The following is a 69,577-nucleotide window of genomic DNA, read 5'->3' on the forward strand; positions in this document are numbered from 1 at the left end:
GTCCCTTTTCTGAAGGAACTTAAAGTCTCATGAGGAAACAAGAGCGATATCTAACTGAATATAATAGAGTGGGGAAAACGCTCCAGCGGAAGTAGGAATCAGGTGGTTCCAATAATCCTAGTAATGATGGCTAGTGTTATTCAGTGTTTTCTATATGGCAGGCACTATCCTAAGCGCTTTCTTGGCTTGTGAGGTGGGTGATAGTATTGTACGTGTTTACAGAGGAGGAAAGTTAGGTAAGGGAGCTAGCTGAGGTTGTCCTGTTCGTATTTGGTAAGGCCAGGATTGGAATGCAGGCAGCTGGGCTGCAAGGGCTGCTCCTCATGTGTTATATCGTTTCTTATTCTAGGGCTTAGAGCAAGAAGCCATTCTACAGAAGGGATCGAGGGCTACAGAGGGTTTGAAATCTCAAAATGGCTTGTCATAGATTTTACATCATTGTTTTCCATTATTTAGGCCCTCACTTACCAAGTCCTTTCTGCTCCCCTTGAACAGTACATTTTTAGTTGACCTGATAAGATGGGGTCATTTTAGGGGATTTCAGCTTCGGAATCAGAAAAACGAGAGAAGTCCCGGCTTGATTCCAGACCTGGTGGTGTGGTCAGGCGAGAAGGGACCGGCCTGAAGGGGGCGCCAGGTGGCAAGTACGTGCTGCTGTCACCCTGTGGTGTGGGTTCCAGGTGCTCAGGAGCAGAAACTGAGCTGCATCTGCCTGCATTTGTGGCTCCTTTCTCCGGGTGCCTGAACCCACCTTCCTCCCTGTGCCTTCCTCATTATTCTGAGTATCTAACATCCTATGGGAACTTGGTGCTGAACTGCAAATAGGAAAACTTTCCTCGGATAAGAAAAAGAAAAGAGGTCTGTGACTTCAAATGACATTCTGGGTGCTTCAGTAGTTTTTTGAAAACTGGCATGTAAAATGTTCTGTTCATTCGTATTTTGGATTAAATAGTCCCCATTGTTTTCACAGCTGAAACAGGCTCCCTCTTCCCCCCGCCCCCGCACAGGTGAGGGGTACTGTAGCTCATTTTACAGTTAAGGAGTTGAAATATTTTCCCACACTTACCATTAGCAAATGACAACAACAGGAATGTATTCTCTCAGAGTTCTGGAGGCCAGAAGTCTGAAATCAAGGTGTCATGCTCTCTTGGAGGCGCTAAGGAAGACCCTTCACGTGCCTCTCTACTACCTTCTAGTGGTTGCTGGCAGTCCTTGTCATTCCATGTCTTGTAGAAGAGTTACTCCAGTCTCTGCCTTCTTGGTCACATGGCCTTCTTCCCTCTGTCTCTGTAATGAAATTTCACACCAGTATTGGATGGAGGCTTCCCTAATCCATTATAACCTTATTTTATCTTGATTGTATCTGCAAAGACTATTTCCAAATAAGTTCATATTCATAGGTACTGGGAGTTAGGACTTGAACATATTTTTTGGGGAGACACAAGTTAGCCCACAAATAGAAATACTCCCATCCCAGAGAGACTTAAGTTCTTCTGGAAAGTTCCTTGTATAAGGAGGAAGTTATCTTTTTTTTTAATTGACAAAGTTTTTATATAGAGACTTCCAATTGTGAAAAGATAGAACAGTATAACCTAAAAACTCTTTGCCAGAAACATCCTGAAATGTGGGTAAATGTATATGAAAAATTGTTTTAAATGTGTAGCTGAGCTTGAAAGAAAGAATTCCTGAGGTGCCAGAAGTGAAGGGGAACAAAATGTTAGGGTGCTAAGTGTGTGAGCTGACACTGAGGTTCCTGGGTAACCAATCATGATAAACTCAGGACTTGAGTCTCAGCACGCATAAAGGGCTCTGGGTTTATGTCGGCTGAGGTGTTGGAACAAGACCCACACTTGAAGAAGGCATTCTTGTCAGGCGACAGCCCTTGTGGAATGGTGATAAGTGAGAAATAGCTGCCCACCAGTACAGGAGCTGCTCATTTCTACTTGGCTTTGAATGGAAAGGAAAAACAAAATCTCTTCTAAGACATTGAAGCCCTGCTTCTGTGCCTCATGTAGGATTGGGGTTTAAGTTTATTCCCCCCATGGTCTAGAAATTCCTAAGCCAAGGTTCAATGATCAGTCTTGGTTCCAGACTGATGACACTCCTGGAGTAGCTGGCCAAAGCAAATGGAAAACCGCTCTGGAAGGAGTGTGCCCCAACTCAGTCGTTGAGAGAGTCTTACAGAAAAAAAAAGAAGTTCCACACTGGTGCCCTCTCACCAAAAATTACAGAGCACCAAAGGAGCTCTTCCACAACATGTGGGAGTCAGTAGACCACAGAGAGAAGAAGTCGAGTCCCCGAACCTGAAATGATAGCACGACAGTCTGAAAAGTAGTAGAAGGAGGAAACTCTGCATCAGTTTTATGAGACCAGAATAACCCCAATACCACAACCAGATGGAGACAGTGCAAGAGAGGAAAATTATAGGCCAGTCTTAACTTCGCATAGACACAAAAGTCCTAAATAAAACATTAGCAAAGTAAATCTGGCAGTTGTGTGTATGTGAATATGTACAAACTACACCTTTATTTCAGGATGCCGGGATGCTTGAACATGAGAAAGCTATTGATGTGGATTAAAAAAGAAAAATATTTTGCTCTATAGATGCAGAGAAGTCCGAGGCTACCTCTCCCTTGTGGAACACGCATCCCTCATGCAGGAATCAAAAAGAGTGATCACACGCTGTCAGTGGCAAATAACTGCTCTCTAGTTTAGAGGAAGGACAAGAAGGGCACAGCTGGTAGGCCCAGCTGAAGAGACAATACACACGCAGCAAACGGCTACAGGGCTGTTCGAGGCCAGGCAAGGGCAGGGCACAGGCACGGCTGTGTCTGAGTATGGGGCCGGAATACAGGGTCTGCTCCCTGCTAATGCAGATGTTGCTCTTTTGTTTCAGTTTTTCTTCTTTGCGGGATGTGGCTTGCATGGCTATCTGCTCCCGCCAGTGTCCAGCAGCCATGGCCTTCTGCTTCCTGGAGACCGTGTGGTGGGAATTCACGGCTTCCTATGACACCACCTGTATTGGTCTAGCCTCCAGGCCATACGCCTTTCTCGAGTTTGGTTTGTAACCTTCTTTCTTACATATTGCTCTCTCTTACGGCATTGTATGTGTCGAACTAGATGGTTTAGATTTGGCTTTGATGATCAAGGAAAACCCCTGGATGTGCTATGACATGTCCCTGGAGGTCAGCCTGGTACCCTGAGATTTCACAGTGATTGAAGTGGCCCGGAAAGCTTCAAGGCTTAGCACTAGCTTCCCATCTCCTCAGAGCCTGAGGCAGGGTTGGGGAATGGTGAAACCTGTTTCGTTTATTCCCCATAGTCCTCTGAAGCAGGGGTCCGCAAACTGTGGTCCGAGGGCCAGCTGCCTGTTTTTGTAAATAAAATGGAACACAGCTGCGCTCATTCTTTTACGAGTCGCCTGTGGCTGCTTTGCCCCTCACCAGCAGAGTTGAGTAGTTGTGACAGAGACCATATGGGGCCTAGAAGCCAAAAACATTGACTACCTGGCCCTTTAAGAAGGTTTGCCAACCCCTGCTCTAGAAAAAGTACTACTCAGCGGGTGGTATGTGAACCTATTCGCCTACCCTGAGGTAGGTACAGAGCGAGAGAAAAAGTGTTCAGGAATCCATACAGTAATTTGACATTCCTGCAGTCTTTTTATTGCATTTAATCAGTCTGCATCCATTTGAAAATAAGAAAACTGGCCCTTCGCTCAGAGGGCTGAGAAATACTGCTCTGGAAGAGGGTAGTTTTTTCCTAGGCGTTGCCAGAGAGGCCTTGTAGAGGCTTGATAATTATAGTGTATGCTCTGTTTCTCTCAGGTGAGTCAAGTCGTCCTGCGCTCTTGGGAGAACAGGAGCTGAGGTGGGCGTTGGGGGCCCTTCTGTGGCCTCTGTGTAGACAGCTGCTGTCTCTGCGATGCTCTCGAACGAGGGGCTGGCCGCAGTTGGTGGGTGCAGAGAAGCGTTGCCACATGTGCTTTCTGGAACTACTGCCAGAGCCCTCAGACTCCCTCATGTGGCCCACCAGCTGGTGCATTTCTTTGTCACCCAAGAGGTGCTGGGGAAGTCCCTGGGATGCAGGCCTCTGCCTGGTAGACCTGTGACACAGACAGAAGGTTCTCCCCAAGCCTCACTATGAGGCCTCGTTCACTGCTGCTCTGAGCCCCGCTTCTTCCGCAAAGAGGGCATGCTAGCCCTGGACAGACCACAGCTGTGGTGTCCCTAGGCTGTCAGTCCATTAGCAGCCATGGGCTGTGTTCTTCACCCCCCTCGGCTCTGCATGTGCCTAAAGGATCTGATCTGTGCCTGATCTGACAGCAGACCCTTCCCCGGCATCATGTTTGCTCCCTACTGAGTGAGAGGAGAATGTAATAGTAGGTATTCTAGGTATGCATTACGCATCATTTTGCTTTGCCAATATGTATGAAACTGTACTTCAAATACTAACTAAAACTTGGTAATGGGTTAATACTAAGAAATATAAAATAATTAAAACCAATACCTTTCAAATATATAATCTCAGTTTGTATAATATATTCACATTTATTTGTGATTTTTTTTCTCACATGACTTTTTTTTAGGGTAATTAATTCAAGAATAACTGTCTCCCTTTTTTAAGCTTTAAAACATTCTGTGAATTGCCCTGGATTGTACTGTCAGCAGTGGCTGAGCTAAGACTCAAGCCCCTATCCCTTGACTCCCTTATCGCTGAGGTTCTGGAAAGCATTGTTCCCTTCTCCGTAGACACTCCTGTTTTAAGTATTATGTGCTGAAGAGATCGGTGAGACCAGTAATGACGCATAGTAATCATTTGACCTTTGGGTATACCTTGACACTCTGGCTGACTTACTCGCTGGCTTAGAAGTGTAAACTTCATTTCGCACTTATTGTTCTATGATACCCATTCTGATGCAGCTGCTTAACTTGGGTTGCTCTCTTTTTGCAGACAACATCATTCAGAAAGTGAAGTGGCATTTTAACCATGTAAGTTCCATTCAGATGGAGAGCAGCTTAGAAAAAATTCAGGAGGAACTGGATTTCCAGCCTCCAGTGGTTCTCACTCTGGAGGACACAGATGTGGCAAATGGGATAATGAATGGTCACACACAGATACACTTGGAGCCGGGTAAGTGGTTTGCTGCGCTCTGGTGTTGATGACGGTGAGGTGACATTAGGTATTTCAAATGGACATTGACTTTTTTTTTTTTTTAATCAGGGAGGTGTTTTTGGGGGTGGGTGCATAAAATATGTGGGGAAATATATGGACTGATCCTGTTTCCTGGTGACTGTCACAAAACACTTGACTGTTACGATAGTGAGTTGATGGGGGAAGGGGGCAACTCATGATGACATTCGGGAGAGTGACTTGGCAGGTCGTTCTCTTAGCCTGGGTGAAGTCTGCAAGTTTAAACATAAAGGAAGTCACTTACTAAATTGTATAGATTTGTACATGCTCTTTCTCTCTCTCTCTCTCGTTTCTCTCTATTTTTCCCTTTGACAGTGAATCCTTATCTCATCTCATCACTTAGTGCAACATTGCAAATCTCCACTGAGAAACTCCTGTCCCCCTTGACGGAGGGAGGGAAGGGTGGTGGGGATGAGAGCAGGCTGGGCCAGAGCTGTGGCTTCTGTTGCTCTCGCTGTCTGGTTCCCTGTGAGCCCTGGGGACATCCCTCTGTCCCCGTGGTTTACTGAACTGAGTGCCCCCCATGACACAGTCTGGCATTAACACCATTAGCCACTCAATACCTAGCATGTAATAAAGCATAATTTTTTTTGCATTCCTTGTTACAATTACACACAATTATAGCAATTTTTAAATAAAGTGGATATTTACATCTGAAGCATTCTGTAATGGTGTAAGAACTGAATCCTTCTTTGAAAGCTAGAGCTGTCTACACTATAACAGTCTAATTATTTTAACAATTTTTATACTAAACTCATTGCTTGAACTTTAAAAGTGGTGTATTAAAAATGTTCACATTTTTGGCTTAACTTTGTGTTTTGATTTAAACTATTTTGACCAATCATTCCTGTATTGGCTCTCATGCCAACCAATAAGTTGTCATTTATACTGGGAATGGACTTAACTTCCGTAGAAGGAAGACTGGGTATTTAAACCCCAAGCTGCTTCTTTTGCCTTATGTAAAGATGGGGTAACTTTGTAATATGTATTTTGTTTTTAACCTCTTAGACAAGAGAAGCAAAATCCAGAAAATGTCAACTTGCTTATCTTTTTAGGACATTTTACTGTGGTTTGACTCACTCTATTGTCCCGAGGCTAGAATCTTACAGGTAGCATGTTCTGTTCTAACAGGAACTTTGATAAAAGCTCAGTGGAAACTCTAACATACTAACAAAAGGCATCAGTTGGGTTGTGGGTAGATACTTTGTGTGTGTGTGTGTGTGTGTGTGTGTGTGTGTGTGTGAAATGTAAGGACAAGAAGGGATGGTTTTAAAAGATCACAGTAAGAGAATGGGGGGGGGTGAGTCACCATTTAATTGTGTGACCCAGAATCAGCCTTAGCAGGTATCTTTGAAGAGAGAATGATCATTTGTTCTGGAGTTCCAGAAACAGCTTATAGCTCAAATAATCGATGTTGCCCTCCTCTTCTCAATTATTTTAGAGTTTAAGAAACTGCATTTGCTGCAAATTGCTTTAGAAGCACAGAAGACACTGAATACTGTCCTTGTTCAGACATTGAGAGTTGAAGTATATGATAGAAATGCTATCAGAATTTGACAACCAATTTACAGATAAAGCCATAAATTGCTTCAAATTGGGATTTCTCAATTTAAGTCATATTGACATTTTGTACTGGGTAATCCCTCGTTGTGAGGGGCTGTCTTGGGCATTGTAGGATGTTTAGAAGCCTTCATGGCCTCTACCCACTAGATGCCAGTGACACCCTGTTCACAGAGTTGACAACCCAAAATGTCTCTAGGCGTTGCCTGATGGCCCCTGAGGGGCTAATTGCCCCGACTGAGAACCATTGCTTTAAATAGAAAGAAAATCAGACCTTGAAAACCTGTGCTTACTCAGAGAAGGACCTCTTTCTGGAAGAACTCACTTCGGATTCCAGATCCATTCTGTCCTTCATTTCTTGCCTTTTTTGCTCTCTAACAGCAACTGCTTTTAATTAATACGTTTGTAATTCTGTGTTTAACATACTGAGCCTATCATTAGTGGAGGTCTAGTTAATGTCTTTGTTTATTTTTCTTTCATATAGAAATTATTTTCACTAGACACTTATTTTTTTTAATTGTGAAGCTCCTAATTTCCGAATGGAACCAGTGACAGCCCTGGGTGTCCTCTCGCTTATTCTCAACATCATGTGTGCTGCTCTGAATCTCATCCGTGGGATTCACCTCGCAGAACATTCTTTACAGGTAACCTTTTTTATTATAGTTTAAATTAAAGGACCTATGTGGGGATACAGTTTACTCATAGAATTATTATGCACAAAGATTTCAAGTTTTTAAAATTAAAATATGATGTTTATGTTCAGGTTTATTCTTTATATTTGGTTGAACAAATATGAGACTTGCTCTTTTGTATCTGTTGTCCTCAGAAGCCAAAGGGGCTGCCGGGGTAGCTGGTGAGAAATAGCGTGCTACGGGGACATCCGTTGGGCCCCAGGAGTCACTCCAGGGGCCCGATTGCTCAAGAGCAAATTTGATTCTGAGACTTTGAGGTTCAGGCTGTTTCTCCCTTGGAAATGCAGCCTCCTACTCTGATCTATATCGTGCAGGTGCCACCTTCCCCGTGGTTTTGTCAGGGAACCGTAGTCCCAGGCAGCCGATTCACCAGCCTGCTCCAATCAAAGCAACTTTCTATTTCAGTGCTTTCCAAATATTTTTTCCTAAGTTTTCAAGTATTTAAAACACTTATAAAAAGTACAGAATCATTGTGGGCATAAACAGAGAGATACTACTTTTAAAAATAGAGCCATAAAGCTCACAGCCATGACTGTGGTAGCCCAAGTCCGAAGCACAGCTGAGGCTGAGTCTCAGGGGACTAATGTAGGCTGACCTGTGTGGAGAGTGGCAGCAGTAACCGCCTGTCACCACATCCTGTCTTTAGCCAACGTGTCCTGTGGCTCCCACTCTTATGTTTTTATGATTATTCACACCCAGATACTGGCCACGCATATGCATGCACTAGAAAAGGTGCCTGGCCAACAAGATGGTAAAGTATGGTGTGGTGATATCACTAAGGAGGTAGGCGGTACCTGGGGGTGGGCAGAGTTAGGGAAAGCTGAGTACTGACAGATGAGTAGGATTTTGAGCGGGAGTGGTGTTCGGGGGCAATCCAGCTTGGGGGCTTAGCACAGATGCACAGGGACATGATGGCACGTGGGGTGTCCAGGCTGTTGAAAACAGCTGCATGCCGACCCTTGTTCTGGTAAATAAACAGGGACTTACGTCTCCCCCAGCCAGGGATTTTGTATTATCAACCGCACCAGAGCGAATGAGGTGTGAGGAGCTTCATGTCCTAGTGTTTCCATTCATCTGAATATTCCTTTTGTGTTTCTTACATTTGTTTTAGGTTGCCCATGAGGAAATTGGAAATATTCTGGCTTTTCTTATTCCTTTTATAGCCTGTATTTTCCAGGTGGGTGAAACATTGATATTTTGGTGAGGGGGTTGAACCCCATGGCCTTATTTTGTTCTTCTGTTGGAGCCATCAGCAAGTTTCTAGATGTGATTTTGTTCCACCAAGACATGTCATGGACAATACCGATCCTTCCAGGAAGGACCCTAGGCCCATCCTGCCCAGTCGTCTCATTTTACAGAGGAAGAACTTTGGGCTCAGAAAGGGAAATCCACTTGCCCTAGGCCACAGAGCCTTTGACAATGGCGGAACAGAAGCCAGGAATTTGGACTCGACTCCCAAGAAGGGAGGGATGAGATTGCCGTGGGGATTGGGTTGGGTCTGACTAACGGGAGGCAGGGTCTTACTTATTGTCAGGGAAGCCCAGGTATAGAATAGTCTTTCTGCAGAAGTAACAACTACTTATACATGTTTTTGTTTTTGTTTTAAACCCAGGACTAGGGGCGCCTGGGTGGTGCAGTCGTTAAGCGTCTGCCTTCGGCTCAGGGCGTGATCCCGGTGTTCTGGGATCAAGCCCCACATCAGGCTCCTCCGCTGGGAGCCTGCTTCTTCCTCTCCCACTCCCCCTGCTTGTGTTCCCTCTCTCGCTGGCTGTCTCTCTCTGTCAAATAAATAAATAAAATCTTAAAAAAAATAAAATTAAATTAACCCAGGACTAAGTTAAAAAGAACTGTTTTTAATAGTAATGCCATCTGACTCAAGTCTGTTCTTAGGAAATGAGATAAACATTACAACATTAATAGTGGGCTTTGATTATTATTTAGTTATTTTCAAGTAAACTTCATACTTCAGGGGTAGAATAAATGGAGCTTTTGAATCTCCTATAGGCAGAGTTACTTCTAGTAAAAAAGCCTAAATGTAATTTTCTTTCCTCATCCTCCACAAAGGCTAGGACTTTAGTACTTTCTCTACATTCTTAAGCTTTTTTTTTTTTTTCTCCTTTCAGTTAAAATTTCTGTTCTCAGGTCACTTCTTCTCTCTTCCACATCCATCCTAGAATGGTCTGTTTTTTAAAGAATGACATGATTGTGTCAAAAGAAATTTTCAAACCAGGACTGAAAGTGCCCTCATTTTTGAGAAATCAGAGCCTTGGGTGTTGCCATTTGAAGTGCCCAAAGCCTGCATTTCAGGGCGGTGGGGGTCTTACCCTCGGCCTTCGTTCCCTCCACTGCATGCATGCACTTGAATGGCCCTTTCAATGGGGACCTCTCTCCCACCGCTGGAGCTGGAGCTTAAGCCTTTGTTGAGTTGCTCTGTGTTTTGAGAACGTGCTTCTTGTTTTTTTTTCAACGTGGAACCAAAAAATTACTTTTTACCTTTTGCAGGACAAGAATGGCCTCTTTTCTGTGGGAGAGCCCTGTATAAAATATTGGTCACTCTCCTGGCTGTGAGACTTTCCCTGTGTCAGAGACGTTTTTGAAGACATGATAAGGGGGATGTCTAGGGAACGTTGGTCCCTGATAGAGTTGTAACTCAGGAAAAACAAATGATAAAAGCATGGCTCCTTTCCTGCCTGTCATGACTCCCCTGAAGGAAGAATCCAGTTGGAGGCCCGTCGGCTTTGTTGGGGTGTTTTGGCCTGGCTTTCTGCCCCTTACCTGCATCTCTTCCTCCACAGCCCAGAGCCGGGGCAGTTCTGTCTGTATTTCTTACGCGTGTTAGAGTGTCGTGTTCTCATCCCTCCTGTGACATCTGTTTCACTTCTCTTCTCCCTTCTGAATCTCCACTTTCACCCGGTGATTGGCAGCAACCTCCCCCAGCGCTTCCAGGCCCCACTGTAGTGAATTCGGGTTAGTAAGCTAACGTGCGTGTGGGTGCAAGGCGTGAACCTCGCAGCCGGCCCCTGGTCCTCTCCCCCCTCTGATCGGACTGCCCGTTCCGGTGTCGTTTCAGTGTTACTTGTACCTGTTCTACAGTCCGGCCAGGCCTCAGAAGGTGCTGCTGCTGCTGCTCTTGATCTGCCTGGGCAACGTGTACCTGCACGGGCTGCGGAACGTCTGGCAAATCCTCTTCCACGTAGCAGTGGCTTTTCTGTCTTCGTATCAGATACTGACCAGGCAGCTTCAGGAGAAGCAGTCTGACTGTGGAGTTTGAAGGTGACCCGGTGTGATGAATGGATCCTTCGGCTTTCTTAGGAGGCTCATCTGTTTCCCTTCTGGCTTCTCGACCTCACCTCAAGTTTCCACCCTTGAAGTTCCCTTCGACCAAACTAGGCTGAGACCGCAAGTGGGGGATTTTTAACAGGTGCAGTGGAAGGCGCGAGGTGGCTTGAGACCCAGGCCCGGTTTTGTGCGGAGCCTTACGGCAGAATCTCCGGGTCAGCACCTCTCCTTAGGACAGCAGAATCGGGGGGCTCACTCACAAGGAACATTATGGGAAGATCAGAACGGCGTTGTTTTGGTCTTTTAAATGGAATGATGCAATAAACCACTAGATTCAATAACACTAGTTTTAAGTAACTGGCAGTTGTCTCTGAGGAACCACTTTAAAACCCGCATCAGCTTTTCAGTCTAAATGTGACTTGGTTAGTTTTTTGTAGAGGGTCAATACAGGGTGAATTAAAAATTTTAAAATATGGTTCAGAAATATAAGCTAGATAAATTTTGTTTACATTTTTTGATAACGTAGGTCCGATATGATACCTTTAGAATATTTAGATATATTTTGGATATAAATTGAACTTTTCTTCATTTAGGGAAAGGACAAACTTAAGCTGAGAAAATGGTTAAGAAAGCTGAATTTATTTAATTTATATGTAACTTTTTATGGTGGTGGGGCTGCGCGGGTACAGAAATGTTTCGTATTTATTTGCAGGGTATATCTGAACATTTTAAAAATTGAGTAACCAGTGCTACTGGATCATAGCTTGTGAGCGTGAGCATGAGCTTATGAGCCTGAGAATTTCAGGATTCTTTGCAGTGGGCCACAGACTGGAGTAGGTGAATCACATGGATTTGCATTAGTGGCACTTTACAGATGCAGGTGGTATTAAAAAAAAAAAAAGCTGTTGTCATCAGCCTTGTACACGGCAGCTGAATGCCTGTCATTTGAATGATAATCAGTGCCTGACCCTGTGTACCTGTTCCCAGAAGCCCTCCCAAATTAATTCTCCTCTACACCTTTCCCAGTCATCTTAATTAGATCGAGGGCCTCATTCTTTATGAACAGGAGTTAAGTAGGTGTTAACTTTTTTAAAGCTTCATCAAGATATAACTAACCGTGTGCTCTGCAAAGTTATTTCTCTTCTCTCGTTGTCAAAACAGTTGTTCGATTACAGCTTTCCAAAATGGGGCTCTGAATAAGATCCCTTAGGTCTCCAGAAATTTCAGCCTGGGTTGTCCGGTACCATTCAGGAGGCCATCTGGGGAGCTTGCCCTTTGGAATCTTCTTGGTAGAAGTCTGGAATCTGAGTAGCTCAACTGCAATTGCATGGGATTTGGGGTTGAATTATGTGGTCTTGATAAATTGGAAAATCCTACTTTGATAGTTTTTGAAAGTTGAAAACCATTGCAAGAGATACTGAGTCCGCGGGGAAAGCAAGAATATTATTTTAGGGAGTTGAGTCGCACTTGATTGTTACTGTTAGTGCATTGCTACTGGGCTGCCTTGATGTCACTTTAAGGAGAACAAGTTTATGTGACTGGAAACTGTTGGGAAAAATGTCGCCGCAGTCATTTTATTTTCTTATAATACAATTTTCTGTTTTTAATCAAAGTATCTGGATGTGGAAGGTATATTGGCACCATCTTCAGAGGTCAAGGTCACAATTGTCTCTCCTTCGATTCTGCATCCGCATAATTTTCTGCATACCCAGCAGGTGAATCTAAAGGCTTTTTAGGACATAATTTTGAAGAGACGGTAAAATAGAATGGGAAGCCAAGGAGGGGAGACAAATCCTTGTACATTAGAAGCACCAAAAAAAAAAAAAAAAGGCTTTAAAAGTTGGTAAGAACAGTTTACAAGTGAATTGTGTGTTTATTTGGGTTTTTTTGAGACCTTGTGTTATTGGTGTTGCGTGTAGCCCTGTACCCCAGATGCTCTTGCTCTTGGGGTCTGAGCCTGTGATTCACATTCAGCAGGAGGTAGAGAACCATCCCTGAGGAGGAGTCTCCCTAGTGAATGCCTCCTGCACGAGCCAGGATGTTATCTACCCTTGGGTGGATGTAGTTGTCATCAATTAGCATCTACATGGGGTTTGAGATTGATTTTTCCAAACAAAAAGGAAAAGATCACTAGACAAACAGCACAAAACAATGACCACATAAACATTGTTTAACTAGAATCCAGCTGAAAGAAGCCTCAGCTCACTGGAGGAACAGACAAGCGATAGGAAAGAAGTTCTGGGGATATTGTCCAAGGGAAATCCCAGGCTGAGGACTGACCTGGTTCAGGCCTGGAGTTTTATGCCCCCCCCCCCCGTGTCATCCTTGTTGGCCCCCCATTGCAGGAGGTGTCCTCACGACCCCACAGACTCACTGCTGTTCCAGCACTTTGTTTTCCCAGGGTTAAATGCTACCTGCCCAACTGACCTCGCAGGGGTAGATCTGGGACTAGATGAAACAATGTCGAAAACAAACCTTCAAAGTGCCTTCTGGGATCAGATGCTGCAAGATCTTGAACACCAGGGTACATTATTCCCATCTACTGTATCCGGCTGGGAATGTGGCTCAGCACTCTTGACCAGGGTTTCCCAACCACGGGGCCAAGGCGCAAAGGGCCTTCCCTGCCCCAAGTGTGCTGGTCAAAGAAACACGCAGACCCTGGTTTTCATTTCCCTGGGCTAGCCTTACTGCGATGAGGATTGTTCCTGAGTTTCTTTTTCCTGGGCGGAGACAAGTGGGGGCATATTTGGGGTGGCACTTCCTCTCAGGAGACGAGGCCCCACTGCCGGCAGCAGGAGGAATGTGACCAGAGGCTCCTGGTTTTGCTTCTCAGGCTTGCACCCCTGTCACCTGTGAACTCTGATGCAGACATGGTGAGGCAAGGCCCATCATTTTAAAGTTCCTGAGGAGTGGGCAAAAGCGTGTCAAGAAGAGAGCTGAAATTCAAACATTCACCTCGCCTGGAGCTCCCTGCTCTTTTCCTAGGTGCCCCCATTCTCCAGGACTCCTCTGCCTCTTTCCGTGCCTGTCCCGCACATGCCAGCCCTGGACACAGAGGCTGAAACTGGCATCTCTGGAGGGATGAAAGCCATCTTTGATTGTAGTTGATGGGGTGGGTGCAGGAGCTTGAGAGTGGGGGCGGCCTGCACTGAGGCCCGGCCCTCTTCTCTGTGCCCCACCGGCTTCAGGACACACTTAGGAGTCCATGCTCAGAGGGGGGTAGCATTTTGGGGGTCAGCACTGCGCAGAGTCAAAGATGACACCCAGCAGGGCTGGCTGCCAGGGGCGTGGGAAGCAGGAGACAGGTGAGGAGCAGAGCTGGGGGCCTCAAGCAGCTGCCTCTGGGCACGTCAGGGTCGCATGGGGCACCTTTGTCCAGGACTGCTGTTCGCTGTTCCTCGCAGGAGTCAACCACTCCTTGTAACATGCGGGACAGGTGGCCCTGAGAGCCTGCTGCTGCGCGGGCCCAGAGCAGCACAGGGGAGGACCGGTAAGCAGAGACACATGTACACCCCTGCTCTGGTATTGCTGACATTCCAGATGTTCCTATGCAGAGTCCCACCCGGGTACGGGGACACCCCACTGTGCACTGTGTTAATAATGGTGGCAGAAGAGAGAGGAGATGTGCCCATGAGAGATGGGGGAGGCCTGGGGATCGGCTTGACCCTTCTCCTCAGTCCTGCACCGCCGGGGGCAAGTCAGGCCCACGGGCCTCAGTGTCCTCGGCTGGGAAGTGACGGTAACAACCCCCGCCCCCCCACATGCTCTCATGAGGATAAAGCCTAGTGGAGGAGACTCCTGGGTGAATCCCTTGGTCGTGGGCAGGAGGAAAAAGGCTTTCACCCGATACAAGTGGGTCCGTGCCCCAGGCAGCACGATGTGGCCACGTCTTCCAGGTTTTACAAGAACGGGCATTTTATGAGACTGCAATGTAAATGGACTCATTCTTACCCTCTAGAAAGGTAGTAGCCTCTCTTTCTCCTCCTCGAACCTGCGTTCTGCCCTCCAGTCACAGAGCTCTTGGTACCATTGGCGTTGGGCCCCCCAGAGTCCAGGGAGGCCGGTTCTGCTGGTTGGACCCAACCTCAAGGTCCGTCCCTGACCCAAATGAGGAGAGCGCTGATTCTCCTGCCTGGGAGCAGTGATGTCAGACTTCTGTTTCTGGGGAAACGTCTTGGCAGGGAACCTGTGGAAAAGGGCTCGTCATCTGGGAACGGCCGGATATGGGCACATCTGCCCATGTGTACTGACGGCAGAGCTGCTGCCCACAAGCGCCTTTTATTTAGGGCGAGATTGTCAGGTCCGTTGTTCTCACCTGTGCTTGGTACACATGACCTTCTTTAACCTTCATGTGATTCTGGGGTTACTTCAGAAGTATTATTTCATGAGTTATTCGTAGGACTTGACCCCCCCAGAATTCTGTTTTATTTAACAGACTTTTCTACTAAGAGCGTAAAAGATTGAGGCTGATTTAGCCAGGGCAAAACCATTGACTTCATATATTGGTTTTGAATGCTTGCTGTCCATGTTGTACAAGCTTCTTACTGTTTTCATGTAATAACAAAGATCTATTTTGAATAAATGATGGGTATGTTTTAACAAACTCTCACACAGTAGTAAAGCCTAAACTCGTGTTAACGTATGTAAAGAATATTGTATAGCCATTTATATACTATGTATATATAAGTTAAATAAGGTGGCTTCAGAAGTGAGAGGAGAATAAATCTAAGGTGCTTATTAACTTGTGTGTGTTCGCGTAAAAACTTTTTTTTTTTTTAATTTTATTTACTTATTTGACAGAGAGAGGCGGCGAGAGAGGGAACACAAGCAGGGGGAGCGGGAGAGGGAGAAGCAGGCTTCTCGCTGAGCAGGGAGCCCTATGCGGGGCTCGATCCCAGAACGCTGAGATCATGACCTGAGCCAAAGGCAGATGCTTAACGACTGAGCCACCCAGGCGCCCCTGTGTAAAAACTTCTGAGTGACAGGTCTGTTTTCCTAGAGGGTGTGATGTGCACCTGGCATAATGGAGGGGGGACGTTGAGAGATGTGGAATTCAGATCCTCCTGTTCAATGTCTAGACGGGTGCACGGCCTCAGTCCTTAGCATTAACCCCTAGACTCTGGAATGCAATCATGGGTCCAGGAGAGACCTTGGAAAAGCCAACGCAGCAGTCACAGAGCAGCCCTGGGAGGGGAGGGCAGGGAGGCCGCCTTCTCTGCAGGCTCTGCTCCTGCTCACCGCTTACCCTGCTCTACATTGTGAGCGCCTGTCTTCGCAGAGGCCCATTTAGTTTTCTTCTCCCAGGACCAGCCCCGCCACAAAGTGGCCAGCAGGAGGCGCAGCTGCCAGCCTGGTTGTCAGGCTCCCAGCCCAGGGGACTTCACGCTTTTGCAGAGGTCCTTCAGGCAGCTGCTGACAAAATTCCCAGAAAGGAAACAAATACACCAGCCTCTCCTGCCCATACCCCAAACACATTGGGGGAATGCATGCTCCAAGTTTCTCTCCACCATATATCCTGAGTACCAAAAACTTTGGGGGGAGGGCAAAAGCTTCCAAAATAAACACTAAGTTATTGGGTTCTAGGATTTGGGAGTTGGCAGAGCCTTGGGACACCACCGGGTTCAACCCCCTTGTTGCTCAGGTGGGGAAGCTGAGGCCTGTCAGAGGGAGCCAGTGCCAGTGCAGCCGAGAGCTCCATCCCCTGGGCTGTGAAGAAGGTACTCTATGCCATCGGCAGCACCGCAGAGAGTAAAAGGGGATCTTGGCCCCTGAAAGATGCCCTTTCTGCGCCAGAAGGGCTGGGTGGCAGTTCAGGCTGATGAATTGCCTTCCTTTTTCTTGGGCTCTACCCGCTAATGGGGCCCGGGAATGGAAGTGCTGCGTGACAACTGCCAAACATCCTTGAGCAGTGCCAGTGGGGGAGTGAGGCTCAGAGAGGAAGGGGTCTCCCTGGGCTCCCCTGGCAGGGAAGCGCTGCCTGGTTCCGCAGTCAGCGTTCCGATGTTGCTGGGTCAGATGTGCAAGACAAATACTAGAAAGTTCATTGAAGAACAGGAAGGAGAGTACCTTCGTGACCTAGGATGGAAAAGTGCTCTTAAAGAACAGTGTTACAGGCACGACCCTTGAGGCAAAATGACTGATTAATCTGATGACATGCAAATAAGGATGTCATGGGCGAAGTTAAATGAATGGGAGATCTTTAGAATGTCTGAAGCCAATAGGGGTCACTATACAAGCAATTCCTCTAGGTCAGCAAGAAAGACAGCAACCTCAGTAGAAAAATGAACAATTTGCAGAAGAGAAAAACCCAAAAAGCTAAGAAGCATAGGAAGATGTTTAAAATCGATGGGTAGTAAGGAGGGCACGTATTGCATGGTGCACTGGGTGTTACACGCAACTAATGAATCATCGAACTTTACATCAAAAACCAGGGATGTACTGTATGGTGACTAACATAGTAAAAAAACATTTAAAAAAATAAGAAGTAAAAAAAAATCCCCTTAATAAAAGTGACTAATAATAACTAAAAAATAATAATAAAATAAAAAATAAAAAAAATAAAATCATAAGAAATACAAAGAAACACATATTAAAACAATAGGAAAACATCACCTTATGCCTGTTTGGCAAAACTTAGCTGGATGGCATTAAGTGTTGGAGGGTGTGGGGGGATGTAGGCCTCCATGCACAGGCAACGTGAAGGGCGACACCACTGTCATGGGCTGAGCTGTGCTCTCCCCGAATGCTTATGTTGAAGTCCTGACCCCCACCCCAGTACCTCAGAACGTCTGTATTTGGAGGTGGGGAGAAGGCGGCCATCTGCAAGCCAAGGAAAGAAGCCTCAGAAGAAACCAACCCTGCGGATACCCTGATCTCAGACTTCCGGCCTCCAGACTGTGAGAAAATAAATTTCCGCTGTTTAGGGGCGCCTGGGTGGTGCAGTCGGTTCAGCATCGGACTCTCGGTTTTGGCTCAGGTCATGATCTCAGGGCCGTGAGTTCGAACCCTGTGTGGGGGTTGACGCTCAGCATGGAATCTGCTTGAGATTTTCTTTCTTTCTCTGCCCCTCTGGCTGTGCTCTCTCTTTCTCTCTCTCTCAAAATAAATAAATAAATAAATAAATAAATAAATAAATAAATAAATAAATCTTTTTAAAAAATTTATGTTGTTTAAACCACGCAGCTGTGGTACTCGGCGATGGCGGCTGTAGCACACGAGTCCGGCCACCTACCCAAATTTCATGTGCGCACAGCTCATGGTGCGGATCCTGCATCCTGGTTCTACATGCCTGGGAGATTCTTCGACAGGTCCTTCAGGGTACAGGTACGAAGTTAAATGTTACAGAAGCATTGTTTGTGCTGGTAGGAAGCAGTGTGTCTACCACGGACAGATGAAGCGTGCGGGCTCGCCGTGGAGCGCCACACGGCAGCCAGAAGTAACCAGGTTTCCACGTAACGCAGCAGCGCGGCTGGATCTCTAAAACGTAGAACCGAGCAGAAAAATCGCATGTATATGATTAGAAATGCATGCACACGAAGTGGTAAAATATTTTGTAAGAATATATTTTAAAAGATACGTGTTAAATACATTTGAATGGTTGCCTGCAAGGGGCCAGGAGCATGTGAGCTAGGGATATTAGGAAATTAAAGAAAAGAGCGCTTGCTGGAGTCGGCAGTCAGGTCTGAGGGCCCTGGGTGAGCTGTGGGGGCCTGCGCTGCCCCTGGCGATCTTGCCCTGGGTGTGCCCGGCGCGCACTGGACTTGAGGCCAAGAAGGCCCACCTCTGCGGGGCCTCCAGCCCCAAATGCTGCCAGAGCATTTGAGCCTCCAGGCCTTTCCAGTGGGTGAGGTGGGGGAACTGAAGCTGAGGCCAGGGGCTATAGTGGTCAGGGAGGGCTTCTGGAACCCTCGAGGGAAGGGGAAGGGCGGAAAGCAAAGAGGAGGGGACTCAAGAGGGGAAAGTAGATGGGTGAGCCAGCTTGGGCACCGGGGACTCCCTCCTTCCCAGATTCTCGCTGTCTGACCAGTAGTTTCCTGGCGGAGACTCTTTCCCACATGAGGCCCTCAGCTGAAGGACTCTCACAGGGGATTCTCAGGGAAAAAGGAACACAGCTGCAGGAGGGACAGAGGTGCCCCCAAGGCAAGGCCTTCCTCCCTCCCACCCCAGAAACAGTCTGCTCTGGCCACAGAGCCCACGGCAAGAGCCTGGGGCAGTGAAGCCGGAGGCCACTGGCTCTGGGAGGGTGAAGCTAACCCGGACCACCGTTGCCCTGAGGGCTTATTCTCGGCGCATTTTCTGAGGCCCCAGGGGTCAGAGCAGGGGCCAGAAGCAAGGAACACAGGGCTAACAGTGGGATGAACTTTCTCACAGGGCTGGCCAACGGGGCTCAGGGAGATAGTGAGCGCTCCCCCGCGAAGGTGTGCAAACCGGCATGAGACGTGTCGGCTGGGACCCTGGAGCACGCTGTCCCCCTCGCGGAGACCTTGTCCTGGGTGCCGGTGTCCGCGGGGACATCTGCCTGTCTCCCGCAGTGCCTCCTGTTGCGTCCGACCCGTGGGGCGAGCCAGACGCCAGTCGCAGGAAACAGCCTGTGCCAGCTCCCATTCGAAAGAGTAAATATTAGTCTTTTCAAGAGCTGCCTGTTCTCCGTCACTGGGCACCACGAGGACACTGAACCGCGATTTGCAAGGGCGGGGGGACGGGTGGGTGCTCTTGGTCCCCGCACCCAGAAGGAGTCTGAGGGCCTAACTGGTCACTGTTGCAATGGAGGGTGACCAGAAACAAGCCTCCCCGTGTCCGGGCAGGCACCCCTCCTGGTCCCTCAGGAAGCAGTGAGCCCCGAGCCCTCAGTACATGCTCTCCTCGCCTGCTGCTCAGGCCGCCGCTGCACAGGCAGGGGGCTGCATGTTTGGACCTGGACCTGAAGGTCTTGGGCCCTGGCTCTGGTGTCCCTGGTTTAAAATCCTCTGATTTGGGGGCGCCTGGGTGGCTCAGTCTGTTAAGCGTCTGCCTTCGGCTCAGGTCATGATCCCAGGGTCCTGGGATCGAGCCCCACAGCAGGCTCCCTGCTCAGTGGAGAGCCTGCTTCTCCCTTCCCTCTGCCCCTACTTGTGCTCTCTCTCTCTCTCGAATAAATGAATAAAATCTTTAAATAAAATAAAATCCTCTGATTTTGCAGCATTATCGGGAAGGGGGAATGACTTGCTTCTACTCCACTGTTGCCCCTTTGGGACACCTCCTCTGACCACCCCAACTAACAGAGCAACCCCCTCACTCTAGCCCCTCGTCTTGCCTTCTTCCTTCTATAATTTTCTTCCTTTACTTTTTTGTAAGCATCAATAGTTTACTTTTATTTGTTTTATTGTTGGAGTATCATTGACATACAGTGTTAGTTGCAGGTGTACAACATAGTGATTCCACAATTCTGTACATTACTCGGTGCTCGGTGCTCACCGCAGTGTCACCATCTGTCACCATATGTCATTACAATATTGTTGACTACGTTTCCTGTGCTGTACTGTTCATCCTCGTGTAATTTTCCTCATTTATGATCTGACTCCTCCGTCGGGGCTCAGCTCCGTGAGGGCACACGAGGCGCACACCGTACGTGCTCGGTAACTATTTGCTGAATGAATATTATGGCACCCATACCTAGCGAATATTAAACCAATATAATTCTCATCTCCGCACACCTGAGTGTATTCCCCCGGAGCCACTCCACCATTATGGCCCAGGGGATGGGCGGGGGGTGGGGGGGTAAATGCCATCTCAGGGAGCAGGAAGGGAGGATGGGGGGTGGCAAGGAAGGAAAACCCACCTTCAGCTGGCGAGTTGCAAGACGGAGAAGGGGAGGAATCTCTTAGACATGTCCTGTTCTATCCTCTGGGATGAAAACCGGGGGGGACCCTAAACTGTGAAAATAGAGGGGCGTGTGCCCCACTCTGCACTTGGAATCTGCCTCCCACGCAGCCTGTGCCCCTTACGTGGCGCCACTGGGTAAAAACGGTAGAGCTGTGGATTTGATGGCCAGAAAGTCGGAGTGAGCACCACCCAGCCTCTCAGCTCCCAGGGGCCTGGAAGGGATCCAGAAACTCCTGCGTGCTCCTCGGGGCATGAGGAAGATGGCCGAGTTAGAGCTGGTGGGCCTGGCATCGTGGTATTGCCACGGCCAGTGGTGAGGTGAGGGGGCTCGCACCCCGGGCTGGACAGCAGCTTGGCTGAGGGGCCAGCGTGAGCCAAGGTGGGGCTGGATCTGCCAGGGCAGGCCCTGAGGCCCCAGCCAAGAGAGCAGGCTTTGAGCACGTCGGCCACGGTGAGACCCGAGTGCAGAGGGTAGCCCCAGGACCTTTGTGCCGGCCTCCTTCTCTCCGCCGGCAGGAGGCCACCCGTGCGGGACTTGCTGCCTCATAGCCTATTGACCTACTTTTTCCAGCTCCTGCAGGAATAACCTGTCGCCCACCTCAGCTATCACTTTCTGCCCAGAGTTCCTCTGAAGCCATGGTGGGAACCCACTTGACAACTCACACATGGAACTAGCGGGGCGCTGACATGGGCAGACCTTGAGCCCTAGATGGTGGGAGCTGGTAGTTAATGCTGTCCCGACCCTCGGGAGGACGCTTCTGAGGGGCTCTGCCTGCTCCTCATAGACGATCAGAGCAGTGACCGGCACCATAACCCACCTTCACTTTGGCTTTTCCCATTTCCCTGTTTCCCACTTCTCCGTCCTCCGTTCCTATTTCCTGGTCACAGACTTTTGTCCCAGGCTCTCTTTCTGGGGACTCAGGCTACAAGGCCACCTGAGCTTCCATGCTAGAAACCATCTATGGACACTTGGCATCCCTCTCTGCCCTTTCCATATTCCCATGTGTTGCAGGGGCTGAAAGGCTGCAGGCTACCTTTCCCAACACCCCTCCCCCCCTTGCTGCTGGGGATCTGGGTGCAGCCTAGGCCCTGCCAGAGGGAAGCACCGCAGGAGAGAGTTGGAAGGCAGAAAGGAGGCGGAGGCCATTCTCCTTGCAGCGTGGTGGCCGCTGGGTGGGATCTGACAGACATGAGTTTTTGCAGCAGCCGGACATGGTGTTCCTTCCTCTTTCTTGTCATCAGCTTCGTGGATGTGCAACTAGGAGGCTGGCAACGCTTTCCTGCAAGGTGGCAGCTGGGGTGGTGTGACCTACCACAGGGCAGAAGCGTGTCCCCCAAACCTTTCCACATGTAGTTCCCTACAGTAAATATCTTTCTGCACAAAATACCTACAGTGTTCTCTGTTTTCCCTGCACGTAACCTTGACTGATTGGGCTTCCTCACCTCTACCATATGTTGTGCCACCAGACTCAGGGGGGAGGGAAGCTGAAAGGCCACTTATTTACCCAAAGAGACATCCCAAAAAAGACTGAGATCAGCAGCCACCCCGCGCCCTTCCTTATTAGATCAATTTTCCTTTTGGACGTTGTAGCCAGGGCTTGAGTATGTGAGCTGGTCCTGGCCCGGGACCCTGAGGAAAGTGTGCAGAAGATGGGTTTGGGGATAGCTTATCTTTCTGATAAAAGGAGTCACACAGGAGACATTCTCTCTGCCACTGGATGGGGATCTGTGAGAGCATGATGCTTGGGGCACTGACTGCCATCTTGTAATCATGAGGGGATACGTCTATCGATGAAAGTCAAAATACTGAGGATGACAGAGGAGAGAGACGAACTACCAGGTTGAGCTGCTGCATTAAGCCCGGAGCTGCCCACTTGTAGGAGGCATCGCCCAGGCGGGACCCGTGCCCTCTGAGCCATGTAGAGGCTGGTTCAGAACACCAGGTTTTTTCCACGCTGACACGCTGGGACCCAGGGATGCTGGGACCTCTGGGAGCTGGGCTGGGACCAGGCTGAAGCAAAGTGCGGCATTTGCCTTAGATGCAACATTTAAGGAGGGGGCAAAAAAACTCAGTACTCAGGATAAATAAAATTCTAATGCAATATTTTTTTATAAAAAAGCTAATGTAAAAAATACACAATGAACAAGATACCAAGATTTTTATAAAGAGACTAAAGAATTGGTGTCTCCTGCTAGGTCTGCTCTGCTTGTGTTTCCACACAAGGCACTCTGGATGAATCTCACTTATGACGATCCATATGACGGAGCAGGGCTCCTTGATTTTGAGACTTGGATTCAAGGACGGGCTCTGCCGATGACTTGCTGGTGAGTCCAAGCAAGTCCCTTCCCTTCTCTGGACTCTGGTTACCCCAGCTGTCCCGTGTGGAGGCTAGGGCATTGCCAGGATGGTCTCCTGACCCGTCCTCCTCATCCCCATGGCCTGCTGAGGTTACTGTCCCTCTCCCTGGGAGGCTGTGTCTCCTGGGCCATTGACTCCTGGCTATTAATATCTCCGCCATCCCTGGCCCGATCAGGGTGTTTAATGACTGCCAGCTGTGGCTCCGGCCCCCTCCCTCGGGAGAGATAAGAGCAGTTCCTGTTCCCACATGGGGGGAGCTGGGGGGAGGCAGGGTCATTGCTCAGGAAACAGGCCCTGGGCGAGCGGTGGGAATGGAGGGGCTGACGCTGGCTCCTCACCCCACCGGGCCCAGCGCTGCCAGATGGGGGTGCCTGCAGAGAGAGACTCCCTGTGCCCCCTCCCCCGTGGGAGCTGGCCTGGTCTCCACACCCCTGCTGTGCCTTGTCACATCCGATCTTGATCTCAGTAGCCTTAGGGCTCTCCCCAGACATCCCACAGACATTACATGAAGCATGTCCCAAACCCCCTCCTCCTTCTGCCTCACCTGGATGGTGGATGGGCACCTGTTCCTCAGCTTACCCCTGGGGTGCTTCTCAGCAGCCAGAGTGGCCTGCCCCAAGTCCGCCCTTATCCCCTCGGCCTCACTTGAGAAGCCTTCACTGGGCTCCTGCTGCTAAGGGTCCACCCAGGCACATGCTCACTTGGATTTTGGTGTCTCTGGTGTCCACCATGCCCCCTTGGACCCTAGAGATCCCTACTTACAGAGAAAGCCCGATGTCTCTTCCCCCGGGAAGCTGCTCTCTAGCCATTCATCTAGCACACTAGCCCACCCTCCGTGCTCAGCCCGTGCCCTAGCGTGGCAGGTACTGTCCACATGGTGGCCTCTGCCATCGAACTGCTGGTGGCCCTCTGCAGTGGGATGGTGCGGGGTTCCTTGTTCCTCTTTCCAGGAGGTATCCACCTGAGTTAACTGGGCTTTGCCCTCAGGAAACTGGGGTCAGGGCTCAGTCAAGCTCTGCAGTTGGGACTGGGACAGGGATCACATTGTACCACAAAAGTCAGGGGCCTGGGTCTGAGGGCCAGGCCCTGGGTCTCCCTAATCCCAGGCTGTCCCCGTGGCATCACTACCCCTTCCCTCTTGTATTTCACTCTGAAACAGAGCTGAGGAGAGACGCCTGCCCTCTGTGTCACCTGGCCTCCTGGGGAGGGGCCTGAACCCTGGTATTTGGGGCCCAAAGGCCAACCTTGGTGAAGTCCTTGAGGTACCCACCAGGTGGCGACAGAGCTGAGCTGGACTGGCCTGACAAGTGCCCCAAGAGGCTGGAGAGAGACCCGGGAGCTGGAGGGAAGGGGGAGCCCAGAAGAAATTCTGTTTGGGGTCACCCACACTCCATAGGTAGCTTGGGATGTCTGCCCATGGTCTTTGCTGGCCTGAGACATAGTTTCAGCTTCTCTGTTCCTGAATGCCCAAACACTGGGCTTTTCATCTACTGCCACTTCTCAGGGCAGGACCCTACCGATAGTCCTCCCTTTTGCTGCCCATGTCTTGGATCTCACCATATTTGCTTCATTTGCCACCCTCCTGGCTGATACATCTGGTCTCCCTGGGGCTCTCTCCTTACCCTGAAGCCACGACTCACTAATGACCGTTTTCAGACGCTGTGGTGGACAGGCTGGGTCCAGCTTGGTTTGGTGGCCCCTCCTGGCCTTCCCATAGCCCAGGCAGCCTGTGGGGTCCCTGATTTGGAAGGTAAGGGGCTGCCCTTTCCTCTGCAAATGCCCTGCTTCTAGGATCTGTTAACTTTTTCCATTTTTTCCCCTCCTCCCCTCCCTTCCCCCTCTTCCACCAGCCTGAGCTCATCCCTCAGTTCCAGAGAACTGTTCCTTGTTCTCTCACAGCCTCTGTCCTCTGTGCATCCCTTGTTCCCAGTCTGCTTGGGGATCTTCCTCCAGTTGCTGTCCTCCCCGAGCCCAGAGGACAGAGCTGGTGGCAGAGGGCTCTCAGCAGCCCCTTCCTCGTTATCTGCTCATGCCTTAGCCAGGAGCTAAGTCTGACCTTCCATCAGGTGGAATAACTGAGGCCCAGAGAGAGACGGGGAACTGCTCAAGATCTATGAGAACATCTGAATCAGAATTGGGACTAAACGATTAGGGCTGGGTCTTCTGGACCTTACTGGTAGACAACGTCCCTGGAACCAGTTCAGAGAGGCACTGAGTTGAGAAGGGGAGGAGGGAAATCAGAGTCAGTGACGTGGCCCAGCTGGGTGAGAAGAGCATGGCCATCCTGCCTGTCCCTATCTCTCATCACCCATGCCTTGGAGTAGTAGGGATGGGAGACTCTCAGGGAAGAATGGAGCAAGTTCCAGAAGCCCCAGACAGCCTCCCCCCCCCCCCCCCCCCCAGCTCTCCACCATCAGCACCCCATCAGTGGTTACAACTGTTAGTCTGGGCAGGGGAGAGATGGTGAGTGCTGAGAATGCTCTCTCCAGCAGGCCGGAGAGTGCCTGAAACCAAAGCTAGGAACATTCCCTCCTCTGTCCTACGGCTGACCATGAACAGGGCATGTGACTCTAGATGGAGTTTGCTACTGCCAGACCTCCTGGGCCAAGGGTATGTGCCTGGGGCTGCCAGACCTCCTGATCCAAGGGTATGTGCCTGGGGCTGTCCCTGCTCTGGGTCCATCATTCTGAACCTGGCCTAACTGCCCCTGAGTTGGGCCTCTGCAGGGTCCTGGGGTGGGGCTGTCATTGGTAGTGGGTCCTGGGATGGTACTGAGTAGGACAAGGCTTTGAAGGAGGCTTGCAAGCAGATCTGAGCCTTTGCCAGTCTATTCTAGCTGCTTTTTTAAAATTTATTTTTTATGTATTTATTTATTTTTTTACCAGTGTGGTGTCCCTGTCCTGTTCCTGAACCAAGACAACCTCCTTGCAAGTTTGCAGGAAGTGGAAGCCAAGGGGTCAGGTCAGGCAATGGCTTTGGAGACCTCTTGTTAACTGACATCGACTTCACCCTACTGCCTCTGCGTCTAACCTTTTCCATTAATCGTATTGGCTCTGCCACTCATTTTGGTGACATTTGTTCTGTCCTCTATCTATCGCCTCTTAGCTGAACTCTGGGCAATGTCAACATGGTCAGCTCATACCCCATGCACCCCTCCCTTTCTGCAGGAATCACTGTGGCCTGGAAAATGCTCCCACTTAACCATTTTGGGGACCACAGGCAGCTCTTTCAGCTGTTTGGCAGTGATCCAAGAATAGAATTGTCTCCTCTTAGCTGGATTTAGACGGTCAGGGGACACAATGAGGACCTTACACCAAGTCCTCCCATCCCAGGGTCCTCATCAGAGAGTGAGGACCTTCATCACTCTCAGAAGGCAGAGGATACCACTCAATGAAACAAGAGTTGAAGACCTTTAGAATTGCCTGCCCGTCACCTGGAAGTGTAGGATTCCCATCCAAATGGTGGCAGCTGGCTACGGTGACCTCCCCTCCTTTTCGACATCCCCTTCTCTGAATGGGGGGAAATGGCTGTACATTGGAAGCCAGATGGGAACATCATTCACCAGAGAAACCAAGGCAATGCAACCCACCATTTATTGTTGTACAAGCCTGTTTGCAGAACTGAGGGGGTCTTCTGGCTGGGGCGTGGGCAGGAAGCCATGTGGCCGCAGGGTGCAGGGTAGACATAGGCTGCCACAACCAGCAGGCTCTGGTCTGGATGACATACGGGCCAGAGGACTCCTCGGCCCCACTCCAGGCTGGGTCGGGTGGGAATAGCGTTGCCGGCAGGGTGGTAATAATATTAGTGGTGATACAAACAACCAAGAGGATTCAGCTTGTTACAATATATAAAATGCAGCAGTTAAGAGCCTGTGCTTTCACTTGCCAGTCAGTCAGAGCTGGGATCAAACCCTAGCTGGGTGACAGGCAAGGTACTGCGCTCTGTGAGACTGTGTCCTGTCTGAGAAATAGGGACCGAAGCTCCCACCTTACTGAGCACATGAGGAGTAAGGGGCTCAGGAGTGCCCGTCTCTGAACCTGGTTGTAACAGTCGGCACACAGGTGGACAGCCAAGGGAAGCTTCCACAGTCCGTAGGGCAGTCTCAACTGTCCCACTCCACTTCAGCGGGGACTCTGGACACACCTGTGCACCCCAAACGAAACTCCCTATCAGACCCGCACCTGCCTGAGGCAGACGAACTCCTCCACGGGGAGGAGCCGGCAGCCCCGAGGACGGCGCTGGGGGAGGGGACTGCATCTTGGAAGAGATGCCTGAAATGGCAATGCTTCACCCAAAGGAACTTGACAGCCACGGCGGAGCATCAGGCCCTGTGAAGGTGGTGGCGGCGGGTGGCCTTTAGGAGCAAGATCTCTGCGTCCTCGGCGCACTCCACGTTCCCACCGGCACCGTGAGGGGACCGGCGGTGGCCTTCCTGGGTGACTCCTGAGAGCGACGGGCGCGGAGTCAGGTGAGCGTGTGGATTTCTGGCCCTCGATCGGTGGAGGGGACTTTGCGGGGAGCAGTCTGCCGACGGAGCTCCAGCCCGCACCTTCCCGGGTCCGAGCACCCGGCGCACCTGCTCGCTGAGAAACGGCTCCCGCATCTGTGCGCCCTCCTCTCCTCGGGAAAACGCCAGGGCAGAGATCTCTAGGGGCGTCTAGACAGTGGCCTGGGGGTCGGGACAGTCTCCAAGCCCAGGGCCGGGGCCCGCCTCCGTCCACGGTGCCGTCCCCGGGGGTGGCCGCCCGGCGGTCAGACCAGGGAGACTTCGGCCTGGAAGCTGGAGGAACGGCGCGCGCCGGGGCTGACGCGGGTCAGCATGGACACCTGCGTGCTGCATGTGGCCCCGTTGCTGCCTCCCGAGGGGTGATGGTATTTGAGCTTCGAGCCCAAGATGCCCTTCAGGTGCCAGCGCCGCCACTTCCGCCGCAGCTCTGCCTGCACCTGGGGAAAGGGAGGGTGGTCAAGCCCGCCCCTAGGAAGCCTCCCCGACTGCTGATTGGGCTGCTCCGGATTTAGGGTGGAGTCTACACGGAGAGACAGGATGCTACCTTGGCCAGTGCCCAGTTGGGACCACATAGGAATGGGAGTCACATCAAGGCCTTGGAGTGGGAGGAGGTAGGAGGCAGACAGGATCAGAGAGTGCAGTCCAGGGAGGGAGAGGGGTGCTGCCTGGGGGTGGCTGTATCCCCGTTCTCCTGATCCCTGCCCCCCAGCTCGCTTGGGCTCATCTGAGTGGTTGGATGTCCGTGCTTTGTAACCAGGGCTGCACAGTAACTGCCACCACTGGCTGCCCACCCCCTTCCCCCACCCCCACTCGCTGCACACAGCTGCTTGACTGATGTGCACATGAATCCCAGGGTGTGTGTGTGTGTGTGTGTGTGTGTGTGTGTGTGTCTTAAAATGCACATGAGAAGTCAGGAGGTCTGGGGGGCAGGGTGGGGGCAGAAATCAGCATTTTTAACAAGGTCCCAGACGTGCACCCCCACCTATTTTCTGGTCTGAGAACCACACTCGGAGTAGCAAGATTTAAGCCATCCTTGCTCTGCACATATCCCATCAGTGTTTCAGACCCTGGGCCAACCAGAGTGCTATCTCCTGGTCCCCAAGGCCTGGGAGGGGCTTACCTCGCCATTGAGGAAGCAGTAGAGGATGGCCACCACAAAACCCTGGGGAAGAAGGGAGCAGGAGAGGTGAGGTAGACAGACTCTGGAGCCCGCAGCCCTGTACCACCCCTGGCCCTGGCCCCTGAGTTCCCCTGGTTAACCAAAGAGCTAAGCAGCCAGTAGGTGCTTAATCAGTACTTATTACAGTGAAAAAATTGGAAGCCACTGGCAAGGGGCCAAGGCCCAAGGTTGAATTCCCTTAAAGCCCAGAGAAGAATGCAGGCTTCGGTCGATGGTTCATACCTGGAAAGATCCCACGACGAGCTCGAAGACCATTTTCACTTCAGCTTTAAAGTTGTGGGGAAAGAAGGCGAACATGAAGTAGTGTGCTCCAAACAGGGGAATCAGCAGAAGGGTGGACTTGGCCAGCCTCCTGGGGATAGGAGAGGGGCAGACAGTGGGGACGACGACCGGGGTGTGGGGGGATGGGCTGCGGACTCCTGGGAATACCATGTGCACCCCTGTTTCTGCTCCAGATCTGCAGTACCTATGCCCTCGGGGCCCCCAGCTCTCCTAGCCTGGAGGCCAGCATGGGGGAGAAGGAAACTCTGCTCTCACCCTTCTGGAGAAGGGTCTACAATGGCGGCCAGTAGTGAACCCTGAGGATGAGACATAGTCTTTCAAGCTCTGTGGCAGCAAAGGGAGAGATGTTCTCAGCCCATGGGAGGTCCTGGTTCCCCCTCTCCTGGTCTCAGTTTCCCTAATCTTTACAGTAGGGTAAATGTCTGCTCAAGAGGATCAAATGACAGACATGGGGCCCACTGTAAATTCAGAAGAGCTTTGGGTGCTATAAAATGCAACGGATCCAGGAGAAACCAATTCTCTAACTGGGGATGAAGACATTTGGGAAGGAAGTCTCTTTAACTGGGGTGCTGACCACATATGCCCAAGGCCACTTGGGAGGATGCTGGGCACTCAAGTGTGTGCCTGGTGTAGTACAGCTCTCTGTCTCTGGCTTCTCTGCCGTCCACTCCTCTAGGAGTTGCCACCTTTGCTGGAATTGCTTCCCTCTCTCCCAGCCTCCCCACACCCATAGACACACTCCCAGCATGCTCCCAAGGGTCAGTGCCTCCTTCACCAGCCTTGTGTGCTGGGCAGGGTTGATACTCATTCTAAGTGACTCCTCCCTCTCCGACGGAGCAGGGCTCATCCTGGTTGAGGCCTCCCAGCCACCTGACCTCATAGTCGGTCCAGGCAGCTCAGTGAGCCCATGGTTCCCTGGCTGGGAGAGGTCTGAGGGGCAGGGGGTCTCCGCCTTTATCTGTTCTGCCTTGGCAGTCAGTACAGGGAACCCTAGTCCCGGGTTTGAGGTCCCACAGCCGACTGGGGGCAGAGAAGCTGGCCTTGCCCTTCCTGCTCCTTCCTGGGCCCAGTTCCCAGCCGTGCCAAGATCCTGAGCACTGCCCACCCCTCTTTGGCCACAAACCTATCCCACATGCCTGAGGCTGACAGATGGAGGCTTTCTTTAAATTGAAGGCTTATGGGGAGGTGGAGAGTGGGAGCTGACAGCCCCTCAGCGGGGAGCTCCATCTCCCATTCCCCCCCACCCCTTCTGCCTGCCGACAGCTGTTCAGTTTGTCTCACCCATGGGAACCTGGTGATGACCAGCTCTCTTTGCTTCCGATTCGAGCCCTTTGGAGCAGATGTACAGGGCCCCACAGGCAAAGCAGAGGATGGGGAGGCACAGGCCTGATGTGCTGCCCCCTGGCAGATGACAGACCCGTGCAGGGCCTTCCGTTCTCAGACTGGAAGGGAAGCGCTTCCTACGCACCCAGCGGGGGAGAATGCCGTCACACTGGGAACGTGAGCCTTAGACTCATCAGAGAGAAGCACAGGATTCCAGAATAGAATCCTAAATCCAGCAGCTCGTGACATTCTAGCCAAGAATCTTAGAACCACAGCACAAGACTCCCCAAAGAGAATCCAGGCCAGGAACAGTCCAGAATCCCAGGACTGGAAGGCCCTTAGGGGATGCCCCAGGGTTGCCCAGTCTCTGCAACACTGATAAGCCATTTCCTATTTCCACCTGTAGGCAGGCAGACCCCTACTCACCTCCCCACAGCCACCCTGTCCATGTTTCTTTCGTTCTATCTTTGAGCCCTGCTGTTCTCATGAACCCATTGTGTCTCCAGTCCTCCCAGAAGTGGAGGACAGCCCTCACACCTTTCTACGCAAGGAGCAAGACTACTGTCCCATGGACACCAGGCCCTCCCCTGCCACGGCGATGCGCTCCCAGACCCCTGAAGAGGAAGGAGCATGTGTCCGTTTCCTCACCTGTAAAATGGGAACAGTTTATCAGGGACTATGTGGGTGATGTAAGATGGTGTGCAGAAACCCCTTAGCGCAAGCCAGGCATGGAAGCCGCAGATGTTATTATTACTGAGGACTGCTGCACCCTGAATGTGGCTGCCTCATTGTTCACCTGGGGGTTCCCCGGGGCCAGCATCTACTGGGCATTTCCTGTATCCCTTTTCTGTGCCAGGCACATGCCAGGGACGGGGCGCACAGTGTGAATAGCGCACAGGGTATCCGTTGTCTTCTCAGGCCCCCTGGACGGGTGGCAGATGCATACCTGGGTCAGATCACTTGCTAGGGAAGTGACCAGGTCACGGGGATGGAGGTGGGCAAGAGGAAGGTGGCTATTTGGCAACTCTGGAGTTGCCAAAGCTCCTGGAGAACTTCAAGGAAATGTGGGCAGATTTGAAGACCGGGGATGGGGACCCTGGGGGACCCAGGGCATACTCACGAGTATGGGCTGCTGTCACTCTTCCCCACATCTGGGGACCGAAGTTTCTGAACCAGGATTCGGATGATGCGAATAAATAGGATAAAGTTCACCTGGTGGATGAGGTCAAGGTCAGTGGTCAGAGAGGGGAGGCCGGGATGTCCAGCTCCCTGGGCTGATGGCCTGTTTTTTTCCCCAGGAGCCTGCTGCCTGTCCATCTTATCTCTTCCCTAGCTTTTCCCCCTTGGGGCAGGCCATCTGGGAACTCTACTTCACATCTCCAAGGACTGGGCCTCCCAATCCATTTTCTTTACCCTAGAGGAGGAACTGATGGGGAAAGGGATGGGGAAAGTCCTGCAGGCACTGGGAAGCCTATGTTCCGGTTCTGACCCTGACGTGAATCTCCTGTGTGGCCTAAAGTAAGCTGACTACCCAAGCTGGGCCTCAGTTTCCCCATCTCTGTGTGGTGGGAGGAGGCCTTACCAAGATGGAGGTGAGGATGGGGGCCTGTATGATCCACCACAATGAGGAGTTGATGGTGTCCCAGCATCTGGACAGGGCATGGTGGGGGAGAATGAGAGCAGTTGTCTGCAGCCAGAGTGAGAGGCCCTCCCGGGTGTTCCAGTTCTGTCCCCAAACCCTTTAGAAACCCAGGCCCAGAGTCTGTTGCTCCCAGGTCCCCCTCATCCCACCCAGGGGATCTGCCCCCAGAGATGGCAGCCAGGGGGAGGGGATGGGGGGGCAGCTCACCCATAATCTTCAAAATGGATCATGATGATGGTCCACACAATGGTGAATGTGCTGGGCACCCCTGTCAGGGCCAAAAGCAAGAGAAAGAGAAGAGAGGGCACAAGGGAGAGGTTTAGGAGAAAGAACCAGAGAGAAAGAGAGAGAAGGAGGGAGGGAGAAAAGGGTGGGTTGCCAGGGCTGCCCCCTGTGGTTACATAGGTTGTTCACTGTGCAAGGATGCTCGCTCCACTGAGGGGGTGGAGCTCTATGCCTGAGGGGCTGTGTCCGCCCAAAGGGAGAATCTTCCTCTAACTTTGACGGAGGCACTTTACAGACTAGCAGTGCCCCTGTGGTTCAAGGGCTGAAGGGGAAATGGATGCTCACAGAACCTGTCCCACAGATCAGTCCTAGGTGCAGCTGCAGCCTGAGGGCACGGGCCCTGGGCTCAGACATTTGGGGGACTTTTGTCAACCCTTGGCTGAGAGCCTGGCAGGCAGGACCCGCAGCCCAGGAAGACCTAAGAAGGTAGGCCGGGTTGGCACCCACCCTCTAGTGAGCTCCCCAGGCCTTGCCCCCTCTGTCCCCAGCCTGGAAGCCCTCCCTGGTACCATACCCCAGCCGATGAGTATGTACCCCCAGAAGTACTTCCGCTCAGAGAAGAAGGAGACGGCAAGCAGGGTGTGCAGGTAGAGGCCCTCCACCAGCAGCCAGAAGAAGTTCGCCATGACACAGTACTGGAATAAGACCATGGCTGCCTTACAGCTCACCTGCAGGGGGAGGACAGAGGAGGGGCTCACTGGGGCTCGCAGGGGTCCCCTGCCTGCCCACAGTCTGTTTGGGGCAACAAACACAGGTGCAGCACGGCCAACTTTTTCTCTCTGTTGTTTTTGCAGTGTCGCCTTAGAAATGTTCCCGGTGGTTTTCCCATTATCCTTGATATTCGATCATCTGATATTCTGGGATAAGCTTGCAATTTTAATTATCCATCCATCAGTTTAGCAACTATTCATTTTCCTTCTATATATCTACCCACCCACCCACCCACCAATTCCATTTCTTTACCCACTAGATGCCCACTACCAGCTCATCCATCTGTCCGTCCACCACCCATGCATCCACTGATCATTTATTCATCTTCCCATCTATCAACCCATCCATGCACTCACCCATCTATCTCTCCATTCTTCTACCTTTCCACCTACTAGACACCCACTAGCATCCATCTACCTCATCATCCAGTCATCCATGCATCCACCCGCCTATCTACTCACCCACCCCTCTACCCATCATCTATCCAATTTTTCTTGCTTTACCCATCTATCCGTCTACCCACACAGCCATCAATGCACCGACTTAATCAGCCATCCATCTACCTACCCATTCATGTAACCCCTCCCCCACCTACTCATTCGCCTTATTTCAATTAGGATTGAAGGTAGCTGGAAGAGGTCTGAGGGAGAATTCTTCTTGAGTTTGCAAGAGTTGCATGAATGTGTGGGGCTATGCACTGTGTGCTGTGGAGTGGGGGACCCTGATGGAAATGTTGAGGACAGATGGGGGCAGAGAAGAGGCAAGAGGAGGAGGAAGTAGAAATGAAGAGGAGAGGAAAGGGATGGTCATTCCTTCTGGGGGCAGAGGAGCTGGAGGGAGAATGGGTTCCCCAGGCAGGTGAGGACAACGGGACAGTCAGGGGGATCCCTGAGTAGGGCAATCAGGGACTCTGGGTGGCCCACATGGCATAACTGGAAGGTCCTCTGGGCCCTCTGTCCTCTCCCAGAAAGTCTTCCATTTCAGATCAAGCCCAAATAGCTGTGGGCCAGAGCTTAAAGCCACCCTCCTCCAGGAAGCCCTCTAGATTCCACTCCTCCCTGGAACACAGGCTCCCACCCTTCCTGTGCCCTTGGCTTTAAGACATCCTCAGAGAGCAGCTTGCTCTCCTGTCCCCCTGGCTGCAAGCTCCTTCCTCAGGTGGCACTCCAGTCCTGCCAGCTACAGGTGGGCGGTGTCCCCCATTCTCACCCACTCGCTTTACAACTAGAATAGCTCATCTCTTTAACATGACAATTATCTGTGCTTCTTGCCCTAGAAAAGCTTCAGATAGTTGCTAATGAACTGGGAAGCCAGTCTCCACAATTATCCTTAACAAGTGTGCTGGAGGCCTCCTGGCCTCCCAAACTCTGCGGCTCAGAGGTCCCAGCTCCTGGTGGGATCCTCTGAGGAGCTCTGGGGTTGGCCAGGGTGGCCACCCGGGGTTTTCCCTCCCTCTTGTCAAGATGCCTGAGATTCCACCATCATGGGTTCATTCTCTGGGGAGAAGGTATTGCTGACCCCCGAAATAATGCACTGCCTCTGAGGTCCCTCATGAAGCATTGAGTCACTGGTCATAGGAATGGGTGGGAGCCAGGGCTGGTCTTCAGCTCTCTGTCTTAGATCTGGGGCACTCAGAGAGGGGGCCCAGTGCTCACGATCATTTGGAGATGGACCCCTTAGTGATGGTCAAGGAATTCCTTAGACACTCTCTTAACTTCCCTTCCTGAGGAAGGCCCAGAACAGGGCAGATCACAGGGGAAGAAGGGAAGAGAAGGGCTGTGTGTTTGAACTGACTCCAGGTGGTAGTGGGGGGGCATAAGAAGGAAACTAGGAAGTCCTTGCAAGATGGGGAAACCGAGGCAGGGAGTTCCCGAAGTTCACTTGGGAAATCAGCAACAGTGGTGGGACGGGGGGCTGTGGACTCTGGCCATAAAATGTCACATTTCCAACCAAAGAGAGGCATTTGTCACAGGCGCGGGCAGGTCTGTGAGCTTCCAGGCAGCTGAGTACCATCTCCTGTTTCTGGGAGGGGAGTGGGATTCAAGGAGCTGCAGATGGGGGCAGATGGGGAGTTGGCCATCCTTGGAGAGAGAGAGAGGAGGAAGGAGGAGATAGGGGTTTGGCCATCCTTGGAGAGAGAGAGAAGAGGAAGGAGGAGATGGGGGTTTGGCTATCCTTGGAGAGAGAGAGAGGAGGAAGGAGGAGATAGGGGTTTGGCCATCCTTGGAGAGAGAGAGAAGAGGAAGGAGGAGATGGGGGTTTGGCCATCCTTGGAGAGAGAGAGAAGAGGAAGGAGAGAGGAAAGGGGGAGAAAGCAGGAGAAGAGGGCTTCAGGTGTGAGGTGAAGGTTAAGAGGGAGAGCGAGGTGGGCCTGGGCAGGGTTCTCACCGAGCCCTTGGTGCAATGGTCCGACTCCTCGCTGTCGAAGAGGGTCAAGTCTTTGATGAAGACAGAGGCGGCCCTCAGGATGAAGGAGATGAAGAGGTGCATATGGATGTAGTTCCGGGTGCAGTGGAGCTTCCTGTGCAAGGTGGGCAGAGCTGGGAGGCGGCAGGGGCCTCGGAGCCCCACCCCCACCACACTGTCCAGTGTTCCCTGAGAGGGGAAGGCAGGGGCAGCACGTGGCCTCCAAGTGCAGGCCCCGCCCCCAGGGACCCCAGCCCCGGTGCAGCCTGGCCTCCCAGTGTCTCCACCTCTGGGGCCAGCCCCACCCTCTAGTGCCCTATCCCCAGGGTCAGCACCATCCTGTGGGGACTAGGCTCTGAGCAGCTGGCTGTCTCCCGGGGAGGTCGGCCTGGCAGGGGGACAAAGACAGGGACTGCGTGTGCTGCCTGGGTGGTGGGAGGGGGCCGGAGCATGACTGCGCCAGGCTGGGCTCGAGCAGAGGAGTGACCTGGCTGGGTCTGCTTTGAGGCTTGTTGCTGGGGCTAGACCTCACCTGAACAGGCTCAAGATGGCCGTGGCAACCAGAAGGGCAGCAAGGGACAGGCTGTGGCCAATGGTGTAGCCAGTCTTCACGGAACTGTAGAACATTGACCGCTGTTGCTACAGAGGGGAGGGGGAGGGGGGATCTTAGGTGGAGGTGGGGTGGGCTCACCTAGGGGGTGCCAGCAGGGGCACGTGCCCTATGCGCCCTGCCTCCCATCCCTGCCTTGGCAGATGAAGGGGCCCAGGGCTCGGCCTCCCAGCGGCCCAACGCTCTTCGCCCTTGAGACTCCGTATGAGGCCCTCGCACTGTGCAGCAAGAGAGGCACGCAGGGAATCGGGGTACCAGAGACACTGAGGGTAACTGGCCACTGTGGGCTCTCAGAGGCAGCGGGCAGCAGGATGAGGGCAATCTGGCCTTTCGGGGGTGGCAGGATGAAGCTGGAATCCAAGAGCTTCTTGCTGGATGCCTCCCAGTGCCCTCCCCATGGATACACATGCAGAGCCTCGGTCACTGAGCCAGTCCCTTCTTGCTCTCCGCGACCCACCCCTGCTGGAGTCCAGGCAAGTGGTCAAGTGGGATTTAGGGGATTTAGATCCCGCCTGAGGACCTGGTGGGCTTTGAAGGCCTCTGAGGAAGTTGCCCTCGTGCGCGGAGTGAAAGCTCTGAGAAGAGTGTCTGGGGGTGGGACAGATGTCACAGCAGACAGACCCCTGTACACACCTGGGTTCCCACACTAAAGCAGTGAGGGGCTCCTAGCTGAGGACTCCCTATCAGAACCCCTACCTGGCTCCAGGCCCACATCCAAATAGCGAGTACTTCTTCACACGCTCCGGGGCCTCTGAGAGTCCCGGGCCTCAGGACCACAGTCCTGTCCCTGTTCCTGTCCCTGGCTGGCTGCCGGGTATCTGAGGGTGGTTCCTTCCAGGACCTGCCGCCCAGTTTCCCCTCTGCGTGAGATGGGAAGATGAGGCCTGCCTGCCCTGCCCCCTCTAGAGCTGGAGAAAGGCTCCCACGAGGTGGTGGGGTAGCCCCACTGGGCGAGGCTGCTTCAGCTTTTGCTGCTGTGTGTCATCCTCGTGAAAGTCCCCTTCCTGTTCCTGGTCAGGGAGAGACAGGCGGATGAGCCCCTGGAGGTGCAGGTCTGCTGAGGAAGGAGGCTTGGGGAGCGCAGACCCTGTGAGTCCTGGCTTCCACACAGACAGCAACCTTACGCCTTGCTGGGAGAGAGTGGAAGGAGCCTTGCAGGCCGAGGCACTCGGGGGGGGGGGCAGGGGTGCACTGAGGCCCACCTGGTCCAAATCTGACGCCTTGTCATCCCAGCCACAGGCAACGGGGTAGGGGCCAGGCTCCAGGTCCGTCCAGCCCTCGCTGGCGCAGCTACGGCTCACGTTGCGGCCTGGGTGGAGGGCGGGGCGGAGAGGAGAGAGATTGAGGCTGGGGGCAGGGTGAGTCCATGCAGGAGGCATGGGTCCTGGCTGCCTCTGAGCTCACCTTATCCCTGCCACCCCCGGTTGTGGCCCTGCCCTAGACCCCGGGGCATCACGGGGCACTTGGGGTGGGGAAATTCTCCCCCAGGGCTGCCAGGGGGACCCTCCAACACGAGTGACAGTCAGAGCAGACCTTCCTGGGCTCAGCCCTGCCCCTTGTCATGTCTGAAACTGACCCCCGATGCAAGATAAATAAAGCGACCCTTGTCACAGCCTGGGCTCTTGATACAGAATGACCCGTGACCCTCGTCGTGATCTGAGTGTTCACCCTTGTCACAGGGCCACAGGTGCTGGTGTGGCAGAGGGTTGCTCTGCCCTGTGGGTACAGACAGCAGCCCTCTGGCTGGGCCGAGGGGCTCCTCCTGGGTCAGCCTGCCTGGGCCAATGGGCCTGCTTTCCTCCCACACCCGGTGTGGCTCAGACGTGCCACTGGAGAGGGACCAAAGGTGAGGCAGGAAGGAGGACGCCTGATAAGGGCGCAGGTCTGAAATCCTCATAAATGCAGAAGCAGGGAGTCCTGGCTGGGGAGCCTGCCCAGGGAAAGGGGTGTGTGAGGGGGGAGCAAGCAGCACAGCCCTGCAGGATCTCGGGGCTACCCTTTGCTGCGGCTGGGGCTCCAGGGCAGTGGCCTCCCCCACTGGCCTCAGAGGCCTGAAGCTGAAGCAAAGGGGCAGAGCCCACGAAGGGAGCCTGTGGCAGGAGGGCTACCCTTGTGACTGCCTGCTCTCTAGCCCTGGGGAGGGGTCGAAGAGAAAATGGGGGAGCCAGAGAAGATCCCAGGACTCAGGAAAGAGGCACCCGGGTCTGAATCCAAGAGAAAACTAGCTTGTTGGGGTGGGAGGGAGGGGGAAGAGGAGGAGAAGGAGGGGGAGGAAAAGAGCAGGAGAAGGAGGACAGGAGGGAGGAGAAGGGGCAGGAGCGGGTATGGCAGGAGGTAAAGGCATGGAGGAGGAGGGAGAGTATGATGAGGTGAGGAGATGAGGAAGAGCAGAGAAAGAAGTTGGGTCCTAATGTCCTTGCCCTGTAGCTCCTTCCTCACTAGCACCCCGGCCACTGTCATCACTGGGGTCACCATCGTCACCACCACTGGTACCATCGCTGTCACTGGCACCACCACCACCAGCGCCATAACCGCTATCGTCACCATCACTGGTACCATCGCTGTGACCAGCGCCGTCACCAGCAGCTCCAGCACAATGACAAGTTTGGAGAACCTTCGTCTGCCGCTACTGGACAGAGCACTTGAGCCCCAGCACCTTACTGGATCCCCTCAACCCTCCCAGGGGTGAGGAAAAGAATTCCATTTCACACTTGAGAAGCCAGGCTCCCAGAGGTTGGTCCCTTGCCCCAGGCCACATGGAGAGGAGAGGTGACAGACAGCACGTGTGATCCCCAGAGTCGTCCCAGGTAGCCTTGCCCCCGCCTGCACTGAGGGGACCTGCGGACTTGTTTCAGGTGTCTGGGCACAGAGCTGTAGGAGGAGTCGAGCTGTCCTGAGAGCTCGGGGAGGGTCACCATGCATGTGCATTTAATATTTCTGAACACCGCTTGGAATACACTGGACCGGGAGATGCCCTGTCCGCTATTTCCGTAAATCCTCCTGGCCGCCCTTTGAAAGACGTTCTTCCCACCCTACTTAATGGCTGAGGAACTGAGGGACAGCCAGGGAGGAGTAGCCGGGCCTGGCTCTCTTGCCACTGTGAGGTCCTGGAGCCAGCAGGAGGGACTTGGCTGAGGCAGAGGCGTCGGGCTGGGCCAGTTCCTGACTTGGCAGCCCTTTTCTGTGCCGGCCTTCCAACCGCCTGCTGCAAGAGGCTCCCAGCGCAAGAGAGAAGTTCTCACTCAGCCCTTAGCAACTCCTATCCCCCGCCTTCAACCAGGCCCTCAGTAAACCGCAGGCCTGCCTCAGCCCCAGAGCTCAGGAGCTCACCGCGGGCCCCTCCCAGGATCCAATTCTTGGGCAGACTTCCCTCACCAGCCTGGGGCCTGGGGCAAGTCAAAAAAGGCGACAAGGCCAAATCAGCCAGCCTTGAGGTTGGGACATCAATGCCTCAAGTTTTGAGCTCCTCACTGGCCAGAAGGACCAGGGCTCGGTGAGGCCAGGCCTGTGACATAGCAGGCACCTGGTACCATCATGAATTAGGTGACCCATCAGCATCCACACCGCAGGGGTGGGGGGGCAGCAAATGGGACTGTGTTAAGGCTGGCCATTGGGAGTTACTATGAGTTCCACCCAAGGAGGGGTATGTAAAGGCCGAGAGAGGTCGGGTGACTGCCTATTGTCACACAGCAAGGAGGCAGCAGGCTTGGGATACAGACATGGGTTAGCCTGACTCCACATCTTTCTGGGCTCCCGGACTGGCTGAAGGGGCACCCTGTCTCCTGGAAGCCTAGCTGCCCCAGATATCGAGGGGGGGGTGTAGGGAGTGGATAATGGGTCAACTTCAGGGCTGGGTGGCCTCTTTGTAGAGCCTTGGGATGGTGACCCAGGTCTCAAAGGGAACTGTTCTTGAAGAGAGATCACAAAGGTGGCCACCATGAGACCCCAAGAAGCAGTCCAAAGTCTTTCTCCAGCCTGGGCCTGGGAACCAGGAGAACTTGTGTGTGTAGAGGGGAATACTGACGGCGAGAGGGAGGGGCTAGGGACTTTAACCCCACAATCTCCCAGTCTCTGGCAGCTCATCGTGTCACACAAAGAAGTCATTGCCTCCCCTCCACTCCTCCCCAGCCTCTCCATGAGAAAAGCACAGCTCAGTGACTGGAGGTAGAAATGGCAGAATTGCTTCTTCCTCCTGCCCCCCCTCCGCCCTCTCTCCCCTCCCCCATCAGTCGCCAATCCCATCCCAGCCTCCCTTCCTCATGGCCACCACCATCCTGATGGCCCTCCCCACTTTCCTGTCCCCTCCAACCCGCTCCCACCCTGAGATAGCCGAGGAGAGTGTTCTCAAAGTGCGATCTGCCCATGGCGCTCTCGGGCTGAAATCCTGTCAGTGGTGTCCCGTCCCAGGGAGCCAGGGCAAACGTCTCAGGCGTCTCAGGTCTCAGGCCCGTGTCAGGACTTTCTTCTCTAAGGTCTCCTGATGCAGGGGGCAGGGCGGGGCGGGGAGGCGTCCCACAGACCCCGCAGACCCCACAGTCACGTAGCCCGTGTGGAGTCTTCTCAACCAAAGCAGCGATCCTAGTTGTCGCTCTTAAAAAATGTCTTTACAAATATTTCAGGGTAAAAACACCACAGATGAGAGACATGCAGACCAGGAATGGAAGGCCCCCAGGGACGTTTTGGTGCCTTGGTGAGCAGTCCCTTGCCTGGCCAACACTCCTCCCCCGGGGTTTTTACCCAGGAAGATGACTTCTTTCCCACTCTACAGTCTTTATCCTCTTCAGGTGTCTTCAGCTTTCCCTATAGAACTACATCCCTTCTAATGCTTCCAGGGAGGACACTCCTTCCCCAGTCCTGTTACCCAAAGGGGCGAGAGTTGGGGTTGGCATTGTCCCTGCTCTACTCTTGCCTTCTCGTAAACCTCCCTCTTTGGAGTTTAAGGTCACCGCCTCACCCTTTCCCTTCCATTTTCAGCCCCTAACCTGGTCTCCTACTTCTCTCCATTTTCAGAGGCTAAGGCCACCAGGTGTAGCTGTGCAGGTTGTTCACTGCACAAGGGCAACTGGCTGATAAATGATGGGGCTACAGTCTACCTCCTATTCAATTTGTCATTAGGTGGGTTCTGGTGAGAGGCTGCCTCTGCCTGAGGGAGGCTGCCTTCTTCTCATCTGCACGAAGGCACCATGTGGGCCCCGGTGAGGCTGGCAGCCTCGGGGTTAGCCAGATGGTGGGCTGCGGTCCAGGTTCTTAAGTGAAGGAGCTGCCTTGACAATTCCAGCAGGGACAGAAGGAAAAGCCATCAGGAGGAATGCAATTAGTGGAGTGTCAGGGAGGAACACAAGTAGCAGGCACTTCCAGGGATCTGAGAGAAGGCTGGTTGCCAGGCTCTGCGGACTGGACGCACGAGAGCTGCCAGAGGAGTTCATCGCCCACCTGCCCAGGTGCCGGGTTCCCCTGGAGAGCTGGGCTGGGTGGGAGCTGGCCTGGAATACGGCATGTTTCTCATGGCTCCCAGATTCCTCAGGGAGGGCACCGACATCTCTCCCTCACTGCTGAGGTCACAGCACTGAGCACTGGGGGGGGGGGCAAGGCCAGCCTGCTCCAGAGAGTCCCTGTGGCCCACCTCCTGTCCCCATTTTACAGAGAAACAGGTCCAGGGATGGAAAGGCCACCTGGAATACGACATGCCCAAGAGTCTTTCTGCTCAGCCTCTGAATTCTTATCTAGGTCCTGCTCCTCTTAATCCTTCCCCCCCCACACCTGCTTCTCCCTCGGGTCCTCCCCCCTCTAGACCTGCTTCTCCCTCAGGACCTCCCCCCTCCACACCTGCTTCTCCCTTGGGTCCTCCCCCCTCCATACCTGCTTCTCCCTTGGGTCCTCTCCATTCTAGACCTGCTGCTCTCTCAGCTCCTCCCCCCTCCAGACCTGCTCCCCTCTTGGATCCTCCCCCCCCCAGACCTGCTCCCCTCTTGGGTCGTCCCCCCTCCACACCTGCTCCTCCCTAGGGTCCTCTCCACTCTAGACCTGCGCCTCTCTTAGTCTTTAAGGAGTCTCCCAGCTCATCAAACCTAGCCCCGAGGGGGGCATGCTGGATCCCTCCTTCCCTGCCGTGAGTCCCACACACCCTTCATAGGTAAGCTCCCCACTTCTCTCCTCCACCATGCTCTAAGTCCAAACCATTACCACTTCTCACCTGCCTTGTGACTGTGTCTTCCCATTGCACTCCCCAGAATCCTTTCTTTTCATGGAAATCCGCATTGTCGGTTAAAATCCTAAACCTAAGTTGGACTATGTCAGTTCCTGGCTTAACACCCCCAGTAGCTTCTCAGTGAGCTTAGGAAAAAGTCCCAGTCCTCAGTCAGTCCTCAGGGCCAGGATGGCCTCTGCCGCCCGTCTTTTCGTGTCCTCCCGCCCCTGAGCTCTGTCTGCTCACCCCGGGACCTCCACTGCATTTCCTTAGTGTCCACCCTGTGGGTTGCTCATTCTCCCTCTCCGTGCCCACCCCCAGGATCTTTCCCACCTCCAGGTCTTCAGACGGCAGCTGAAGTGTCATCCCCCCCCCACGAACACCTGCCCTAACGTTATGCCTCACCCCCTTCCCTCTCCCAGCACTCCTTACCGTTTACGACATGTGTTTGTTTCCGTGCTCAATGTCCCTTTAACTAGAGCGTTAGGTCCCTGCAGGCCGACAGCATGGCCGTTCTAACGCTCCCCACACTGTATTTGTCTGGCCCATGCCTGTCATACTAGTAGATGTTTAATAAACATTCCCTGAATGAAAGAATGGCTGAACATATGCTGGAAGCTTCTTTAGCTAGTCACTAGCAAGAAAGCCCAGGTCCTAAAGAGGCTCCTTTTCTTTCGTCAAAGCAGAACATGACAAGGTGTGTAAGCAAAGCCCAAAAGGTCATCGGCTCCGGGCAGTGAAAGACGATCACGACCAGGCAACGGGAACATGGGAGCCATAATTTAGTCATGCATCTGTCAGTCAATCGGTTATCAATTGCTGAACAAATATTTAGTGAGCCCTTCCCACGTGCTTATCTTTTATGTGAAGAGCTAATCAAATCCTGTGAATCTTTCAAAGGCCTAGTACCAGCACACCCTCTTCCCAGAAAGCTCCCCACCGATTGCTTGAGCCCCTTTGACCGCCGTCCTTTGCCTTCTCACTTCCAAGACAGGTGAGCACCCACCCCGGCTGGCACCTCTTGTGCTGCCCCAGCTCCCTGGCTTCAACCCAGGGCTCTTACCTTGAGTTGGGGAAAGGAGGTTAAAGATGAGGGGGCAGGCCAAGACGACCACCTCGCCCGGAGGGGTGGCTGGCCAGCAGGTGAGGTTGTCCCACATCTTGCCGCAGCCTGAGGGGTGAAGGCAGAGGACACACAGGTCAGCACAGTCACCGGGTTCCTCCAGCCTTGGGGCCTGAGCCCACAGGTCCCCATTCTTCTTCCTCCTCCAGGGTCTCACCTGGAGGAACCTCCAGTGTGAGAGGGCTGGCATCACCCTGCCCAGGCAACAAAGGGCCCGTCTGGATGGGCAGCAGGGAGGAGGTGGCAGGGCTACAGCTCCATTGTCCTCAGTGAGGGATGGAGCGCCCCCTGGGGGTGTTTTGAAGAGTGGTGGGGGTTTTGTTTGTTGCAGAGATTGGGGATCGCACCCAGCATTTGATGGGCAGCCAGGCAGACATCCTGCAAGGGGTTGCACAATAATGAATTGTGCAGTATTCTGCAAGACTTTCAGATGAGCCCCTGGGCATTTGTGTAGCTGAAAACCTCTTGTAATGACTAGAGCCTAGACTCTTACTTCATTTCACATATTAACACAAGGTACTTACTGTACAGTTTTAACATACATGGAGTTTTCCAGAAATGCAACTGAGTAAAGGGAGGGAAGACTGTGCTTTGTTGTGTGTTGAACATTATTTTCTTTTTAAGATTTTATTTATTTGACAGAGAGAGAGAGAGCACAAGCACGGAGAGCAGCAGGCAGAGGGAGAGGGAGAAGCAGGCTCCCCGCCAAGCAGGGAGCCCAATACGGGGCTCGATCTCAGGGTCCTGGGATCTTGACCTGAGCCGAAGGCAGACGCTTAACCGACTGAGCCACCCAGGCATCCCGTATGTTGAATATTGTTAAGAGTTGTTCAAGGTTTTGGAAAATCACATTACCTCCAGTAACGCTGCCCGTGAACCTGAGTCAGGGAAGCAACCACTGTATGAATTAACCTACCTGTCACATTTCCAGAATGTTCAAGTATGGATACAACCTTCAGACTATGTCTTCTTATCTGTCAGTGTGATTGTGCCTGAATATGTCCATAGTATTTCATTATAAATCACTTTCCTTTTTATTTTTCTTTTACAAACAGAACTTCGTTTTTTTTAAAAATGAATACCCATGTCCTAAATCTCATTTTATAGTAAAGGAGACATTAGCAAATATTTGTCATAAAAGGAGGTGTTGGGTACGATGGGGTGGTGGGTATATTGGAATTCAGCTAGGTCTTGAGGAGTCTTCAGAAAATTAAAATAGCAACATGTATGCCCCCAACTCAAACTGTGACTTGCGCTGTGGGGTGGTGGCATTCAGTGGGTGAGTTGAGAGAAAAGCCCACCCTGCAGGCTGTGTTTTCCGCTGCGAACCGATGAGCCCCGAGGGCTGGCTGGTGCAGGGTGCACAGCGGGATCCCTCGGAGTCTGCTTCAATAGGCAGATGCATGATTCTGCCCGTTCAGGGTCTGGGTGCCCGTGAGGCACTAGGACTCCTCTGGATCCCCCTCCCTGGGGGGAGAGTTCATTGTTTCTTTGCAACCCTGACAGGTTTTCTCAGGAAACCCAACCCCCAAGCCAAAGTCAATGCCGGCTGGGCCCAGCCCAGCCCAGCCCAAGTCCGAAGGTTCACAAGTTCTCAAGAAGGGGGCCTGGGAAGAGGAGGTGAAAGGCTGTCCCCATGTGGGGAGGAGCCCTGGGACCCTGAGTGCTGGAGTGGGCTGGCTGTGGGCAGGGGGCGTCTTCTGGGGCTGCAGCGGCCAGGTGGCAGGGGCGGCTGAAGGCTGAGAGCACCTGGATCTGTGGGGCTGGGCCAGAGAACACAGCCTCCCTTCCTTGGGGGCCCCAACCACTTCTGTCCACTCTGTCTTGAGGCTTCTGTAGCCTCCCTCTGGCTCCCAGTCCCTCCTCCACTCCTGTGCCAGCCTCTCTGGAGGGGCCCCTCAGGCCAGGCACCTCCTGCCAGCCCTTCGAGACCCTGTTAACAATACCAACAAATACTTTTGTAGCCTTTGTACGTGGGAGGCACGGTTCTACCCTCTTTAAATAAACAGCTTACTTAACTCTCCCATTTTACAGATGAGTAAGAGGCATGGAGCAATTAGGTAACTAGCCCAAGCTCACGTCGCTGGTGAATGGTGCAGCCTGTTCACGCGTTCCTACACTCCCTCTCCAGTAAATCTCTTGTGCTCCTCCTGTTCTGAAGGGCTCCGGGCCCATTTCTTGCAGGAATTTTGCTCCATTGGACTCTGTTTAGCCCTCTGACAATGCTGGGCACACCTTGTTTTGTAGGCCAGTTATTGTGTCTGGGTCCCCGCCAGACTTCCAGCTCTCTGGCTCTCCAGCTGCAGCACGGATGAGAGAGCAGATTCGGAGCTGGGTCCCCGGCCCTGAGCTCAGCTTCACCAGAAGCGGCACAGGGAGAGGGAGACTGGGCACTGCCCTTCGGGAGGCTGCACGTGACCTCAAGGACTCTCAACACCACCAGAACATGGCAGGGGAGCCAGGGAAGAAAGGCCATTGGGGGCATGCGGTCAGGGAAGCTTCCTGGAGGAGGCAGCAGGCTCAGGAAGTTGAGAAGGGAGTGACAGGCAAGAAAATGCTAGCGATCTGGAGAGCCTGCTGTCTCTGTGTGCGTACCCCAGAGAGGTCACACAGGCCCCACCACTCATGTCCCCAGGCCTGCAGAGATGCAGGGCCCTGGCTGGCTATGTGTGACCACCGGGGACTGCCACCTCAGCAAGCAAGAAAGCTTGCAGCCTGGGGTGGGAGGTGGTGGGGCAGGGCGGGGGGCTTCTGCTGTGCCATTTTATGGCCACGTGTGCACTGACAGAGACACACAGACACGCGCTCCCAGACACAAAGAACGACAGACATACATGCAAATACACACACATGTGTGCTTACTTGGACATAGAAAGACCAGACACAAGCAAACAAAGGCACAGAGAGACACATGCAAGTCACAGACACACATGCGTAGACAGGAGCGGGCATACCGCAGATATTCACACACACGCACACATGCTTCCACTAACCAGCACACAGAGAGACACATGCAAGTCACAGACACACAAGCGTAGACAGGAGCGGGCATACCGCAGATATTCACACACACGCACACATGCTTCCACTAACCAGCACACAGAGAGACACAGCGCACCAGGCAGACGTATCCAGGCCTACAGAGACACATGCCCCTGACACACAGACACACTCAGAGTCTGACACGGTGCTTTACGGACCCCAGAGGCACAGGCAGCTCCAGACAACGTGGGCCAAGAGCACACGTCTGGATACGCATGAACGTGCGCAGAGCCCCACACAAGGTCACGGGCAGACTCACTACCCACAGCCCCATACTTGCCCTCCTCTGGATCCCAGGCCGTCTTCCTGGTGACAGGATGTTGGCACCCGACAGGTGCCCTGTGCCAGCAATGACCTCATTGGGATCACGAGGGTGGTTTGCCCTCGGGGCCTAGGAGGCACTGCAGTGGGGCCTAGATTCTGGGGTCTGGGCCTCTCTGGGCTGCCTGCAGTCCCAGATCCTACGGTGGGGGCCTGCCGAGGCCGGTCTGCCGAGTCTCCTGCCTCCCTGCCCTGGACGGTGGGGGGAGGTGCATAGGCAGTGGATGGTCTGGCCACCCCTCACCCAGGTCTTAGTCTGAAGGCCCCAGGAGACAGGGATCTGTTCTCCCTTGAGAGTTGGGGGAGGCAAAGGCCCTCTATGAGGCTACATACCCTCACTTACAGTGCAGGAGGCAGAGACTGTGGGCACCAGGGCCAAAAAAGAGGGGTTGCATAACTGTCAGCCTCAGAGAGGTGACAGGAGACTGGGGAGCCTGGGAGATGTAAAGATGCTCCCTACTCCTGAGCAAGGCTGTTACATAACTGCAAGTTTGGCCTCAGGGAGGTGACCTGGTGGGGAGGCCCAGAGCAGACACAGGCACCCAACTGCTCCAGCCCTTCTCCACCCTCGGGGGCCTCGAGCTCCATACCCACCCCCACTCCTCATGAGCAGTCTGCCTAGGCAGCCTCTCTGCTTCTCCACGTCCTGCCCACCCTTCAGAACCTGGCGCAAGGGTACCTTTCAAAGGAAGCTCTCTGTAATTCCTCCCATTCCCCCCATTCCTCCCTGGGGCTGCTGTGCCAAGTGCGGCACGGGGAGTGGGGAGTAGAGGGTGCTGTCTGTCGTTGGATGGGATGGTCCTGCCGGCTCTGGGAGGCGGGGCAGCCTTGGCCCGAGGCACCACCGTTCACACCATGAGGCTGGAGCTCTCCCACGGCCCCCCAGGAGGATTTGCCGGGCCCCCATGTGCTAAGCCTCTAAGTTCGACTGTGACTCGTCTCATCAGCCGGACCATGAGCGAGCTGATGGTTCATCTGGCCTGCTGAAGGTGGGCGGGGATGGGGAGGGACTCGTGTGTGCACAGGGGCCGGTGCGCATGTGGCGCCTCTGGAGTAGAGCCTGGGCTTGGGAGGAAGGAGCCGGGCCTCAGAACCCCCAACCTACTGTGTTCTCCTTAACAGCAGGGCACTCCCCGACCTGGGGCAGGTGATGGGATCAGAGAGGGCTATTAGGGCTTCCTGCTGCCTTCTGGTCCCCCAGCTTCTCCCAGCATCCTCTCCATGGTGCCATCCCTACCCGACACGTGTGGGAGGGATGTGCCTGGATCTGGGTGCACACTGTGATGAGAAGCAGGGCTCCCCGGGGGTCCGGGGCCCTCTCTTCCTGCTGGGCCTCACCTGCTGTGTCGTTCTCCAGCTGGGCTTCCTCCAGGCACCTCTTGCGTTGCACCTCGATCATCCGCAGATGGTAACATTCCTCCTCCCACTGCAGGTTGGTTGCCTGGCCACCCTGGGGGACAAAGACAGGGAGGGGACGCGTCATCCTCATCAGCGGCCTACCACTCATCCACAGACTCCAGGAACATGAGGCCCAACAAGGCCTGTCACTTGACTGACTCAAGTTCCAGACGGAACCCCAATCCCAACCCCAGACTAAAACCCGACCCGGACCTGGATCGGACCCAGAACACTTGTCCGCTGTCCCCAAAGCCGGGTCTGCCTTGAGGGCCCTGTCATGGTTTCCTGGTGGCTTCCAATAGTGCTGCAGCGATAACTTGGTCTTTTTGGGGGGTGGGGGTGCACTATGGCACTACTCTGGACGAAGGCTGGACGGCCTCTCCATGGGGCCCAGAGCTGGCCCTCGGGACTGGGCCACCCTCCAGTCTGGGTTGGGAGTCCTGGGGCCTTGCCTCAGTCTCTCTGGATAAGTGGGGCCCAGCTAGTGCTACCTGGTTATGAGGACTTGGTCCCTGGAGCCAGGCCTGGGAGGAATCGAGGAGTCTGGCTGCAGCTTCCAGGCTCTGTTCCCATTCTGGGAGCCTGTGCTCAGTCTCCTGGGTCACGAGGCTGGGAAGGGGACACTGGCCCTCCTCGCCCAGACCTCACCTGCTTTCTTCTTAGCTTCTAAACAATTCAAGCTGTATCAGATCTAATGAAGGAGGGGAGGTTTCAGGAAATAAGAGAGGCCCCTCTAGGATGGCTTGCCATCCCACCACAGCTCCTCTGCTCGGCCCCTGACCCTGGGAAGTGGGGAGAAGGGACAGGAAGGCCCACGCCTCCCACCTCCCGTTTCCTGCACCCTAGCTAGGGATCAGGGATGGAACCAGACCTGTGTGCTGGCGTGGGGGGTGGGCGGGCACTGGCATTGGGGCCAACATGTGAGTACGGGTGATGGCTGCCCAGCGACGGCCAGGAAAAAAACAGGTCTTGGGAACCACTGGGTGGGCAAGGGCAGGTGAAGGCCTCCATGGAGGAATCACTGAGCTGGTGGAAACTTCTGTGGGTCTCATTGGCTTTAGGGAAGTGGCTGCCACCTCTGGGCAACCACATACCAGTTTCCTACTCCCTGCTCAGGGATGAGAATGCCACACAGTTCCCCAGCAGGGCCGTTGGAGAAAGTTCGGCAATGCAGCTCCAGAATCAAATACTCTCAGTGTCTCTTCCAATTTGTCCCTCCTGCCCTGGGACAAGGTCCTCATTCCCTCAAACAGGCCTCAAGCCCCTCCCCTGCTGACTCAAAGGTGTGTTGCAGTGGGGCTATGGGGGAGAGCATGTCCTTCCCTCTGGCCTGCAACCAAAGGCGCAACTTTGACCACCGTTCTAAGTCAGGTGACCCCACAGAGGGAGAAGCATCCCAGGTGCCAGAGAGCTCTCCACTGCTACAGAGGAAGGGGGTCCAAGCAGAAGCTGGAGAGCTCCGGCTCACGATGCCGCACAGCTGAGTCCCTTCCACTCAACACTCCTGTCCCTTGTGGAGGCCTTGATGGAGCCTCATTGTCACGGAGGGCCTCAGTGTCCAACTTTCCCATACGTGCCACAGATGGCCTGGCCCAGGTGCAAGGGAAGGCCTCAGGGTCCAGGGTGCCTCTCAGACTTCCCAGCACCCAGACCTCACCCGCCCATGTGCCATGGGCCTGGAAGCCCCACAGGGAACCCGGGGTCCCTCTTGGACTGTTAACTTTATCAGCCAATGGAGGTAACAACATGAGCTGGGAAATCACTTAAAACGTGGCACATGGAAAGTAACACAGGTCTATTGTGGAGCAGGATATGGTTATTCGTATAACTGTTTCAAAGAAAATACGTGGGATTGGAAGGAAATGTGCTCTGCTCCCTCTTTGGGGTCACATGCTTCCCTTCTTGCCCAAAAGCATTACTCAGACTGAAACACTAGAGACGATCTGTCTTCAGGGATCTGTGGCCGGCTCATGCTGCTCAAGCATGGGAAGAGGGTGGCCAAAGGACCCCAGAGGTGACTTCTGGAAGAAGAACCCGGGGACTGGCTCATGTCCCACCGTCGGTCTGTCTTGCTTGTCCGGAACACACTTCTCCCCCTACTGCCCTCCGGCAACACAGTTTGTTCTGCCTTCCGGCCCCCTCCCAGCCTTGCCTGTGTCTCCTGCCCATTCTCCCCCCTCTCCCCGCTCCCCACAACACGAACATGGGATAGATGGTAGTGGACATCTGTTGGTGCTGCCCTCTACAATCCTTTACCCTCCTCTGATGCCATGTCCTCATCTCTATCTGGGAAACCACCTCCTTCTCTGCTCCTAGTTCTTGGGGTTCTGATGAACCGTCTTCTACAAGATGAACGCATGACCAGACTTGAGCCCAACCGAGCATTCCTGGCCTTAGTGCCTGGCGCACGGTCCAAGTCAGGCTGTTCAGAGCCAGCATGCTCATTCCTGGGACTTTGGATTAAGTGACTAGACAAGTAGATTTGGTCTTTCCAACTAGACTGGAAACCTCCAAGGGTACCGGGGTTGGAACTACCGCTATCATCTTGTTACTTTTTGTGTTACTGTGGAACACAGTGCTGAAGGCCACACAAGTAAGGCCTGAATAAAGAGATGGAGAAAAACTGGGTCCTCCTGACATTAACCGATGCAGCCATGCCTGAAAGTAGCCGTGTTTCCAGCAACATGAGTCAGTATCTTTCTTTATGGCTTGAGTCAGTTGAGTTTTCTATCCCTGTAACCAAAAAAGTCCAGACTTGTGCTCTGAGGACAGGACAGTGGATGCCCTCATTTGCTGGGTCCTTTTTTTCTTTTTTTCTTTCTTTCTTTCCTTCTTTCTTTCTTTCTTTCTTTCTTCTTCTTCTTCTTCTTCTTTTTTTTTTTTTTTGAGAGAGTACGCAAGTCAGGGAGAGGGGCAGAGAGAGAGGGAGAGAGAGAATCTCAAGCAGCCTCCATGCCCAGGGTGGAGCCAACGCAGGGCTCGATTTCACAACCCTGAGATCACAGACCTGAAACCAACTGAGCCACCTAGGCACCCCTTTGCTGGGTCCTCTTAAGCCAGAGCTGTGGCCGTGCTGTTTGCCAAGAGATAATCCTTTTTCAATCACCAAGGGCATCATAGGGTTCCTGGCAGCTTCTGCTTACCACTCTCTGACAGTGGAAGGCTACTGGGTCAACTTCTCTAGCCAACTCTGCCCACCGCATCCAGCAGCATAGCCACAAAGCCTTTCCTGAGGGGCAGTTTGTGTGTGGGGGGGCAGGAGGCCCCGGGGTAATCTGGCAGTGTGGGCTATCTCTGAATAAAGTGAGGGTAGTTTGGAAGATGAGCTCTGTCTTCACCCAAGTTTAGCTGAGTGTTAGACCCCACCTGCCAAAGGGTAGAGGAAAGAGAGACCCAAAGAGGGACCTGAGATCCCCTAGCAAGTGCACATTCCTTGATGGGACCTGCATCTCTGACCACTAGTCTGGACTGCATCAATCCCTCTCCATGACCTTGCCTTGGGCCATCTGGTCTGCCATTGCTCTTTGGGGGCCAGGGCCAGGGCAGCTCCCTGTAGCCCTTATCACTGAGGAATTCAGGCAGACTTTGAACTTCCTCTTCCACTTATTTCCCTATGCTAAACATCCTCATTATCCCTCTGGACTCCAGACACACTAAGCTGGAAAATTCCCAGCCAGATACAGCCAAGTCTACTGATTCTAGGAAAGGGTTCCAGGGTGGGATATAGCTGGGGTTTGGGCTTCATAGAGAATGGGTAGTAGAGGTGTGTCTTTGAAGAGGTGTAAATTTGACCATTAGAGGTGGAGTAAGAACATTCCAGAAAGTAGGAGCAGTGTGTACAGAAGCATGGAGGTATGAAAACACCTAATACACACAAGGTTGCAAATACAAGGTGTGGCTACAGCAAGGGGTCCTGAGGCATCAGGAGACAAGTTGTGGGACATAGGCAGGGACCAGGCCTCATCAGTTCCTGCTTGGAACAGTGTACTAGCTTTCAGCCCCACCACCTGCCACCCAAGCTCCCCAGGGCCTAGGAGTCGAAGCCCATACTTCAAAACTGGCATTCAAGGCCCTCCCTATTTCCACTACTGCCTACATTTCCTAACTTGTGTCCTGATGGCCCACGTGGAGAGGAGAAAGGAGGGCTTTCTCTCAAGCCCTCACCAGTTCCCCTGCTGGGCTGAGCTCCAATGAGCTTCAAGTCACCTGATCTTGTGGGTGGGTTGAGGTGGGAGTTCCAGGCCAGATGGAGCCCCCAGCACCTTCTCTATCACAGGAGTTCCTAAGCCCAGAAGAGGAGACCCGGGCAAGAGTGAGGAAGTCGGTAGCCTCCCTTGCACCTGGGTCCTCTTCCGTCCCTGCCACGGTACTGGCTGGATGTGGGAGGTGATGGACTGGATGTTGGCAGGAGAATCCTGAGTCTTTGGTTGGGGGCAGGGATTAACTGAGTCTCGTTAATTCTGCCTGCTTACCTGGGTCCCTCCTCTCTATCCTCACCATGAGGGGCTTGGGAGAAAGCCCTGCTATCTCCTCCAAGTGGGGTTCCCTGAGGTCTGGGATAGGGTGCAGAGGCTGGGAGTTGTGGCTGTTAGACTACGGGCTCCCCCATCACCAGCTCATATCCCATGATTTATTAGAGCCTCCCTCCCATTGAAATAATGGGGCAACACAGTGACAAGGGGAAACTGAGGACCCTGAGAGAAAGCAGTGTGGCCAAAGGTGTGCAGGACCCCAGCCCAGCTTCCCAAGCTGTGCCCTTCATTCTGGCTTTTGTGTTTGAGCTGGTAAGGAGATGGAGAGGGTGCAGTGGGGAGAGGAGGAGGAGACAGAGGCAGCAGGGAGGAGGGGGGGCGCAGGAAGATGAAGTAAATCGTGGGATCCAGAAGTCACAGAAAAGAGGAGAAACACACTCCCAGCTTCGCAGAGGGCACTCCAAGAAGTTGAAATAAGGCCTCATCCTGTTGGGAAGGGGCACAAGGGAGATAGCCGGGGTGACAGGAACATGGGCTAGCTTGATCTCGGTGGTGGCTGCCCAGGTGTGCACATGTGTGACAACTCCCCGAGTGGTCACTGCAGATTTGTTCATTTTACGAATTAAAAAATGTCTCTACAGTCCTGGGGCAGCCCGCAGCAGGCTCTGGCTGCCTTGCGAGAAGCGAGCCCTCTTGGTGAACTGGCAGGGCCTAGTTAAGTCCACAGGTTCCAGAATCAGACTGCCCGCCACTTCCTGGCTGGCTGACCTTGGGCAAGTCTCCCCACCTCATCTGTAAAATGGGGACAATGACAGCACCGTCTACTTCCAGGGCTGTGTCTAGGGGCACATGTCAAGAACACCAGGGGACTGCCAAGAAAGGTTAGCGGTCATGGCCGTCTGCATCTGGACCCAGGCCTCGCCACAGCCTGGACGTGCTGCAGAATGCCAGGCAGTCTGAAGGTCCCACCGGCTGCCATGCGGCTGCTGTGCCCACCAGAGGGGAAGTCTCGAGTCGGGCATTCCCTCATCCCCTACTGCCATCCGATTTCTTCCCCCTTCCTGTATTTTTACATCCTTTTGCCAATAGTCTGAAGCCTCCCCTTTCTGAATATCCAAATTTTGCCAATCACACTTCTTCCTGGGAGAGGCTGAACTCCGGGTGGTAACTGGGGGGGGGAGGGCGGTGGGCAGGAGTACGACAAAGAGACACAGGGATGCAGCTTTCGGCTTGGGGCTAGAAAGAACTTTCCACAGCTCAGGGTGGTCCCAGGACAAGGGCTCTCATTATTAGAATCCAAGCTTAAAGATGTTCCGTCTGGGGTTAAGCCTGGCTCCACCTAAGGGCCCCTCCTGCGGGGTGTCCTTAAGGCCATGAAGCCTCTTGGGCATTCTTTGTAGAGGATCACGGGGGCAATGGTCAGCGAAGCAGGAGAGCAGGGACTCAGGTTGAAATCCTTTGCCTCTTGAAAGCCATCCTGGGCACTCCGGGGGAAAGAGGACTCAGTTTCCACACACGGTGCCCGGGGCGATGGGCCACCTGCAGAGAGCCGAGAGCTAGTGCTGGCGGAGGCTTCCATATAGAGTCGGTTGGTGACCTCTTCCCCTCTTCTGAGGACCGGCTGTGCAGGAAGAACTTGTTTTTCAGATATCAGGAGGCACTTCCTGAGAGATAGGGACCCTCACATCATGAGCCACATGAAACTGGGGTACAGATAAAGACTGGGCCCTGTCCAGGGAAGGGCTGGATGCTAACCCACCCACCCGCTCGCTGTACAGGCTTATCGCAACCCAGGCCAGAAGGATCCTTGCAGGCAGACCCAAATCCCCAATAATATCACCACTCAGCTTGCGGTGCTGGATCAGATGCTGCTGGGGGATATTTGAACGTAAGATGTCGAGGAATGCCCGTTCATCTCGTTAGGTGTGGTGGCGGTGTCGTGGTGATATAGGAAAATGTCCTTTGGTTTTAGAGCTGCATCTTAAAAGAATGTGTGCTGCGAGGTCATAATGTCTGTAACTGATGTTAAAATACTTCGGCCAAAAAAAGGGAAATGATGCAAATATTAATTGTTACAGATTATCGGTAGTCAAACGTAGGGACTGGGAGGGGATGAGCACTGGATGTTCCTACACCGCCGTTTTGCTGACATCACCCCAAGGATTGGATATTTGCAAGCTTGTTATATTATTCTCTCTCTCGTTTATATGTTTGAAAAATTTTCTCACATTAAAAAGTTAATTTAAAAAACCCATAATGTGGTGGAGAGATGAAGTGGTGTTTCTGTTACTTCTGAAATACATCTAAGGTGTGTGAGCAACTTTGCACATATTACACATTTGTGTTGGGAAGTCCAACTGGGGAGGGCAGAGTGTGGGAGGTTGAGCAGTAAAGTCAGGGAGAGAAGGACAGGGCTTCATCTAATCCCCTGGCCCCATACCCACATTCCTGGCCAGATGGGCCACAGCGAGGGGTCCCTGTAAGTGGCAGGCTCGGCATAAGCTGGGTTGCCACTGAGGCTGCCCACCGTGTGAGGAGGCCTGTTGCCTACCTTCCAGCCTTCCCTGAGATGACCCATCACCTACCTGGGCCTGGAGCCTCACCCCCACATTGCCCGGCTACCTCATGAAGACACCCCTGTCCCCAGGGCTCCCGAGCTGAGGAACAAATGAAGAGATGGCTTATCCCAGGTCACATAGCACTCGGTCCTCCCTGAAGTCTCGTGGAAGTCCTGACTGGAGGACCAAGCCCCTTTCACAGAGTCCTGAGGCTCAGGGGGAGACTGTGCCCCAGTCCCATGGTGGAGATGGCCTCCAGCCCAGCCCTCTCTTCCCATTTCTCCTGCACCGGGGGTGGGTGGGGGACGCAAGAGTCCCACCGTCCCTTTTGTGATGAGGAAACTGAGGCCCTTCCACAGAGATCAAACATGTTCTCAAGGGTAACTGGCCATTGCCATAGAGTAAGGTGAGGACCAGGTCTCATGGGCTCCAGAAATGTCAGGGAGGGCTGAGACTCAGGGCACCAGGATGGGAGGCTGGAAACTTTCGAGGGGAGGTCACTCTTCTAGTACGGTCCCCTAGGAGCCCTGCGTGGGCCTGAGGTTGTCACTCAGCTCGAGGAGGAGGCCTGACCCCCATGGCTACATGTTTCCTAAACCCCACAAGGTTGTCTGCTGGGGTCCAAGAGGGCCTGGCCAGCGGTGGACAGCCTCTGGAGAGGCTAAAAGCAGATGGCCAGGGCAGGATGCCTATGGCAGACTGAGCCCTTTGGGAGCAGGTGGCCAGCAGCCAGCCACAGAGAGGAGTTAGGAGGAGCCAAACCTTTCACAACCCCTGGGCCATCCCAGCTTCTGGCAGGGGGAGGGGGTGTGTGGTGGAGCTGGGGGCTTCTTCCTCCTTCTGGGATCAGGCCCACTGGTCCTGCCAACAGAGGCTCTTTTATAGTTTCTGGTGGAAGGTTGGCCCATTAAGCCAAAGTCTTTACGGCACTATCCTGCCTCCCCCAGGGAGCATTCCCTGACTGCTCCTTTCAGCAACCCTTGCCTCAGTGCTGGGTTCTTCCTCCTGGGCCACTGGCTTTGCTCTCCCCGATCAGCCTAAGAATTTTTCCAGGGCAGGACCTGGGTCTGCTCATTCTCTGACACCCCTCCCCCTGTCCCTGGCCTGGGCATTGCCCTGAGCAGTTCTGCTACCAGTGAGGAGCCCCTGTGCCGGCTGTCCAGGGGGTAGGGGCAGTGGAAGGCCTGACAGGTGGCCTTGGGGCAGACTTCCTCTTCTGAGACACTAGAGGTTTTCTTTCCTTTTTTTGCTTCCCTGTTCAGAGATTTCCCCTTTCCTGACTGAGGTCAGGGCACCATAAACAGGAATGATAAGGCCTTGGGCCTTTACACTGAACTTTGCAGCTGCCATTTTACAGCTCTGATAACGTCAGCCCCCCTCAACCCTGAGTCTGGCTGGAGCGGGATTGCCTGGTGTCCATTCAGTGTGGGAGCTGGTGGGGAGGAGGGAGAAGTGGAGAAGGATGTGGGGACTCCTTCATTCCAGGCTGCCCTCACCCAGTCCTGGGTGAGTCCTTTCTCCTCCCACTGCAGGCCCAGCCCTGCACGGGGCTGTGGGGGACAGCGAGGATGACAGACCTCAGCCCTTGATCCCGTGGGACGGTCAGATAAGCCCAGGCTGGGAGGTGGGTAGGGCTGAAAGGTGAGGTCAGAGTGGGAAGGGCTGAGTGGGCTGGAGCAATCAGGGAAGGCTGTCTGGAGGAGGTGATGGAGTAGAGTGTTAAATGAATATCATGTGGAAAGACAGGGGAGGGCAAGCATTGGAGGAGACAGGCTTGGACTGCCTCAGGAGGTGGGGGCAGATGTGGTGGAGAAGGAAAGAGACCCTGCTGAAAGCACCCTGCCAATGGGCTGAGAAGCCTCCAAGGCTGGGGAATGGGGTACCAGTCGTGGTCCCAAGAACTGTGGCTGATCCGAGGAGAATCGGGGTGGTCAGAGCCCAGTGGGGTGAGCCAGAAGGCTGTGGGTAAGGCCTGGAAGCTCCATGACACTGAGGGGCCCTGAGTGGTGCCAGAGCTGTGGAGCTGTGGCCTCAGGGCCAGAAGCGGGTGAGGCTTTGAGTGCTCAGGAGGTGGGTCTCATGCCTCTCAGCGGCAGGAGGGGAGGCTCCCACCAACTTTATGAAGTTCTGCTCCCAGGACAGGCAATGAGCTTCTTGTCCCCAGGATGTCAAGACATTAGCTAGACAGAAACACAGAGATTCCTGCTTTGGTGGAGGTGATGGTAAGGGAGGTAATCATGGGACAGAAGAGACTAGGTGATCAACATACTCTACCCACCCACCAGCCAACCTGGAGCTGGGGTCAGCCCTGGGACCCGCTTGGGTTTTAGGCTCTGATTAAGCAACAACCCCAGATTCCTCAAGCCCTGGGGTAGGGAGAGACAGAAAATCAACCTCAGTCCAGTCCAGGGCTGATTAGTGGGGGACAGGTGTCTTTGGGACTTATTTTGCCCATCTGGAAAATAGGGTTGGGTGGATTCCATGAATCCTGAGGTCTTCCCTTATCTTGGAGGGAGATGATCCATGCGTCTCCTGCCTGAATCAGCATCTGCCCTGCAGGCGAGCCACCCACAGCCACACACGAGGGCACAGCCACACAGGGGGCTCGCGGGCACACATGCATCAAAGGCATACACACACCTATGTGGGGATGAAGTAGAAGAGGGAGGAAGAGGACGCCAAGGTTTCTTGGCTGTGTGCACCTTGCTCAGCTTTCTCCAAGCACATGTCTGGCCCTTCCTCATAAGCACCACCCTCAACCTCTCACTGCCCACCACCTTCCACTTCGGGCTCTTGCCTTTCAGCTCTGCTCAGTTGGGAGGGCACAGGAAGGGCCTGCCTGTCAGCCACCTTATCCCAAAAGCCCCTTCCCAGCGCTGGGTCTGCTGCTGAAACGTCACTCCTACACGTAGCGCACAAAGCCCCACCGCTACCTCCAGACGGGCACAGCACACAACGACGACCCCCATAGACTCCCTCTCTGCCACCCACCGTTTACCAGGACTTCCATTTCAACCGACCACAGTCTCCGACCCTGCACCCACTGACTTCCCCGCCCCACGCACAACGCAGCCACTACACCTAAGGCAAGTTTATGGAGCACGCTCTCTCCTGGCGCCCCTCCACCGGTGTCCCAGATCGCCGCTCTGAGCGGGCTCTCAGCAGCGCTGGGAGGGACCGGGAGCGATCAGGACCCCACCCCTCGGGTCTAGATCCGGTCAGAGGCTGAGCTGGGAGGCTAGACCCAGCGCTCCGTGCCCCTCATTCCCCTTACACAGACGTGCGCACAGACGGCCCGGCTCCCGCCGCCCCCACCCCACCCGCGGCGGCCGGGACTCTGGGCTGCCCGGCGGGCACTCACCGCGGGGCCGAGGGCGCAGGCGAGGGCGCTGGCCAGCACGCAGAGCCAGCGGGCGGGCGGCGGGCTGGTCCGGCGCATGGTCCGCCCTGAACCCGCGGCGGGCGGCCCGGAGCTGGGAGTAGGCGGGCAGGCGGCGCACCTCGCGGTGGACCGCAGGGAGCCCGGCAGAGTGGCGCGGTCGAGGTGGCCCCAGCGCGAAAACGCGTAGCTGGGTGCCGGAGGCGGGCCCCGGGGGCTCGTCTGACGGGCGGCGGGTCTAGCCAATGGATCGGCAGAGGCGGGGCCGCCGCTCAGGTGTGGGGCGGGGCTGGGGGCTCTCCCGCCAGTGGGGAGTCCCTGCTCTCCCTCCGCGGATCCCCCCACGTCAGTCCTCAGTCACTAGGCATTCACAAGTCTTCACCCCTTCGGACCGCATCCTCGGGAGTCTCGAGACCCCAACACGCCGCATCCCTCTCTGCTTAGCCCGCAACGTTTCCAAGCGCCAGGATGCCATCTCCCACTCCCGCACGCCCCCTCAGCCCCACCCCAGTACGCTCTCCACGTCCACCTTCACAGCCACCTCCTCCAGGAAGCCTCCCTTCCAGCCTCCCCATTTCCATTTCTGCGCCTCGGAGGACTGGTGAGGGCGGGCCTGACTTCGAAACAGGACATGTCACTTTTTATCCCCCAGGCTGCGGCCTGCGTCCTGCGTAGGGTCCTAGGTTGTAAGCGACCCGGAGGTGGCGCACGTGGTTTAATCCATTTTCAATCGCCCCAGCTCATCCCCTGTCCCGACAGGCCGAGCGAGGGGAAACAAGAGCGCGAGTGAGGCCCGACTCTAGGTTCCTCGGTACCACCCCTGAGCCCAGGCGACATGGCAGGGCGCGCTTGGCACTGGCTATGCTCCCGGGCCCTTGACGACCAGAGAGTGAGGTGTGTGCTTTCGGGAGGATGGCACGTCCGCGCCCTCGCGCGTCTCTGCCCCGGCACCTCCCGACGGAGGCTGGGCCGAAGCTCCAGCGCCCCCGCGCGGGGAGGGAAGATCTGTCCCGGGTGCTCAGGACCAGGCTGCACAACCTACCTAAAATGAAGCAAGAGACTTCCTCCTCCTCCTGCCTTCCCTGTTTTACAGCCGGGAAACTGAAGTGCAGAGAAAGGCCTGGACTCGGGCCGCCTGCCTCTGGTGCCTCGCTTCCAAGACTGAGCTGGTCGGCCTCCACTTCGCGTCCTCAGGGCTCAATTTTATTCGTCCCTAAAACGAGGCCACGGTTCAACCGGCGTCGCGCCCCGGGAGGTCCAAGAGCAGGTGGCTGGCTGCCTTGCCCTCTTTCCGAGGGCTCCGAGCGGTGTGATCGAGGCTGGAGGTGGCGGTGGTGGCGGCAGAGATAGGATGAATGGTGGATGAATGTGATAAGGGGATGACAGTGTTCAGTGGAGAGGCGGGGAGAGCTGGCGTGTTCCTGGGCTCCCAGCAGGAAGCGAGGCTGCTTGAAAGAGGTCCAAATCCAGGCTCTGGCTGACCAGCAGGTGCGTCAGAGTTCCCTGCAGGCACACCAGGGCTTCCTTCCTTCCAGCCGGAGAAACTCAGGCCACTTACTTTCTGGCGTGGAGTTAAGTTATGGGGAATCAGGGAGAAGGCTGAACGGGTTGAGCTCCCAGCCCCTCCTCAATTTAGGTTTATTTGGGGTGCTAGCATTTGCTTCTTCCTTCTCTCTCCCTCTCTGTCTCCATCCCCCCTCCCTTGCACATTTATTAATAGCTAGCTGTGAGCCAGGCTCTGTGCTGTGCACTGGGGCACAGAGGTGGGTAAGACAGCCGGACCTCTTGCCGGAGGAGGACCTGGAGAGCTGTTGTACTCCCCACAATTTCCCCCACCTCCTTGCAGATGAGCCTGGAGATAGACCCTTTCCCCATAGGGGAATGGTGGAGATGCCTCCGGGCCTGACCTGGCCATTCTAGGGTTTGGACCCAACTACCTAGTGGAGGATGTATTTGAAGAATCTCCAGGCTTCTTGGCCATCTCCACTTCTGCGGGCCAGGTTAGGCTCAGGAACCGGGGTCCTTGCCTACCCTTGTGACTCTGACAGAACCCCTTCTCATGCCTCAGTTCTCCAGCAGGACAGTGGAATTGGGTCCCAGTTCTGGGGAGTCACCTCTGCTGGCACGGTGTCCTCAGAGTGCTAGACACAAATGGCAAATCCATGGGCTTTGGTTTCATAAACCTTTGCTACACACACACACACACACACACGCACACACGCACACGCACGCACACACACATACCACCTAGCCAGCCACGGAATCCTGAAATCCCATCATTAAAGCTTGTCTCTAGGTCTGTTGAAGTTCTGCTCTCTGAGGACAGGAATCTTGGGTACTTGAGAGTCCATTGTGAGGGGGGCGGTGAAGATTGGGAAATTAGGAGGGAGCCAGACCCCGCTTTGCCACCTGACACTCTGGCCCAGCAGGTGGCTTGTAGGAAAGGGAGGAGACAGAGGGAATCTTAAGGCTCTCAACCAAGAGATGGGCTGCCTTTCCCCCTGCTCTGGAGGGTGGTCCTCAAGAAAACTCTTTGGCTTCCTGGGCAGGCTAGAGGCAGTGAGGGTGACTGGCAGGGCCTCTCCCCATTCAGGCAGACCCCTGGGACGGAAACAGGTGACTAAGGGAGAATACTTGGCTCCCAGGAAGGGAGCAGGTGACTAAGGGAGAATACTTTCCCGGCAGATTCTTTGCAATGAAAATTACTCCTTTGTTCTTTAAGAATTGTTCCCCTGGGGGACCCACCCTACCTTACATATCAAAAGGCACAAAACAAATTCAGAAGTGAAAGAAGGAGCAGAAAAAAGAAAAGAGCAAACACAAATGAAAACTTAAAGAATTCAGCCCAGGTTAGATTTGACCTGCTTTTACTAACGGTTCTCGCTAGTTCAGTTCTGTGTTCTGAGGCCCAGGGGACATCAGAACCTCAGAGTCCTGTGGGATCTTCTGGGAAAGCCTGTCCTCTGGTCTGGGAAGGCTTCTTTCGGGGAGGGGGGCCAGTATGGGAAGCCAAAGGTTGTGGGGGGAGGGGGCAGGCTACCTGAGGGGGCGAGAAGCAGGGACTTGGATCTTTGTTCCAGAACATCTGGAGCTGGCCTTTGCTCCAGCAGTCCAGGCTTGGGGAGGGGCCCGCAGCCACCCTCTGCTCCCTGCTCCCTCATGTCCTTTTGCATTGATTCCTGTTCGGAGGTGTCCCTTCCCAGATCCCTGGAATTTGTCCCCTGTCTGTGGCCCAAACCCCAGAGTCCTTCTGGCTGCCGGCTGCCGGAAATCACAGGGGTGCAGAAGATGGGGGGAAAGAGAGAGAGGCAGTCACTTGCCATTCCCCGTGACGACAGGCACGGCAGGAAAGAATCTGCAGTTACTCATTTGGAGCCCGCCTGGCTTCCTGGCTGCCTGCCTCATTCCTGCATTGAGTGCCACCCTTGCCTCCCCCAGTCCTTCCCCACATCCCTGAGTCGTGCGCTCAGTGCTTCAAGGCTCCCAGCTCAGGAACGCACCGGTGGTGTGTTCTGCAATAAAGTGCGAGCCGAGGCACCTGGGGACCTCAGTGTAGTTTGGGCCTGCATGGGGGGTGGGGCAGGGTGGGCCGGCAGGGATCTGGCCTGGGGAGTCACTGCTCCAGGATTCCCCTTCCAGAGCCGGCAGCCTCTCTAGGCTTCTGAGTTGCCCTTCTTTGGGGCCGGTTCTTCCTGGGAGAAGATGGCATTTTCACTCCAGGCTGTGGTTTGGTGGAGGGCAAATGGGGCCCAGACAGGTATTTAAAGAAGCAATGTTCCCTCCATCCCTTCCCCAACAGCAGGCAGCAAATAGCCGTCCTTCATCCGGTGTTATCACCTGCCTACCCTGGTGCTGGCCAGTGACGGGCTCTGCAGGTGTCCCAAGGGCTTGGCCACAGGCTGCCCCTCCAGGGGAGCCTAGCACTGCTCGGGTGCGGCGCTGGGGGGCGCCTTCTGGCGGTGTGAGAGCAGCACCTAGGAAGAAACCAAAGTTCATGGGAGCACAGGGGATGCAGGGAGAATTGTCCTGACTTGACAGGTGGGGACCAGTTCTGGAATGGCCTCTACCATCCCATGGTCCTGGAGGCCAGGGCTTAGAGGGAAGGGAGGGGACGGTGCCAACGTTAGGTGTGTCATTTCAGGTCCTCCCGTGAGCAGATGCTAAAATGGAACAAAGACGGTGGAAGTTTGTGGGATGGCAGGGGAACCCTGCGAAAGATAACGGAGAGAGCAGGATCAGGCAGGGCCTCTGCCAACCTGCCAGAGAGCTCCAGAGCAAAGATGGCGCGCGGAGGCCTTAGTAACTTCACTGCTCAGTCAGTGCCCGGGAGCTGCCTGGGAAGAGCAGGGCCTCGGCTCCAATGCTGGGGTCCATCCTGAAAGGGCCAGCTCTAGAGGCCATCAGCTCACTGCGCTCCTCACAGCTGGATGGCACGAGTTCTTTCTTGACGGGAGGTCCAAGTGATGCATGCGTAAGGCCCCCACAGAGGGGAAACGGAGGCATGGAAAATGAAGGGAGGGGGAGCACTCCTGCCCTGGGAGTCAGAAGGAGACGGGTCCTACTCTCAGGGAGAGCCTAGTCTGGGCACACAGAGGGATGACTTGAGAAGGAACTCCTTTCTTCAAAATCCCAAGGCTCAGTTCAGTCCAGGGGGTCAGCCGTCTGTCATTATGCAACTTGGCATGCGGGTCATGGTGCGGTGATTCTGGGAGACTCTAGAAGGGGAGGACTACCTCTCTTGCCCCCACCATTTGCTCTCTAACAGCAGCCACAGTCTCTTGGTCAAATGCTTACTCCAACGTCTGTGTGTGTGTGTGCATGTGTGTGTGTCCATCTATAAGGGCATGTGACTGCGTGTCCTTGTGTGTGGTCGTATCCACTCCCAGCTGGCATGTCTGAGAGCAAGGCTTGGCCAGTGTGTATTGGGAGGTGGAGTCAGGGGCAAGGTTCTGGGTAACTAGGGGCAGACAGGGAATAGAGGGTACCCAGGACCACAGTACCAGGCTGTCTCTCAGAGCTCATTCCTGGGGCAGTGGACTCCCATGGGGGGTTGGAGCCCTCCCACCCCAGGGAGAGCTCAGACTAACCTCACAGGAGATCTAAATTTACTCACTCACCTCCCCACTTCCCGGCCCCGTGTTCCTGTGAATCGGTGTGTAGCTGATCTCAGGCAGAGATTCTGGAAAAGGAAGATAATGTGGGTGGGACAAGACAGACATGGGGGTAAGTAACATAATCGATGTCCTGAGAGAATAGTGTGTGTGTTAAAATTTAAGGGTATCAATTGAAAAAAAAATAGAGCTCTCTATGTAACTCTTACACAGCTAGAAGAAGGAAAAATAAAGAAAACTCTACCGATTCAATAAAAGATCATTTGAACGGGGCCAGGGGCTTAGAGATAAGAATATGTGGCAAAGAAAAACATAGAATCAAAGATCAGGAATAATTACAGACCCTGATCACCATAGTCGATGTGAATAAAGGAGAATTTAAGACAGAAAAGTTGAGAGAATTAGTTCATATTATTAGAGTGGGCAGTCTACCAAGACTATGTTTGGAATTATTCCAGGAGATCCTAAACCATGTAAGGAACAGGTGATTTTTATGTAACCAAACTGCTTGGCAGCAGCAGAGAAGACAGACTGTCTTATGGGGCATCAGCACGCTGATATGGAAACAAGGCACGGAGAGCACCAGTGAAGACGACGGTAATTCTGTTTTACAGCTTGCTGGTTGTTAATAAATATGGAATTTTACGAATTATGTTAACACATGATTCAATTTAACATTTCATGTGTGATTCACGTTCCTACATACACATAGAAGCAAAAACGGAGACAAGGGAGGCACACTGTGGCCGCTGGTGTGGGGAACGGTGGAGGCAGGACTGTCTGTCGTCAGCTGACCCGCCTAAGACAGGATGTTGCCAGCCATTGCCTGGCGGGGGTGGGGGGTGGGGGGGTGGGGAGGTGGGGTGGGGAGGGCTGGGGCCCAGGAAGTGTTGCTGCAGAGGCCAGTCTCACCTGCCAGGTGGGAGCTGAGACGGGAGGAGGAAACCCTGGCTGGTCACACGGAGGCTGCTGTTGATACCAGGTGTTCCCAGAAAGGGATGGGCCCAAAGTTGGCCTGACGTGGGCTGAGAAGATGGAGCATGACCCAGGCCTGGAAAATGTCAGGTACAGCCATTATCCTGGTCCTTGCAAGGCTGGGGTGAAAGCATCCTGCTGGCCTCCTTTGCCCCATCAGCGTGACCTGCGGTCTGACCTGGGGCCTTTGCCGCAGCCACCGTGTGACTTCCAGACTGAAGGGTGGGCTCGGGGTCTGGGGCCTGGCTGTGGTTGAAGACTTGGCAGACAAAGCAAGGGACCTAGGGGAGGTGGGGAGAGCCTGTCTCTGGTCCCTCTTCTGTTCCCCACCTCAGCCACAGATGTCTAACAAGGAGGCTCTGGGGTCTTTACGGCCTGACTCTGCCCACAGGTGTACATCCATACTCCTTAAATGCACCTTACTATTATCTTTATTACTGTGATTATTATCAGAACCCCAAACCCAGGCTCTGTCCTCTGGTTTCTCTGGGACTGTGTGTGAACAGCTTTTCTGTAGCAACAGGCTATGTCAGGGTCCCCAGGCCCTTGTGAGAGGGGCAGAGACCCTGATGACAGCCCACATGCTGAAGTAGGCTGGTGCACTGGCCCTGGGCAGGGTCTGAGATCTGCAGTCTGCAGCCCGGCTGGGGCCTCACCCGAACCAGAAGCCCCCGGTTCTCTTCCCTGCCCTTCCTTCACATGGGTGGGACTCTCAGTCCACAAAGTCCCAGGTCCATGAAATACAGCCTGTCTTTATTTTCTTCGAATTAAAATTAATATTGACCTGATCCCCTCATCACACCAGATTGGCAGAAAATACAACTTGGGCCTTTCTTCAGTTCCCGAGTGCCTTGTGCTGGCCAAGTATTAGGGGGCCCCTTCCTTCTCTATCCCCTTGGTTATTGGGCCTTATTGGTTGATTTCAGGACTCTCTCATTAGCCCAGCCTCCGTGGTGCTGAGGTTTTGCGGCCTGAGAATCTTGGTGGGACCGGGGGTCTTGTGTCCAGGGTCCAGCCTCCCAGTACAGTCTGCAGTCCCCATCTCAAGGTGAGGAGTGATGGGTGCAGGCGGGGAGTTTAGCGATGCTCGAGGAAGGCAGTCCCAGGGAATCCCAAGGAGGTCTTCCCCTTCTCCTCCCCCTGCAGGGTCAGCTCCCTCCTAGCTTCAACCCTGCTCTGTGGGGAGAGATCATCTGCCCAAGAGAGGACTCACTTCCAGGGAGAAGAACAGCTGAAACCATGTCATGGTCTCCTTGCCAAGTTGGGCCCCACCCCACCCCTCCCAAGCTGGGCCAGAACTGCTGAGGTGACTGTTTTCCAGGAGTGTAAGTAGCTCCTGCAACAGCCTTTCTTCTCTGGAAGACACTTGGAGGGGGTAGCCCTCAGCACAGGGAGAATAGGCCTGGGAGGCTGGAGGGGGTGGTGACTGGCATCCCCACTGCAGAGAAGAACCAGCTGGGTGGGACCACCTGCGCAGGGCTGGGAACCAGGCCAGGAAGATGCTAGCTGGAGGAGAAGGGAGGTGGGAGGAAGAGAGTTGAGGAAGGAGAGATGGGGGAGGAGGGATAAGGAAGGAGGGGGCACGGTTGGGGGGGCAGAGGAAGGAAATTTGGGAGGGAGGAAAGGAATGAGCAAGGCAGGAGGGGGAAGCCAAATGCTGGAGCCAGGGGGAAGTCTTGGAAAGGGAAGTTGTCTCTGGCACAAGCCCATCCCTGCAACCCCCCCTGCCCCCCCATGTCCCCCTCCCACCCCTTCCTGTTTCATTCAGTTCATCTGCATCTCATCCATCCTCAGGACAGCAGCTTCCTCATAACCTCTGGCTTCTCCCTTCCCCGCCCCCCCCCAATCTCAGCAGCCAGGTTGATTAGTATTATTTTTTAATTTATTAAGAAGAGCTGCAAAATATACAAAATGGATAAAATAATACAGTCAGCTCCCTTGTTTCCCCCATCACTTAGTTCGTTCCCTGGGTCCCCACCCTAACCTCGATCATTTGGAAACAAATCGCAGATCTATCATTTTATCTGTAAATATCTCAGTATGTCTCTCCAAAGGGTTTTCTTTCACAAGAAAGAAAATGACCACAATAGCATGATGACACAATACAATTTTACACCTAACCCTCCATTCCTTAATAGCATTACATATTCAGTTGTTATTTAATTTCCATTTTTTGCCTTATAAATGCTTTTTATTTTTTTATTTTTTCTTTTAAGGAGAGAGAGAGAGCGTGTGCGAGAGCGAGGCATGGGAATGGGAGGGGGAGAGGGAGAAAGAGAGAAAGAATCTTAAGCAGGCTCCATCATGCATGAAGCCTGATGCAGGGCTTGGTCACGACCTGAGATCACGACCTGAGTCGAAATCAAGAGTTGGGAGCTTAACTGACTCAGCCACCCAGGTGTCCCTAAATGCTTAAAAAAAGCCAAACCCAAAGAGTTGTTTGTTTAAATCAGGTTCACACATTATAATTTAATACAGAGGTGCCCTCCATCTCTCCTTCCCCTGCAAACACTCTCTTTGGAAGAGACGGGCTTGGTCCTGTCCCCCAGGTTCCCACAGTCCGAGTGTGCTGATGGCATCCCTGTGCTGTTATTTAACTTATCTCTCCAAGACTGATGATTTTATTTTATTATTTATTTATTTATTTATTTATTTAAAGATTTTATTTATTTATTCGACAGGATAGAGAAAGCCAGCGAGAGAGGGAACACAAGCAGGAGGAGTGGGAGAGGAAGAAGCAGGCTCATAGCGGAGGAGACTGATGTGGGGCTCGATCCCGTAATGCCAGGATCACGCCCTGAGCTGAAGGCAGACGCTTAACTGCTGTGCCACCCAGGCACCCCAAGACTGATGATTTTAAAATCCATTTGAAAACAAGCGAGATCCTGTCGCTCTGTAGTTCCAGGTGACTGCAGACCCTAAGTGGGTGCCCCATTGGCGCCCTTCCCCTCTCGCCTTGTCTCCTGTCACACTGGCCTCCCTGCCCTTCCAAGAACTCACTGCTGGCCCACTCTTGCTTTTTGGTCTTTGCACTGGCTGTTCTATCTGCTGGCATTGCTCTTCCCTGAGTATCTGTCCTGAATCCTGCAAAGAGCTTCCCCTCTCCAACTCCTGGGTCCCTACCCGGTCTACTTTCCCCCATGCACTTACCACCTTCTAAGGTACCGTGCCCTTTCATTATTTGTGAATCTATTTTATTACATTTTATCGTCTATCTCTCCCTGCTGGAAAAGAAGCTCCCCAAGGGCAGGGATTTTCAGGTGCTTTGTTCCCAACTTACCTCAAGTCCCTAGAATGGTGCCTGGCACATGGTAAATCTATTCATGTATCTACAGCATGAACGAATGAATGCGTGATTCTTCCTAAAACCCATAGCTGATGCTACCCTCTGCATCCCAGGTTTCTAATGTGGCCCTCTCATGGCTCTAAGGGAGACCTCTCTTCCCCCTCCTTAGCCTGGCTTTGCAGGCTAGTCCTGTGCCGCCCAAGCCTTCCAGAACACCATGCTTTTGGTGTCTCTGTGCCTTTGCCTGCTGTTCTTCTTCCAGGAATGTTTTCCTCTGCACATTGCTCGGGGGTGACTTTGTCACGCTTTCGGGCTTGAATTCATATCAGTCATCCCTTCTGGGAAGACTTCTGGGGGCCTCTGCTGGGGGTCATAGGCCCAGAGTGGGTGTCAGTGAAAGTTGGTAAGCAAGAGAAACCGAGCTCCTCTAGGCCTTTCCTGCTTAGACCTATTCCTGACTCTGGGCCAGAGCTGGCCCTTGACCACAGCTGATCTCTAACTGCAATCCTGGGCCTCCACCCGGAGTTACCCATGACCGCAGACTGATCCTTGACCCCAGCCTGACCCCTTACCCTTATCACGGGTCTCGATCCATACTAACCTTTGACACTGATCATGGATCCCAGCCCAGAGTGGCCCATGACCCCAGGGTGATAGCTAACTCTGATTACAGGCCTTAGGTCGCTTGACTTCTGACCCAGGCTGACCCTTGGCTTTGATTCCCGCCACAATCCACACTGCCCGCCTGAGGGAGTGAGTGTGTGTGGCTGGCTACTGGCAGGCTGTGTGTGAGCTGCCGAGTCCACAGGCCCTGGTCGAGGGCCAGGGCCTCAGAGCTGGGAGCCTTGGGGCACCTGGGAGCAGTCCTCTACTCATCCTTCCTCTCTGGCTCCCAACCCAGGGGGTGCTGCTGACCTGGCAAGAGGCTCTGAGGCCAGGCACCAGGGGAGGGGAAAACTGGCCGGACAAGCCCGCACCTCTGTTTGCACAGGTCTGGGTAAAAATAGCCTCAGTTAGCAAGTCTCTCTCACTTCCTCCTTATCCTGGATGCTGCCCAGGCCCAAGTCACTTGCCGGCTGTATCTGCCCCTAGGCCTCTTCTTGCCTGGGTTGGGACAGGGGTCCAGGAAGCTTCAGTAACTCTGCTGCAGCCCAAGTAAACCCTGACATGTGCTGCTGCCTCTGGGAAGCCACCCTGGATTGACTGTCAGCTCTCTTGCTTCGTGGTGGCTCCACATGAGACTACTTATCTCCCCTTGGGGTATATGTGACATGTGTATCCTCTGCCTTGAAGGGGGAGGATCCGGTTGGGGAGAGGAAGCAAGGAGGAAGCCCAGCTCCTGCCCTGGGAGCCCTCAGGGTAGTTGGAGAGGCCAGAATCCTCTATAGGGATGAGTCAGAGTCTAAGTGGGGACTGCAGGCCAGGCTTGGCCTCTTGGGGTAGTGCAGGCCAGAGGGAGGGATTCAATGGGAACCATGCACTGAAGGGAACGGAGGACCAGGGAGGGGTGATGGAGGTGATGATGGAGGAGAAGTGTGTGTGTGTGTGTGTGTGTGTGTGTGTGTCCACGTGTGTAACCTACAGTGGGGGAATAGGAAGGAGCCAGAGAGCAGAGGCCTTGTGGGCTGGAGCCGAGGCCACATCTGAGGGTAACTGGGCACCACCAGAGGACCATCAAAGGGGTTCTGCCCCAAGAAAGTACAGAACTGTGTGCATTAAAGAAACGTCCCACCGCTGCTCTAGGGGAAGTGCCAAGTCGCTTCACCGGGGGCCAGAACGGGACTGGGGTCTTGGTCTCCCCTCCACATGGATGGGCTGGCTGTGTTTTACCATGGCCA

The 69,577-nt window shown here is 53.8% G+C and overlaps 2 protein-coding genes across 4 annotated transcripts in view; one reads left to right on the forward strand and one right to left on the reverse strand.

Moving 5' to 3' along the window:
- Positions 1 to 11,062, forward strand: part of SEC22C (SEC22 homolog C, vesicle trafficking protein) — a 46,070-nt gene extending 35,008 nt beyond the window's left edge. For all 3 annotated transcript variants that reach the window (XM_008709846.2, XM_008709838.2, XM_040636912.1), the window contains exons 3-7: positions 2,897 to 3,060; positions 4,951 to 5,130; positions 7,276 to 7,394; positions 8,554 to 8,619; positions 10,513 to 11,062. In XM_008709846.2, the coding sequence (XP_008708068.1) occupies positions 2,897 to 3,060; positions 4,951 to 5,130; positions 7,276 to 7,394; positions 8,554 to 8,619; positions 10,513 to 10,713 (730 nt within the window). In that variant the 3' untranslated portion in view covers positions 10,714 to 11,062. The remainder of the gene's footprint in view (positions 1 to 2,896; positions 3,061 to 4,950; positions 5,131 to 7,275; positions 7,395 to 8,553; positions 8,620 to 10,512) is intronic.
- Positions 11,063 to 26,525: 15,463 nt separating this feature from the next.
- On the reverse strand, positions 26,526 to 48,004 carry VIPR1 (vasoactive intestinal peptide receptor 1). The gene is made up of 12 exons (XM_040636913.1): positions 47,899 to 48,004; positions 43,138 to 43,245; positions 37,090 to 37,196; positions 35,810 to 35,916; positions 35,260 to 35,392; positions 32,675 to 32,828; positions 32,083 to 32,143; positions 31,816 to 31,882; positions 31,354 to 31,445; positions 28,851 to 28,980; positions 28,569 to 28,610; positions 26,526 to 27,885 (listed from the first exon to the last, which is right to left on the reverse strand). The coding sequence occupies exons 1-12, from the start codon at positions 47,957 to 47,959 to the stop codon at positions 27,694 to 27,696; spliced, it is 1,254 nt and encodes a 417-aa protein (XP_040492847.1). The 5' UTR covers positions 47,960 to 48,004; the 3' UTR covers positions 26,526 to 27,693.
- Positions 48,005 to 69,577: the final 21,573 nt, after the last annotated feature.

This window comes from Ursus maritimus, unplaced genomic scaffold (genome assembly GCF_017311325.1).
Source record: "Ursus maritimus isolate PB19 unplaced genomic scaffold, ASM1731132v1 scaffold_20, whole genome shotgun sequence".
In the NCBI taxonomy this organism is placed as follows: Eukaryota; Metazoa; Chordata; class Mammalia; order Carnivora; family Ursidae; genus Ursus; species Ursus maritimus.

What these genes read in the sequence shown, in the direction of transcription:
- VIPR1 (XM_040636913.1), bottom strand. Translation starts at nt 47,959, where the DNA reads ATGATCGAGGTGCAACGCAAGAGGTGCCTGGAGGAAGCCCAGCTGGAG. An exon ending in CCTCCTTTCCCCAACTCAAG is followed by an intron (nt 37,197 to 43,137) that starts GTAAGAGCCCTG and finishes CCCTCCACCCAG; the next exon opens with GCCGCAACGTGAGCCGTAGC. An exon ending in ACCATTGCACCAAGGGCTCG is followed by an intron (nt 32,829 to 35,259) that starts GTGAGAACCCTG and finishes CTCCCCCTGCAG; the next exon opens with GTGAGCTGTAAGGCAGCCAT.